Source organism: Phyllobates terribilis, unplaced genomic scaffold (assembly GCF_046119375.1).
Source record: "Phyllobates terribilis strain yellow unplaced genomic scaffold, ASM4611937v1 Scaffold_5__5_contigs__length_657084704, whole genome shotgun sequence".
In the NCBI taxonomy this organism is placed as follows: Eukaryota; Metazoa; Chordata; class Amphibia; order Anura; family Dendrobatidae; genus Phyllobates; species Phyllobates terribilis.
In genome coordinates this window covers 400,228,180-400,300,268 of record NW_027362765.1, presented here as the reverse complement: position 1 = coordinate 400,300,268, position 72,089 = coordinate 400,228,180, and positions in this window count along the sequence as shown.

Sequence of the window (72,089 nt, the reverse complement as noted above, 5' to 3'; positions counted from 1 at the left end):
ACAGACCCCACACTACACATGGAGGACAAGTAGAGAGTGACAGACCCCACACTACACATGGAGGACAGGTAGAGAGTGACAGACCCCACACTACACATAGAGGGCAGGTAGAGAGTGACAGACCCCGCACTACACATGGAGGACAGGTAGAGAGTGACAGACCCCACACTACACATGGAGGGCAGGTAGAGAGTGACAGACCCCACACTACACATGGAGGACAGGTAGAGAGTGACAGACCCCACACTACACATGGAGGGCAGGTAGAGAGTGACAGACCCCACACTACACATGGAGGACAGGTAGAGAGTGACAGACCCCACACTACACATAGAGGGAGGTAGAGAGTGACAGACCCCACACTACACATGGAGGGCAGGTAGAGAGTGACAGACCCCACACTACACATGGAGGGTAGATAGAGAGTGACAGACCCCGCACTACACAGGGAGGACAGGTAGAGAGTGACAGACCCCACACTACACATAGAGGACAGGTAGATAGTGACAGACCCCACACTACATATGGAGGACAGGTAGAGAGTGACAGACCCCACACTACACATGGAGGGCAGGTAGAGAGTGACAGAGCCCACACTACACATGGAGGACAGAAAGAGAGTGACAGACCCCGCACTACACATGGAGGACAGGTAGAGAGTGACAGACCCCACACTACACATGGAGGGCAGGTAGAGAGTGACAGAGCCTACACTACACATGGAGGACAGGTAGAGAGTGACAGACCCCACACTACACATGGAGGGCAGGTAGAGAGTGACAGACCCCACACTACACATGGAGGGCAGGTAGAGAGTGACAGACCCCACACTACACATGGAGGACAGGTAGAGAGTGACAGACCCCACACTACACATAGAGGACAGGTAGATAGTGACAGACCCCACACTACATATGGAGGGCAGGTAGAGAGTGACAGACCCCACACTACAGATGGAGGACAGGTAGAGAGTGACAGACCCCGCACTACACATGGAGGACAGGTAGCGAGTGACAGACCCCGCACTACACATGGAGGACAGGTAGCGAGTGACAGACCCCGCACTACACATGGAGACAGGGAGAGAGTGACAGATCCCGCACTACAGATGGAGGACAGGTAGAGAGCTACAGACCCCGCACTACACATGGAGGACAGGTAGAGAGTGTAGCATCGGCATCTCTGCCTCCTGTCGGGCAGAGACGCCGTTCCCTTAATCGCCGCGGTCCAGGTCCGGCGTCATCCCGCTCCCCTTCTGCTGTGGCACGCAGCTTCCCGGGCTCTGTGCTTAGGGCGCGCGCGCTCCCCTCCTCTTAAAAGGGCCGCGCGCTCCATCCTATACAGTCCCCGGCCAATGGCCAGAGGACTGGCCCTATATAAGGCACCTCCTCCAAAATTGAGGTGCCTGTGCAAGGTTGTTGTTCCGTGTGCTAACACTTGCTTCAGCCCTCAGGTCCCGCTGTCTGCAGTCCTGCCCGCCAGTCTGTCTACAGTCCTGCCCGCCAGTCTGTCTACAGTCCAGCCCGCCAGTCTGTCTACAGTCCAGCCCGCCAGTCAGTCTACAGTCCTGCCCGCCAGTCTGCTTACCTGGAAGCACCTGCCAGTTACCTGCTGTGTCCGCCAGCCTGTTTATCAGGAAGCACCTGCCAGTTACCTGCCGTTCCAACCAGCCTGCTTACCTGGAAGCACCAGTCTGTTACCTGTTGTGCCCACCCGCCAGCCTACCGGGAGCACCTGCTTGTTACCTGCTGTGCCCACCAGCCTGCTTACCCGGAGCGCCCGTCTGGCTATCCGCAGAACCAGCCTGCTTAACTACCCGAACCACCCGTCAGCCTTCCTGCCGTGCTCATCAGCTGTACCGGTCAGTTCCTGCCATCTAACCCGTGGGAGTCACCTGCTATCACACAAGGTCGGTCCCAGAGTGGCAACTGGTCCAGGTAGAGAGTGACAGACCCCACACTACACATGGAGGACAGGTAGAGAGTGACAGACCCCGCACTACACATTGAGGACAGGTAGAGAGTGACAGACCCCACACTACACATGGAGGACAGGTAGAGAGTGACAGACCCCACACTACACATGGAGGGCAGGTAGAGAGTGACAGACCCCACACTACACATGGAGGACAAGTAGAGAGTGACAGACCCCACACTACACATGGAGGACAGGTAGAGAGTGACAGACCCCACACTACCCATAAAGGGCAGGTAGAGAGTGACAGACCCCGCACTACACATGGAGGACAGGTAGAGAGTGACAGACCCCACACTACACATGGAGGGCAGGTAGAGAGTGACAGACCCCACACTACACATGGAGGACAGGTAGAGAGTGACAGACCCCACACTACATATGGAGGACAGGTAGAGAGTGACAGACCCCACACTACACATGGAGGGCAGGTAGAGAGTGACAGAGCCCACACTACACATGGAGGACAGAAAGAGAGTGACAGACCCCGCACTACACATGGAGGACAGGTAGAGAGTGACAGACCCCACACTACACATGGAGGGCAGGTAGAGAGTGACAGACCCCACACTACACATGGAGGGCAGGTAGAGAGTGACAGAGCCCACACTACACATGGAGGACAGAAAGAGAGTGACAGACCCCGCACTACACATGGAGGACAGGTAGAGAGTGACAGACCCCACACTACACATGGAGGGCAGGTAGAGAGTGACAGAGCCCACACTACACATGGAGGACAGGTAGAGAGTGACAGACCCCACACTACACATGGAGGGCAGGTAGAGAGTGACAGACCCCACACTACACATGGAGGGCAGGTAGAGAGTGACAGACCCCACACTACACATGGAGGACAGGTAGAGAGTGACAGACCCCACACTACACATAGAGGACAGGTAGATAGTGACAGACTCCACACTACATATGGAGGGCAGGTAGAGAGTGACAGACCCCACACTACACATGGAGGGCAGGTAGAGAGTGACAGACCCCACACTACACATGGAGGACAGGTAGAGAGTGACAGACCCCACACTACACATAGAGGACAGGTAGATAGTGACAGACCCCACACTACATATGGAGGACAGGTAGAGAGTGACAGACCCCACACTACACATGGAGGACAGGTAGATAGTGACAGACCCCACACTACACATAGAGGACAGGTAGAGAGTGACAGACCCCACATGGAGATGATGACCCTTTGGTAGTCAGTGATGGCTTTCAGTGATGGCTTGAATCTCTCTTATGTGGAACCTTGTTTGTAGGTAGCTGAACAGGATGGGACCACAGACATGGAAGGCTCTGGTGTTGTCTTTCACCCCATAGCGAGCGTTGAATGATAACCGCTAAAATCATTAATGGAAATCAGAGGTCAGGTATCTGAAGAACGTGACTCCATTGATTCCTCTCTCGGTGCAGATCATTGTCGTATTATTTTATAATTCTGTAACCATCCCTGCCGCCTGTAAAACCGTATAACCCGTTTAAGTCTCTCTCTATATATATATATATAATATATTCATTCACTGACAGCATGCAGAGATCTTTATAATATTGAGGATTTCAAACATGAAGCATATTAGAGGAGCTGCAAACTTCATTATGTAATAATTAAGCTTTACATAAGCCTGAAATTGCTTGTGAAGGTCAATGTTACAGGCAGATAGTTACTGTTCATATCTGGGGTTTTCTGAGTATTCGGAAGGTTAATCGCTCCTGTAAATGAGTAAAGCTCTCGACAATCTCCCAAAGAAGTAATTAACTTCATTCATTAATTCAGGGTAGGGTCACGTTTAGGTGCCTCCTGACACATTTGGCAGAACATCGTGCGTGGCCATGAAGTAATCAATTTACACTAATTTTCCTATAATCCATCTGAAAGCTTCTGCGACATGTAACCCTACTCTCACTGTCGCTGCTGTAAAATATGCAATTAATAATTAGGAATTTGCTAAATCCTTTAAAATTCAGTAAATACTCATTGCTTCACAAAACTGCAACCAGGCTACAACATGTGAACCAAGCCTTAGCAAAGCAATACTAGTACTACCGGACTATTACCTACTACTAACTGGAAAGGCTATCATATAGATCCTGTAGATTGTGAGCCCTCGCGGGCAGGGTCCTCGCTCCTCCTTTACCAGTCGCCGACTTGTATTGTTCAAAATGTATTGTAATTGTTTGTGCTATGTATATCCCTTTCACATGTAAAGCACCATGGAATAAATGGTGCTATAATAATAATAATTAGTGTTGAGTGAGCACTAAAATGCTCGGGTGCTCGAAGCTCAGGCCGAGCTCGCCGTGATACTCAGGTGCTCGACCCGAGCAACGAGCCCAATGTTAGTCTATGGGAGACCCGAGCATTTTTGCGGTGGCACCCCCGGCAGTCTTTTAAAAGCCTAACAAGTGCCCAAAACGATAGTGACAGTGCTCAAATGACATGGGGACAGCATGGGCATCGCCCCAGGAAGCATTTCTGACCCCCAGGTCACTGCTGTCAACAACGTGGTCAGAGGTATTAAGCCACTTTTAAGGGTTCACAATAAAACGTTCAAAAACGAAACTGAAACTGCTTTCCTGTCAAATATGTTAAGGAAGTTCCTTTCCAGGGTAAAGACTTGTGTATAAGGTAAAATAAATAACAAAAAAAAAAATACTCCTCCACACCTTGGGCTATGTTCACAAGTAGCATTTTTTATGCATTTTTGCACTTTTGTATTGCTTTCAACTGTGACAAATGCATTCACCAGGAAATGTCATTTTAACATTTTACAACCTTATCTGGCCATGTGCTGTGTGACACATGCATACAGTGCTGAAAAGACATGGGAACAGCATGGGGAAGACCCCTGGAAGCATCTCTGACACCCAGGTCACTGCCTAAAAGTGTGCCCATCAGAAGTCATCCTTGCCGCATCAGAAGATGCAGACTTGCAACTATCCCCGTGCAAGTTCTTGTCCCAGGGCAGTGTTCAATTGTACCTCCCCCATTCCTTGCAATGCAAGCGCAAATATGCAGCCTGCCACCCACCCACCCCCAGGCTGCAATACCATACTGCTTGCTTGCACTTGAAATTGGGCCTTTTAGGCATGTGGAGGCGGAATATGGCCACCACGTCATGGCTGCGTTGGCGGGCCTGGAATCCATACTCAGTCCCCAGCCGCCCGGCAACCGGGTGTCCACACTCGGTCCCCAGCTGCCAGGGGGCGGCCGGGTGTCTGACGCGCCCCCTGGACCGTGGGGTACCCGAAACCGATGCTGGAGGTTGTAGTCACCGTGGCGGTGACCCGGTCCGTGACCCAGGTGGTCAAACCAGGGTAGTCTATGTGTATAGGTTATATATAGTCCGACTACGCCACCTGTGGAATGCGGTTATTGGTAACCGCCGCTGCGGAGCAGTCCGCTGAAGCTGGTGGTATGTGCAGCAAGGTGATGTGATTCCCCACAGGAGGAGTGTAGCTTCAGGGCAGCGCGACTGGATGATGGTGGTGATTGTGCAGGGCGTTCTAGTGCTGTGAGTGCTGGCGCCGCAAGGAACACAGAAACAAGACAGTGCAGTCCCAGGGTCTTTACTCACTGTTGTTGTAGTTCAGATTACAGGTACCAAGCAATCTTCCCCCGTCGTGCTGTGCGTACTCAGTGAGGGGTTCAGTCCACCCTCAGGTATTTCCAGAGCACTTATCAGGACCCGTTCTGTGTACCTTCCTCTGGCTTCTTCCTGCACCTCACACCCAGCGCCATTTCTATCCGGTACCCTCGGGCCTTGGTGGGCGACGTATGTTCCGTGCCCTGGGTCCTATGTGGCTACCTTCTTAGTGTACTGGTGTGGACTTGTGGCCTGCAGTACTTGAAATGCTGCAGCCTCCGGTTTCCTAGTTGGGCCTTGTAGCTCTGTGCTAGTTGAGGGACCGGTTCCCTTCTTCTGGCCTGACCCCCCTACCTCCTTGTAGCGGCGGGCGTACGGGTGGCTTGCTGCACGGCCCGTACCCCTAGGGTCCCTTCTCTCCTCATTCCTGGAGCCGTCCTGATCCCTCTCCTCTCTCTCAGGCTCAGGCCTGCTGACTTGGCCCGCCTGTGGAGCAGAGCTCATACAGAGCCTCCGCTCACTGACTTCTGACTGAACTCTCTGAACACTGATCTAAGATGGTGTCTAGTTTTTATACCTCCTACTCCAGTGCTCCCAGGAACTTCGTCCTCCACCCCATCCACTACATAGTTCCCCCTCTCTAAGTGGTTCCTCCCCACTCCAGCCAGGGATCAGGGATTGTGCTCTCCCGTAGGAGCAATCTCGCCCTGTCCCCCGGAAATGTGGTGTAGTGAATGCAGGTGTTAGGGTCCTGAGCTGTACTCCTTCCTTACCTGAGAGTGAGATACCACACCTCTGGATGAGATGCAATACCTCTGTGGCAACCGAACCCTCAGAGGCGCCACATGTCCATACTCGGTCTCCAGCCGCCTCGCCACCGGGTGTCCACACACGGTCCCCAGCCGCCTGGGGGCAGCCGGGTGTCCATAAACTGTCCCCAGCCGCCCCTATTTCTCCTTGGAACATCCCCCCACACACTTTTCTTAGCCTGGCCTGCTTTAGGGCAGCATTGGACGAGGCCACCAGAGAACCAGACTCCTCCGGTGGGCCCTGGCTTCTCCATCAGGGGAGTTGAGAGTGCCAAGGTGAGGACCATGATGATGATGATACAAGTTAGTGTAATGACCGGGGGTCCGAGAGAGATCCAGTGAGTCACAAACTGAGACAGAGACAGAAATAAACAACACTTTCTTTACTAAAACAGGGATTAGACTAAAATTCAGTATTGGATGAATCAGTCTCAGGTTCTGCCTGGGACAGTGTCTCTACTAAATACACGCAATCAGCAAAAGCTGAAATCAATGTGCCAATCTCAAGGTTTCCAGCTTATGTGAATTATTCTAGTGATCTGGAACAATTTTACCTAAACACAATGTCAGTCTATTGAGGGCGGTACATGGGGACCCCCTGAGATGGCACACTGAATACAATCCTACCACTATTAACAATAATAATGCATGAAACTATATCAATTGCTCTTATACCCTTATTATCAGGATACCCGGGTATCTTAAAGTTATGGTACCGTTAACCTCAGATGAAGTCTATCACAGGCCTGTGAATCACGGTGGCTGCAGCTAGTCCCGGAATACTTTGGCGCCAAAACAAAAACAAAGTTCACAAAAACAGCAAAAATTCCTTGTCTTGTCGGCCGAAGCCGAGCCCACACGCCGGGGACTTTAGTCCTGTAGCCTCAGATTAAGGTCTGGGAGAATCTCTTCACAAAGGCTTGTCAATATCCTCTCAGTGGAAATGGCACCAAAAACCTTCTTTCCTCCCGAAGTCTCTCACTCTTATCCAGTACACCAACCACGTGCTCCGTCACAGAAATGGATTCTTCAGTCCCTTCCTTTATCACTCGACAAGTGACTCCTTCAGCACAAAGTCTCTAATCCACTCAGCATGGACTTCCACAAAACTCCACAGAGCCACACAGCTTTCCCCAGCTCAGCACTTGTTCTTAAACAGAGAAAGGGGTAAACAAACTCCACAGGGAAGCGTGTAAGGACAGCGTCCTCTTGCAGCTCCATTCTCACAGACTTCCTGTCTAGCCTCTCACACCTCAGACACCCTTAGAACACACAGAGTTTCTTGCACTGCCCCTCCTCTGAGCTCAGCCAGGCAAAAGTCACAGGGACCTAGTGCTCTTCTGCTGTTATCACATTTCACACTCTCACATTAGCATCTGCTTTGTTTTCTTGGAATGCAAGCGTAAGTGTGCAGCCTGCCACCCACCCACTCCCAGGCTGCAATACCATACTGCTTGCTTGCTTGCACTTGAAATTGGGCCTTTTAGGCATGTGGAGGTGGAATCTGGCCACCACGTCATGGCTGCGTTGGCGGCCTGGAATCCATACTCAGTCCCAAGCCGCCCGGCGACCGGGTGTCCACACTCGGTCCCCAGCTGCCCTGCGGCCGGGTGTCCACACACGGTCCCCAGCCGCCTGGGGGCAGCCGGGTGTCCATAAACGGTCCCCAGCCGCCCCTATTTCTCCTTGGAACATCCCCCCACACACTTTTCTTAGCCCGGCCTGCTTTAGGGCAGCATTGGACGAGCCCACCAGAGAACCAGACTCCTCCGGTGGGCCCTGGCTTCTCCATCAGGGGAGATGAGAGTGCCAAGGTGAGGACCATGATGATGATGATACAAGTTATCATCTGCTTTGTTTTCTTGGAATGCAAGCATAAGTGTGCAGCCTGCCACCCACCCACCCCCAGGCTGCAATACCATACTGCTTGCTTGCGCTTGAAATTGGGCCTTTTAGGCATGTGGAAGCGCAATCTGGCCACCACGTTATGGCTGCGTTGGCGGCCTGGAATCCATACTCAGTCCCCAGCCGCCCGGCGGCCGGGTGTCCACACTCGGTCCCCAGCCGCCAGGGGGCGGCCGGGTGTCCATACTCGGTCCCCAGCCGCCCCACGGCCGGGTGTCCACACACAGTCCCCAGCCGCCTGGGGGCAGCCGAGTGTCCATAAACGGTCCCCAGCCACCCCTATTTCTCCTTGGAACATCCCCCCACACACTTTTCTTAGCCCGGCCTGCATTAGGGCAGCATTGGACGAGCCCACCAGAGAACCAGACTCCTCCGGTGGGCCCTGGCTTCTCCATCAGGGGAGTTGAGAGTGCCAAGGTGAGGACCATGATGATAATGATACAAGTTAGCATCTGCTTTGTTTTCTTGGAATGCAAGAGCATGTATGTAGTTGCGGCTAGACCTGGGGTGGTCAGCGTTTTGGCGCATTTCCTACCTCCTCTGTGGATTGCTGGATGTTTTCCTGCTACTATCCCAGTTCTATGACTCCCGTTAAAACAAAGCTTCAGGTGATAAATGATGGATGAGGAAGTGGCAAAGGAGAAAGAGCAGGAGGAACAGGGACCATTCACATCAATATCAGGCCAGTCAACTACATATGTCTTGTAGGATATGTTTCTGTAACAAAAGGAGCGGTTCGGCTACACAGTTATAGGGCATACAGTGAGTGCAATGCCTACCAAAAATTTTGAGGCACTCCAATGCCCCTTGGAAATGACATGGAGGTCAGAGGGCCTTAACTAAACCGTTTATTCCATTTATAGCAACTGGGTCTCCTGTACACTGTTGGCCTAAGCAGTGAATGGAAGGCTTTCCAAAAATTATGAGGAACTGCAATGCCCCTTGAAACAGACGTGGATTACAGCGTACTAAAAACCTTCTACCCATTATTGGGGAGTGGGTCTCCCTTAGTTTTCGCCTTTGCATTGAAAAGCAAAAGCTGACTAAAATTAGGAGGAAATGCAGTGCCCGTTGGAAGAGTCGTGGAGGTTAGAGGTAATTAAAAACAACATTTCAATGCCCCTTGGAAGAGCTGTGGAGTTCAGAGTGGCTTAAGAAGACGCTTTTAATGCCCCTTTGAAGAGACGTGGAGGTCACAGTAGCTTAACAAGACGGTTTTAATGCCCCTCGGAAAAGACGTGGAGGTCCCAGTAGCTTAACAAGACGGTTTTAATGCCCCTTACAAGAGCCATGCAGTACAGCATATTACAAACATTATTCCCATTATTGGGGAGTGTGTCTCCCATAGTCTTTGCTTATGCCTTCCAAGCAAAAGCTGCCAAAAATTAGGACGGAGGAACTTGCAATGCCCCTTACAAGAGCCATGCAGTACAGCATATTACAAACATTATTCCCATTATTGGGGAGCGTGTCTCCCACAGTCTTTGCTTATGCCTTCCAAGCAAAAGCTGCCAAAAATAAGGACGGAGGAACTTTCAATAATGGCAGCATGGACCACGGTCACCCTGGTGGTATAGTGGTGGTGGAGGCTGAGGATAAGGAGAAGAACATAAAACAGCCGAAATGAGGAAGCGTATACCCATGTGTGGATGTGAAGCGGTACATGTGAATACACCTCCCGAAATAACACAGTGGATTTGACTTTATGTTACTCTGCTGTCATTTGGTGGTGATGAGAAGTCTAGCCCAATCCAGACCTTGTTCATTTTGATAAGGGTCAGCTTGTCAGCATTGTCAGTTGACAGGCGAGTGCGCTAATCAGTTATAATTCCCCCAGCGGCACTAAAAACACGCTCCGATTACACGCTAGCGGCAGGGCAGGCCAGGACCTCCAAGGCGTACAGAGCGAGTTCATTCCAAGTGTCCAGCTTGGATACCCAATAATTAAAAGGCACAGAGGAATCTGGTACGGTCAGCAAGGTACTCCCTCACCATCTTTTGAAACTTTCCACTCCTTGTGAGAGTACCCCGCGCCTCAGGGCCTGTAAGCTGAGAAAAATGACCCAGAACGTTGACAGTGTTCCCCTTCCTCTGCTGGATTGGAGTTGCCTCTCTCTCGCTTGTACGCCTTGGTTGGTCAACGAACTGTGACCTCTGCCGCTAGCGTGTTCAGATGGGAATTTTTTTAACAGTTCTGCAGCAAGGGCCTTCTGGTACTGCCCCATTTTTGTAGACCTCTCCACCTCAGGAATAAGAGAGTGAAAGTTCTCCTTGTAGCGGGGGTCTAAAAGTGTCACCAACCAGTAATGACTGTCACCCAACATTTTGACAACGCGAGGGTCATGGTTAAGGCAGCGTAACATAAAGTCAGCCATGCGTGCCAGACTGGTAACGGGCAAGACTTCCGTGTCCTCACCAAGATGACGACTGACCATGCTCTCCTCCTCCTCCTCCCCCCTGTCCTCAGGCCACCCACGCTGAACCGACGGTATGACAGTTGTACAGGTACTACCGTCTACAGCGCATGATACAATCTCCTGTTCTTCCTCCTCCTCCTCTCCCTCATTGTCCCCCAATGCACGTTGGGATGAGATGAGGCTGGGCTGTATGTAATCGACCGCTACGGCTTCTTGATCCATCTCATCATACTCTGGCTGCAATGCCTCCTCTTTAATTCTCTGCAGAGAGCGTTGCAAAAGACAGATAAGTGGAATGCTGACGCTAATGATGGCGTCATCGCCACTCACCATCTTGGTGGACTCCTCAAAGTTTGTCAAGATGGTACATATGTCAGACATCCAGGTCCACTCCTGAGGTCTTATGTGTGGAGTCTGACCTGAATATCGATGGCCTTGTTGCAGCTGGTACTCCACAACTGCTCTCTTCTGCTCACAAATCCTTTGCAACATGTGGAGGGTAGAGTTCCAACGTGTGGGGACATCACACACCAGTCGGTGTGACGGAAGCTGAAAACGCTGCTGCAACACAGCAAGGGCGGCGGAAGCTGTAGCCAACTTGCGAAAATGAGCTGACAGGCGGCGTACTTTGACGAGCAGATCGGTCAACTCGGGGTACGATTTAAGAAACCACTGAACCACGAGGTTAAGCACATGAGCCAGGCATGGTACGTGTGTGATCTCGCCTCGCCTCAGAGCCGCCACCAGGTTACGGCCATTGTCACACACGACCATGCCTGGATGTAGGTTCAGCGGTTTCAGCCACAGATCTGCCTGCTCTTTCACAGCTGTCCATAACTCACAAGCAGTGTGAGGTTTCTCACCTAAGCTTATGAGTTTCAGCACAGCCTGTTGCCGCTTGGCGGAGGCAGCACTGCAGTGCTTCCAGCTTGTAACTGATGTGGTGATATCTGAGATGGAGGCTGAACATGAGGAGGAGGAGTAGGATGATGCGCAGAAGCTGTACACTGTGGGGGCTACTCTGACTGACATAGGGCCCGCAATCCTCGGTGTGGGGAGGATGTGTTCCGTCCCAAGGTCCGACTGGGTCTCGGCTTCCACTATGTTTACCCAGTGTGCCGTCAGGGAGATGTACCGTCCCTGGCCACAAGCACTTGTCCACGTGTCCGTTGTCAGGTGGACTCTCCCAGTAACTGCGTTGTTGAGGGCACGGCAGATGTTTTGGGACACGTGCTTGTGTAGTGCGGGGATGTCACACCGGGCAAAATAGTGTCGGCTGGGGACCGAGTACCGAGGGACGGCCTCCGCCATAAGGTTGCGGAAGGGTTCCGTCTCCACCAGCCTAAAAGGCAGCATTTCCAACGCAAGCAGTCGTGAAATGTGCGAATTTAGGACTGTGGCCTGTGGGGCGTTAGCTGCGAATTTCCGCTTTCATTCAAAGGTCTGGGATATGGACAATTGAACGCTGCGGTGGGACGTGGATGTGGACGTTAAAGCTGTTTCTTGAGAAACTGCCATAACAAGTGAAGACTGAGAGGAGGGGGCATCTTTGTATGCAGTATGGACAGGGGATTGCCTTGCACACACAACAGGGGGTTCTATTGCACGCACAACAGCGGAAGAAGCAGTTGTGACACCCGCTGACACTGGTCGTGGACCCTGGGGTTCGCCCCACAAAGTCGGGTGCTTTGCTGCTATGTGCCTGATCATGCTGGTGGTGGTCAGGCTGGTAGTTTTGTCACCCCTGCTGATGCTGGCATGGCAGGTGGAACATATGGCCTTTTTGGGGTTATCAGCAGAGTCTTTAAAAAATTCCAGACTCTGGAAGACCTACAGGTTGTACTGGCAACGTCCCTCGTGTTGGTGTTACGGGGAACTGTTGCCCGCCTTCTGTGTGCGGCCACCACACTGCTTCTTCCTGCCTGTTGGGGTGCTCTGCCTCCCTCACCCTGTGTGCTGCTGGCCTCGCTCTGCATGTCCATCTGCCACGTTGGGTCAGTTACTAGATCATCCATCACCTCCTCCTCTTCCACTTGCGCACCAAGACCCTCCTCCTCACTTCCTGGCAATTGTGTCTCGTCATCGTCCACCAGCGTCGACTTCCTGTGGCCGTGGCTGTTCAAATATTTGGGCATCGCTACATGGGATCTCCTCTTCCACCACTTCAAGCGGAGCAGGCAAGGGGCACAAATCTGGAAATGGACCAGTGAACAGCTCTTCAGAGTGTCCAAGTGTAGGATCAGTTGCTGTCTGACGACACTCGGCATGGTGGGAGGAAGGAGCATCAGGGTGAGTAGGAGTATGCGGTCGAGACTCACGGCTACAAAGAGATGACTGTGTGGAAGACAGACCGGAGGTGGTGGTGCCCAGGTAACTGGAAGTATTATCTGCTATCCAATTAATAACCTGTTCACACTGATCAGTTCGCAATACTGGTGTTGTTCTGTGCTTCCCTAGTAATTCGGTCAAGAAGTGGGGGCGAGAAGATGTGACTGTTGGTTGTGGCACATTTTCACCTTGGCCACGGCCCCATCCTCTGCACGCACCATCGCCAGAACGTCCACTTCCACGTCCCTTGCCACACGCCTTGCCCATTGTAAAGGAAGTAAAATAGCTTACACTCGCACTATCATTGGAAAAAGGGTAATAAAAACTAGATTAGAACCGTGGAAGAGGAAAACCACAGTTCTATTTCTCTGGCCTACACCCGACTCTTTTAAACAATCTGAACAATGAGGGAGAAACTATTACTGTTTTTCTTTACGGAAAAAATACCAAAAGCTGAATAATAGAGATTTTTTACCGTAGAATGGCAAAACCAGTTATTGTTTACTGGGGTATACCAGAAAATTTTAAATAGATATATTTGCGGCTGAACAGTGAGCGACACACTCAAATTGTTTTTTTTTAGGTAAAAAAGGCCCAAAAGTGGATAATACAGAGATTTGACGCGTGGAACTGCAAAACCACACTTGTATTTCTCGGGCCTACACCAGACTATTTTCAACAGATATATTTGTGTCTGAACAATCAGGAGACACTACTGTTTTTCTTTACAGCAAAAAATACAAAAAAGCAGGATAATACAGAGATTTGACCCGTGGAACTGCAAAACCACACTTGTATTTCTCGGGCCTACACCAGACTATTTTCAACAGATATATTTGTGTCTGAACAATCAGGAGACACTACTACTGTTTTTCTTTATGGCAAAAAATGCCAAAAGCAGGATAATAGAGATTTTTTTACCGTGGAACAGCAAAACCACAGTTATAATTTACTGGTGTATACCAGACTATTTTCAACATATATATTTGTGTCTGAAAAATCAGGGAGACACTATTAGTTTTTTTTTTACGGCAAAAAATGCCAAAAGCAGGATAATAGATATTTTTTACCGTGGAACAGCAAAACCACAGTTATAATTTATTGGTGTATACCAGACTTTTTTAAATATATATATTTGCGGCTGAACAGTGAGCGACACACTCAAACTGTTTTTTTTAGATACAAATGGCCCAAAACTGGATAATACAGAGGTTTGAACCGTGGAACTGTAAAACCACACTTGTATTTCTCTAGCCTACACCAGACTATTTTCAACAGATATATTTGTGTCTGAAAAATCAGAGACACACTTTTTTTTTTTGGGGGCGGGGGGGACACCAAAAGGTTAATAAGACGGGTATTTGTACAGTGTGAAGGTGGAAAAAAAAAGAGGATTTAGATGAAAAAAAAAGGATTTTTCCTGGCCCCCGAGACCTGGAGCTAAGTCCAGCAATTTCAGCAACAGGAGCACACAGGACTGTAATGCAGCATTTGCTGGTATAACCACTGCGTCTCCTATACAGCCTGCCTGCCTGATATCTGGGATGGATATTAGTCCTGAGAAGGACTGTTTGTTTGTTCTGGCAGCCTTTACAGACCCTACACTAACTATTTTGCAGGATATATCTCTCCCTAAATCAGCAGCGCTGTCCCTACACTGTCTAATCCGGAGCGACTGTGTCCAAGATGGCGGCTTCCGGTTTTAAATACTCGAGGTGACGCTGTGCGGCCGGCCAATCACTGTAATGCCCACAACCAACATGGCTGCAGCATTACAGTGACTGGCTGGCAATCCCTGCATGTTCATTGGCTCTGTAAAGAGCGTCATACATGCAGGCGGAGACCCGAGCTCCCGCCCGAGTAACCCGGAAATGCTCGGTGCTCGCCGAACATCCCGAGTAGCGTGATGCTCAGGCGAGTACCGAGCAGTGTCGAGCATGCTCGCTCAACACTAATAATAATACATGTAGGAGAGAAAATATTTCCCAGCATCTGAACTCTTCCATAAAACAGATCCTGGTCGCAGCAATGCAGATAGAAGCCCTACAAAAAATTCTTCACTTTCATTAGTTTATTGCTGCACTGCTGCCATCTAGTGGAAAGAAATACTTATAAAAGTAGTTTAAAATATTATACAGTAGTTAAAAAATGTTTTAAATTTAAACAAAAAATGGGGTGAGTGCAACAGACAGTTAGGTAATATCTTCATAAGAGTTAATTAAAAGAATAAGGGCTACGTGTTTCAATGTCGGAAAGACGTCCTTGATACATGCCTGGCCTGATGAAGACATCTGTCTCATGTTGAAATGCGTAGAAATTATTCTTTTAATAAATTCTTATGAAGATATTACCTGCCTGTCTGTCGCACTCAGTAGCTTTTATCACCCAATTTTTAATTACATTTTTTTAAACATTTTTTCTGATACATGGAGGTTCCTGGACTGGACCATCACCGGGGGCAGCAGCAGCTGATTCTTTCCATCTCTGAATTTGAAACAGTGGAGATCAGACAGTCCATATATCCATATTAGATTTATTGGTTTTAAAAACAGATTTTACTGTCAAACCACATTTACCATATAAAACTTTTGAAAACAAAACGCGTTTCAACTTTTGAGTCTTCATCGGGTGTAAAAGAAATAGCGACATATAGAAACTTTTATACCTTACACTTAATTAGTTGTGGGTGGAGTGTTCCCTCTCACAGATCCCAATCATCAGTATCTACAATGGTGTCAGACGCAAGGAACCGGGTATATATAATCACCAGACAATGTTATTAATCCAGAACGATACTGGTACAAATATAAAATGTATAAATACATGAATCAAAGAAAAAAAAAGGAAAACATTTTGTTATAATTTTTTTTTCTTTTTTTCCCTTTTCCTTTCTTTCTTTCTCTACTATTTGTTACATCCTATCCCTAGGTAAGGTGTATAGTCTGTCAATGGATTTCTCTGAGTATTCGTATTGTGTATGAACATTTGCAAGGAGACCCTCTCAAATTCCATCTCATGTTCACATCAGGTGTGGCTCAGGGAAAAAAACAGTCTCATCAAACCAAGGTAAATGTGAACGGAGGGGAATTAAGTCCAAAGAATTGTTACGCTCACATTGGGTGTGGTTCAGGGGAAAAAACAGTCACATCAAACCAAGATGAATGTGAACAGAGCGGACTTGAGTCCTCAGAGTTCTCAGATGGATTCTAATACTTCATTGAGTCCCTCTGGATGTAAACTGCCCAAACGATAGATCCAATAGGACTCTTTTGTATTAAGAACTGATCTCCTATTGAGAACAGTCATAGGAATTTGCTCCAAAGAAGTAACCCTTATAGAATTAAAATTTTTATCATGACTCAAAGTGATATGCTTGGACAGGCTCTGTTTTAAAAAACCTATTTTCACGTTGTGTCTGTGACAGTTCATGCGGCTACGTAATTTTTGTGTGGAACGTCCCACATAATTGAGTCCACAATCACAGGTCACACCATAAACTATATAATCTGAGTTACATGTGAGTTCCTGAGTAAGATTATATATTTTATCCGTTTACTGTTTTTTGTCCACGATTAATAATTCGACAACACTGACAACGTGAGCTTCCACATCTATATGCTCCCACTCTTTTGGTTTTAATACTATTAGGGGTATTCAGAGTAGATTTTAGTTTGCTCTTTAATGAACTGGGTGCTATATTGTTTTAATAGTTTTTCCTCTACAAAACACAATATTGAGTTTCGGAGGAATTTGTTCTTTTAATATCAGATCTTTCTTTAACTTCTTTAACAGATGCCAGTATTTATTAAGTATATTACGGATCGTTTTATTTCTCTTATTAAATGTGGTGATAAAACTATAACTCTACTTGGATGCATAATCACTTTTCCTGTTGGTTTTATTACAATTTATTGAATGTAAACAGTCATTTCAATTGAAAAGAAGATTGCACTCAAACGCAGTTTGTACAAGTTTCCTGGGACACCCCTTCTCATTAAATCTGGATAGCAGTATTTCAGATTGTTCTATATAGTCTGTCACAGACGTACAATTTTGCTTAATTCGGCGAAATTGGCTGGGCGGAATATTCTTTTATAGAATCTATATTCTTCTATAAATTATAATAAAACCAACGGGAAAAGTGATTATGCATCCAAGTGGGGTTATAGTTTTATCACCACATTTAATAAGAGAAATAAAACGATCCGTAATATACTTAATAAATACTGGCATCTGTTAAAGAAATATCCGATATTAAAAGAACAAATTCCTCCGAAACCCAATATTGTGTTTCGTAGAGGAAAAACTATTAAAACAATCAGATTATATAGTTTATGTTGTGACCTGTGATTGTGGACTCAATTATGTGGGACGTACCACTCAAAAATTACGTAGCCGCATGAACGGTCACAGACACAGCGTGAAAATAGGTTTTTTAAAACAGAGCCTGTCCAAGCATATAACTTTGAGTCAGAATAAAAATTTTAATTCTATAAGGGTTACTTCTTTGGAGCAAATTCCTATGACTGTTCTCAATAGGAGATCAGTTCTTAATACAAAAGAGTCCTATTGGATCTATCGTTTGGGCAGTTTACATCCAGAGGGACTCAATGAAGTATTAGAATTAGTGTTGAGCGAGTATGTTCTGTCCGAGTATGCTCGGGCCGAGCTCCGAGTATTTACAGCTGCTCGGTGATATGGTTGAATCGCTCCCGTGTGCATGATTTGCAACTGTTTGACAGCTTTATTACATGTGAGGAATATGTAAGAAATAGACATTCCTCACATGTAATAAAGCTGTCAAACAGTTGCAAATCATGCACACGGGAGCGATTCAAACATATCACCGAGCAACTGTAACTACTCGGAGCTCGGCCCGAGCATACTCGGCGAAAGGGTTAATAGAACATACTCGCTCAACACTAATTAGAATCCATCTGAGAACTCTGAGGACTCAAGTCCGCTCTGTTCACATTCATCTTGGTTTGATGTGACTGTTTTTTCCCCTGAACCACACCCAATGTGAGCGTAACAATTCTTTGGACTTAATTCCCCTCCGTTCACATTTACCTTGGTTTGATGAGACTGTTTTTTTCCCTGAGCCACACCTGATGTGAACATGAGATGGAATTTGAGAGGGTCTCCTTGCAAATGTTCATACACAATACGAATACTCAGAGAAATCCATTGACAGACTATACACCTTACCTAGGGATAGGATGTAACAAATAGTAGAAAAAGAAAGAAAGGAAAAGGGAAAAAAAGAAAAAAAAAATTATAACAAAATGTTTTATTTTTTTTTCTTTGATTCATGTATTTATACATTTTATATTTGTACCAGAATCGTTCTGGATTAATAACATTGTCTGGGGAGTATATATACCTGGTTCCTTGTGTCTGACACCATTGTAGATACTGATGATTGGGATCTGTGAGAGGGAACACTCCACCCACAACTAATTAAGTATAAGGTATAAAAGTTTCTAGATGTCGCTATTTCTTTTACACCTGATGAAGGCTCATAGAAGTTGAAACGCGTTGTGTTTTCAAAAGTTTTATATGGTAAACGTGGTTTGACAGTAAAATCTGTTTTTTTATATGGACTGTCTGATGGATATATGGACTGTCTGATCTCCACATTCAAACGGAAGCGCCGTCCCAAGTTCTTCTCTCCTTGTATACCTCCACGTGGTGTTGTGGCACCCCAGTAGTCCGGTTGCCACAGTGGCATTGCCTCCCTCACAAGGGGTGTTGCCATGCCTGGAAGCAAGCAGGGGTCCCCTAGTCAGGTATACTAACATGCAAAACTTTCCTGGCTCCAGACCAGCAAGGGGAGCTCCTCCCCTTAGCAACTGGAATCTGGAGGCGGGGTTAGTTAGAGTTAGTGAGAGGAGTTGAATACAGGACAGCGAAGAGGAAAGACCTGGGGAGTGGAGCTGCACGGCAGTTCACCCCAAAGAGGAGCGTAAAAGAACCGGACACCGGAGTCCGAGGTTGTGGGGCACCGAAGGCCCAGCAGCAGAAACCGGAGGGCAGGAGACTGCAGGTCTCCTGGCCCCATCAGACTCCCAGAGGCTCAGCAGCACCATAGGGCCCAGCACCACCACGTGGGAGTGACACTCCAGGAAGGCCCGAGCTGCCTGCCATACAGGTGAGCACAAAGATGTTTTACTCAGGGACGAGGGCCGCAGCATAGCTATAAGCAGCAGGGCCAAAGAGGTAGCGCAAAGGGAAGGCCTACAACTTCACCTGGCGAGGTGGATTCCCAACTTGCTTCCAGGCCGCCTGGAGCTCCACTACCAGCTAGTACCCGTGCCCCGGTCTGCCTAACCACCGCAAGTAAAGATATGGGGAAACCGCCATTAAGTTGTGGACTGGTTATTATCTGCACCATCTCCTGCACTACACTGCACAGCAACATCTATAACATCACCATTTCCTGCCCTGGAGATCAGCTCTGCCTGTGGAGAGCTGAACCAACTCTGCTGCGTCATGATCAGCTCCAGAGGATCTGCACCGCAGCGGCGGCCCCATATAGCCGCATACCACAGGTGGCGTCACGAATATTATATATATAAAACTTTAATTCCCCTTTTCTTTATTCCCCTTTTATTGACCGCCCTGGGTCACGGACCGGGTCACCGCCACTGTGACATCCCCCCCAGCATCGACTGGCCCGGCTAACGAGTACCCCACGGCCCAGGGTGCGCGTCAGAGTGGCTTCAGGAAAAGCACATTACCACAGCATTGGATGAGCAGCATACTGGAGGAGAAACTCCAGTCCTGTTTTAAATTTTCTGCCAGTATTGTGCCTGTCCAGCACAACTATTTTGGGTGAGTTCATTACATACACTTCACCTATCCACAGTGTTACAATTAATTACCGTACTACGCTCAGGCAGCGCTCTTTGTTCTTTTTCCTCCTTCTCTCTTCTCCTGCTAAGGATAACTATTGCTGAATTTGAAACAGGATTGTGCCAGGTATTTGCACATCCCTCCTAGGGAGCGCACAACCGTATGCTCCTTCTGTCAGCGCTTACCAACTCCACTTTATGAAGGATTTCTGCACTATGGAGCACCCTGTTTTTTAACTCTCATTATAGGTTCAATACAGTAGTTAAAGGGAATGTCCAGGCAAAATAAAATTGGGGATGGGATATGTAGAAAATAACAAACTCAGCCATACTCTCCTACCGGCAACGATCTTATGCAATCCATGGTCTGTACAGAAACGGAAAGCGGTGTTGTTACCATTCCAACAGCTGCTGGACCGCTGCGGTCTGTGAGCAGCTGCAGTGGTCAAGTGATTTGAGCATCATTGGATATTTTATGTAGAACCTCCTTAAAGGGGTTCTTCAGGTTTCTGACATTGATAAGCTATCCTTTGGATAGGCCATCAATATCAGATTATCCTAACGATCCTAACGATCATCTGTAATGAGGAACAGTGGTGGTTGGATGTAAACAGTGAATGGAGCTGAACAGCACAGTTCCATTCCCGGGTACTGTAGCTCAGATCAAATTCGAGAGGGCAAAGCTGTGCTGTCCCATCTCCATTCACTGTTACACTAGCATATCGGAAGTGATTGACCCAAGTGGGTGACACTGGGGCTGTGGTATTGTTTCCCGAGATTATTACTCTAAATTCAATAATTGCAAAGGTTATTTCTTTTAGGAAAGCAGAGAAGAGTAATAGTTAAAATCTAATCAGGTGACTTTTCCTTTTTCCCTCTGTTATGTTTTATGTGGTGAGGTGAGTCCTCAAAATTTTGGGTCCAGATGAGCAGAGGGAATGCAGCACAAACTGTTGACAGTGATGCAGCGAGGGGAAGCTAGCTGAAGCAGCGGAGATTGAATAGGCAGCATGGCAGCTGGAGGAACAGACGCTGTAGAGGCAGGATGGTAGCTATAGGAACAAAGGCTGTAGAGGCTGAACAGCAACTGGAGGAATGGAGGCTGTAGAACCAAAATGGCAGCTGGAGGAACGGAGGCTGTAGAAGCAAAATGGCAGCTGGAGCAACGGAGGCTAGAAGCTGACAGCAGGTGGAGGATGAAGTAGACCAGATCCAGATAGTAAACCACACTTAGGTGGTCTATAATACTCTTATTCACATCCACTCGGTCCAAGTAAAACTGCGCCTGGTTTTTCAACTTCATAAAACTTTTGAATTGTCCTCTTTTCACTGTTCTTCGCTTTCCTCATACGTCTTTCTTTTCGTGATATTTTGGGACTCCATTCTCCACAGGGACATTTCACTCTGTGCCTGCTAGACCTCACCAAGTACGATTTTTGGTGGCCCACTCTATACAAACAAACAGCAAAACACCGGGATCACTACAGTATCTACATTTCTTCCATGCTCCCATGGCACAGGGATCTAGTCACTCCTGAAAGGCACAGAATGACACTGAGATTCTCTTGCACTAGACATTGAGCATCTCTGGAGAGACCTGAAAATGGCTGTCCACCAACGTTCACCCAACCTGACGGAACTGAAGAGCATCTGCAAGGAAGAATGGCAGAGGATCCCCAAATCCAGGTGTGAAAAACTTGTTGCATCATTCCCAAGAAGACTCATGGCTGTACTAGCTCAAAAGGGGGCTTCTACTCAATACTGAGCAAAGGGTCTGAATACTTACGACCATGTGATATTTCAGTTTTTCTTTTTTAATAAATTTTCAAAAATTTCTACATTTCTGGTTTTCTTTTCAGTCAAGATGGGGTGCAGAGTGTATTTTATTGAGAAAAAAAATGAAGTTTTTAGAATTTACCAAATGGCTGCAAGGAAAAGAAAAAGAGTGAAAAATTTAAAGGGGTCTGAATACTTTCCATACCCACTGTAACTCACAACTTTAAAAGATAATAATGAATGACACATTCTGTGGCACGCGTATTACACCACATCAATTTTTTTTAATGCTAAGCACCCATAGTACACTCCTCTACAGCCCCCCATAAAGTATTGTGTCCGACACCCAGTATGGTTCCTCCACTGTACATTTCCCCATAGCCCAGAACACATAATATGATACTCCCACAATATATTACCCCACACGCAGTATGTTGCCCTAACCGTACATTCTCCAACACACCATGTTTCCCCCACAGTACATTACTTCCCTCACACACACGGAATTGTTCCTGACACTCAATATGGTGCTCCCATTGTACATTTCCCCCAAAGTCCACCACATATAGTATGATGCCCCTACAGTACATTACCCCAAAGTCCCCATAGTACATTCTGCCATTGCTCTCCACACACAATTTGATCCCTTACACTGAGTATCTAGTATAATGTCCACACAATACATTCTCTTATAGCCCCCCATACAAAGTATGATGCCCCCACAGCCCCTCCACACAGTATAATGGCCCAAGTGTCTATAATACATTATGATGCCCCTACAGTGCCCTCAACACAGATTTATCCCCAAATGTCCCCCCAAATATGGTTTGATTCCCCCTTGCTTCCCATACATAGTAGGAAGCCTCCACAGTCCACCTCACAGTATGATCCCCCTACAGTGCCTCTACAAACTGTGTGGTGGCGCCAGTGTCCACCACACACAGTATAATGCCTCCAGTGTCCCTCACGCTCAGTATGATGCTTCTCACAGTACATTTCTCCACAGCTCCTCACACACAGTATAGCCGCCCACACAGTTTGATGCTCTTAGTGTTCATCACACAGTATAATGCCTCCCACAGTACATTCCTCCACGGAGTATGATGCACCTTCAATGCCTTCTTATTAAGTGTGATGTCACCAGTGTCCCCAACACAGAGTTTGATGCTCCCAGTGTAAGCCACACAGTATGATTGTAACGCTGGTGGATGTGGACCACTATGCCACAGGCCAGGCTTACCCTGGAGGGGAGTGACTAAGTGTCTACAAGGTCTTCACTAGGGCCTCTCATGGTGAGAATCGGCTGGGCTGCCAGTAGACACCAGGTACCACTCCAGGGCAATCCCCGGGAAAGCAGAAGCTGCCCGGAGGGTCAGAGGCGCGGGTACGAGGTACAGGAGGGTGAGACAAAAGTGTAGTCAGACAATTCAGGGTCAGGGCAGGCAGTACAGGATCAGAGTACAAAGTCGAGGTCAGGAGAAGAAAGGTCAGACAGGACTGGTATACAAGCCGGGTCGATAACGGGAGAACCAATACAAATGCATAAACAGGACACTAGGAGATGAACAAACTAGGAACCAACGTTCGGGCAAGGAATGGCGGGTGGAGTTGCTTGATATATCACCTGCTAGCAGGTTATAGGCTGGGGAAGCAAATCTCTGCAGGACAGAGTGGATACAAATTCCTGTAGAGTTCGGCCATGCCCTCCTCTGACTCATAACCAGCACAAGGCAACTCAGAGTGATGGTCAGGTACTGGGTGGAGCAGAGCAAGACACATGGTGAGTAGGCGCTTAGAAGGTGCACGAATGGCAAGTGTAAGAATGATGCCCCTAAAGTGCTCCTATATACAGTATGATGTCACCTACTCAAAGTATGAGTATCCAAAAGCCCCCGCACACTGTTTAATACCTCACAAAGTACGTCCCTCACACACAGTATGATGCCCTCAGTGTCCCCCACACACAGTATGATACCCCCAAAGCCACACACACACACACACACACACACATTATAATGCCCCCAGTGTCTACCACACAGTGTAAATCTCCTACAGTGCCCCTAGATACAGTATGATGTCTCTAATGTCCCCTACTCATAGTATGATGCCTCACATAGTACATTTCCCAACATCTCTCAACACACAGTATGATCCCCCATAGCCACCAGTGTTCATCATACAGTATGATACCTCCTGCAGTACACTTTTACACAGTTCCTCCACATAGTATGATATACTCACAGAGTCTCTTCATGAAGTATGATGACTCCAGTGTCCATCACACAGTTTGATGCCTCCTACAGTTCCCCCCAAAACAGTATTTATGTTTCCATTGTTCCAACAGACAGTATGGTGCCACCAGTGTAACCCATGCACAGTATGATGTCCCCAGAGCCACACACTATGATGCCCCCAGTGTCCGCCACACTGTATAAAGCTCCTACAGTGCCCCCTCATGCAGTATGATGACTCCGAAGATTGGAGGGGCGCAAGAGTGTTGGAAGGGAGGCCACAGAGCAGGAGGTTGCAGTAGTCGAGGCGGGAGATGATGAGGGCATGAACTAGTGTTTTTGCAGAGTCTTTGCTGAGGAATGCATGGATCCGGGAGATATTTTTGAGTTGGAGTCGGCAGGAAGTGGAAAGGGCTTGGATAAGTGGTTTGAAGGAGAGATCAGAGTCCAGGGTTACCCCAAGGCAGCGAGCTTGTGGGACTGAGGAGAGTGAACAGCCATTGACGTTGATGGATAGGTTAGATGGGGGATATGAATGAGAGGGTGGAAAGATGATGAACTCTGTTTTATCCATGTTGAGTTTTAGAAATCTGGCAGAGAAGAAGGATGAGATGGTGGACAGACATTGTGGGATTTTGGTTAGTAGGGAGGAGATATCGGGTCCAGAGAGGTAGATCTGTGTGTCATCAGCATAGAGGTGATACTGAAAGCTGTGAGACTCTATGAGCTGTCCCAGGCCAAAGGTGTAGATGGAGAAGAGCAGGGGTCCTAGAACTGAACCTTGGGGGCACCGACAGATAGGGGTTGAGATGAGGAGGTGGTGCGTGAGTGGGAGACGCTGAATGTCCTGTCTGTTAAGTATGAGGAGATCCAAGATAGGGCCAAGTCCATGATGCCAAGAGATGAGAGAATCTGTAGTAAGAGGGAATGGTCCACTGTGTCGAAGGCAGATGACAGGTCCAGAAGGAGGAAGATGGAGTTGTGTCGCTTGGATTTGGCAGTTAGTAGGTCGTTGGTGACTTTGGTCAGGGCAGTTTCAGTCGAGTGATGCGGTTGGAAGCCAGATTGCAGGCGGTCGAAGAGGGAACAGGAGGAGAGGTGGGAGGACAGTTCAAGGTGGACATGCTGTTCTAGTAGTTTTGAGGCAAAAGGGGAGAAGTGATATGGGGCGGTAACTAGTCAGAGAGGATGGGTCAAGGGAGGGCTTTTTGAGGATGGGTGTGATTGCGGCATGTTTGAAACATGAGAGGAAGACACCGGTTGTTAGTGACAGGTTGAAGAGGTAGGTTAGGGTTGGGATGAAGACTGTGGTAAGGTTAGGGATGAGGTGGGATGGGATTGGGTTAAGTTCGCAGGTGGTGAGGTGTGATTTGGAGAGTAAAGAGGAGACTTGACCTTCTGTAATGGTGGAGAAGTGGGGTTTGGAGGAGGAAGGTTGAGTAGATATGAGGAGGGGTTGTGCGGGCTTTAGGCAAAAGCTTTGTCTGATGGTGTCAATCTTCTGCTTGAAGAATGAGGCAAAGTCTTCGGCTGAGATGAGAGAAGAGGGAGGAGGTGCTGGGGGACGAAGGAGAGAATTGAAAGTGTTAAATAGCTGTTTAGGGTTGTGAGACAGGGAGGATATGAGAGATGAGAAGTAGGTTTGTTTTGCTGTAGTGAGCGCGGACTTGAAGATAGTGAGGGATTGTTTGAATGCGATGAAGTGCTCGATGGAGTGAGACTTTTTCCATCTCCTCTCTGCAACCCTGGAGGCCCCTCACAGTTCTTTAGTAAGTTTGGTATGCCAGGGTTGCCTGTTGATTGTGCGAGATTTGGTATGTGTGAGAGGGGCGATCAAGTCGAGAGCTGCAGCTATTGTGGTGTTATATGAAGCGGCAGCAACATCTGCATTGTGTAAGGAATTTATGTCTGTAAGAGAGAGAAGGGATTCAGACAGTGAGTGTAGGTCAAGGTGTTTGAGGTTTCTGCGAGCGTGTGTAAGTTTGTGGAGTGGAGACTGTGCACTTGGAGAGGAGAGGGTAGAGAATGTGAGGAGGTTATGGTCAGAGAGAGGGAGGGGTGAGTTAGGTTAGATAGGGAACAGAGGCGGGTGAAGATGAGGTCCAGTGTGTGGCCATCTTTATGAGTAGCTGCCGAAGACCATTGAGCAAGGCCAAAGGAGGAAGTGAGGGATAGGAGCTGAGAGACAGACGAGTGGGAAGTGTCAATGGGGGTGTTGAAGTCACCCATTACGATAGTGGGGATGTCAGTGGAAAGGAAGTGAAGCAGCCAGGTGGTGAAGTGGTCTAAGAAAGTGGTGGCTAGCCCTGGGGGTCGATAAATGACGGCCAGTTGGAGGTTTGAGGGGGAAAAGATGCGCACACAGTGCACCTCAAAAGAGGGGAGTGTAACAGAGGGTGGCAGTGATATTTGGGTGAAAGCGCAGGTCTCTGACAGGAGAAAACCTACGCCTCCGCCATGTTTGCCATTGAGGCGGGGGGTGTGGGAATAGTAGAATCCGCCATATGAAAGTGCAGCTGGGGAGGCTGTGTCAGAGGGGGTGAGCCAGGTTTTGGTAATGGCGAGGAAGGAAAGTTTGTTAGTAATGAAAAGGTCGTGGATGTAGGAAAGTTTGTTGCAGACGGAGCGAGTGTTCCATAGAGCTCCTGTTAGAGCAACTAAGGAAGTGGGGATTAGTTGGATGGGTATGAGGTTAGAAGGGTTGTGACAGTTTGTAGAAGGTCGTGGATAGGAGGTAGAAGTAACTGTGGGGATATGGCGAGGAGGACCAGGATTTGGAGAGATATCTCCAGCAGTGAGGAGGAGCATAGAAAGTGTTAGCAGGTGGGAGCAAGAGAGAGCATGAGGTGGCTGTCTGAGTTTGGAGATCCAGGATTGAATGTTGAGGAATAATTCGTAGGAGGAGGTGAGATGAATGGGGAGGATGAAGGGAGAGATGGAGAGTTTCTTACTAGGTGTAGGGATTTGAGGGGTTATTAGAAAGTGGAGGACTATAGAGGAAAAAGAGAGAGCTAACAGAAACATAGTTAAAAGAGACTAAGTGGTCAAAGTGTTGGTTACCTGACTCCTGCCCTGACTAACTGCCTCTGAAATAACTGCCACTTATCTCCGAAGCCACTTTGCACCAGAAGACGTATGCACAACCCAGCACGCGTGCACCCCTTAAAGAGCTTCTAAATATATAGGGCACACTAAACCATCAGGTGAGGGGCATTGTGGGAGCTGCTTGTGGCTAAATTAGCAGCTGGTCATCTCACCAGGAGATGGCTGGTGATCAAAGACAGGGCTAGGACTCTGCAGGCTCTGCAGTTTAGCACCTCTAAACATCAGATAAAGTTTACAGTGGGGAAAGGACAGACATATGTGAGTATTGAGTGGAAAGGGACAGATAAAGCAGAAATATCAAGCAGAGAATTCTACCAGTGAGTTGAATCAGGAGAGCAGAGCATTACATGGCGGCATATACAGCAAGCAGAGGAATTATGCAGGAGAAGAGCATGTACCTGTACAAAAATATGTCACCTGAACCACCATCAGTAGAGAAATATATCACCAGAACCACCATCAGTACATGAATACATCAACAGAACCACCATCAGTACATGAATATATCACCAAGCTTAGTATAGCAATCAATTGTAATGTCAAGTCTGCCACATATACAATTGTATCACATGAACCTACCAGTCCCAGTTTGTCCTTAAAAATGGTAAGTGGTAAGTTGATGCAAGGTGTTGTTATTAACAGCCATCAGACTGCGGACCATACAGGAACCACAGTACTGATAAGATGAAGGCAGTATCACGAATGAACATTTACATCCAGGTACCTTATAGTTGTCTCTGATTGGAGACATTCTATTTCTTTTCTTCTTCATCTTGTCCAGATGCCATGATAACTTTTCACATTCACAGCTTGCCTCTCCAGACTTCCATCTTCTCTGTTCTGCTCTGTTCACATCCCAACCCGGTGACCTTTAAAATAGCAGCGTGATTATAATGCAACTGATTAAAAATATTTGACCTATGCTGTATCCTTGAATAAATAATTGTCCCTCACTGTACTCCGAGCATAAAATATGATGCCACACTCTACCTCCTATCTTTCATGCCCTCCACACTGCCCTCTCCTTTCCATACTTGCCCCCTTCTTCACACTGTCCTTTCACACTGTATCCTTCCCTATAGTGCCCATTTACTATACTGTGCCCTCTCATCATTGTTACGGGTGTGTCAGAAGTGACAGACAGTCGCCCTACAGTTGGTTCAGTGAGGGTCTTACTGAAAGATTGAAAGATGCTTTGGCAGTATATGAAACCCCTCAGTCCTTGGAGGCTGCCATGTCGTTGGCCATACATCTTGATAGATGCCTTTGGGATAGACGGGTGAGACCACCTTCTCCGGGGTCTTCTTGTCTGGGTTGTGTACCTCTGCCGGGGAGGCGGTCTGGCGGTGAACCAATACTGGGGGAGGTGGAGGAGCCCATGTAGCTAGGGGGTGCCTTTACATCATACGTTTCCCCGAGATTCGTAAGAAAAAAGGTGTATGTTTTTTTTTGTGGGAAAAAGGGACATTTTATTGGGACCTGTCCTTCAATTCCTAAACAAAAAAAGACTCGATTAACTCTTGGTAGTTAGGAGTTGGATAAGCAGGGGGTGACTTTGTTGCCAACCTGTAGTTCCCGGTTTGTCCTGACAGCAGAGGTGGTGCTAGAGAGCGCTTATGTTTGTTGACAGTGGAGCCGGAGTCAGCATGGTTGAAGCTGGGTTTGTGAAAACTCATGGTTTTGCTTGCTGTGCTTTAGATAAACCTATTTCCATCTTCGCCATCAACTCGGCGCCACTTGCACAGAAAGCATTTACTCACATTGTACATAATGTAAAACTGAGGGTGGGGTCGGTTCATTGTGAAATAATTCCTTGCTATGTCCTGGACAGTCTTCCTAAACCAATTGTTTTGGGTCTTCCCTGGTTGGTGAAACATAATCGATTGGTGGATTAGCAAGCCTGGGAGATTATTGAATGGGGAGATTACTGCCATGAGAACTGTTTAGATATTTCCCTTGCTACTGCCTCTACGGAAATACTACCTGCTTTTCTATCTGGTTTTGCGTATGTTTTTTCTGAAAGGAAGTGTCAGGATTTGTCTCCTCATCGTGCATATAACTGTCCTATTAACCTGACCCCCGAAGCTAAACTACCGAAGTCCAGACTGTATAACCTTTCTGGTCCTGAGAGACAAGCCATGAAGGATTTCATTGCGGTGAGTCTTGAGACCCTCATCTTCACCTGTGGGGGCAGGGTTCTTCTTTGTGAAGAAAAAAGATGCCGGTCTACATCCTTGTTTAGATTTCCAGGAATTAAATCAAATTACCATCCGAGATCCATACCCTCTTCCTCTGATTCCTGATTTGTTCAGCCAGGTTGTAGGAGCTAAGGTATTCTCCAAGTTGGATTTAAGGGGAGCCTACAATCTGGTTAGAATCAGAGAAGGGGATGAATGGAAAACAGCATTCAATACCCCTGAAGGGCATTTTGAGAGTCTGGTTATGCCTTTTGGTTTGACCAATGCACCTGCGGTATTCCAGCATTTCATAAATGATATTTCCCATCATTTGGTGGGGAGATTTGTAGTGGTCTATCTGGACGATATTTTGGTTTACTCACCTGATTTTGAGACACATCGCGGGCAAGTTAAACAGGTGCTTCAGATATTAAGGGATAACAAACTTTATGCCAAACCCGAAAAATGTGTTTTTGCCGTTCAGGAGGTGCAGTTTTTGGGGTATTTGTTGTCATTATCGGGTTTTCGGATGGATCTGGAGAGGATCCGAGCAGGCCTTGATTGGGACCATCCCGAGAACCTGAAGGCTCTACAACGTTTTCAGGGTTTACTAATTTTTACCGGAAATTCATCCAAAATTACTCAGTAATTGTGAAACCCCTTACTGCCATGACTAAGAAGGGGTCTGATTTTTCCAAATGGTCGGATGCCTCCCTCCAGGCTTTTTCTTCCTTAAAGAATTATTTTGCCACTGCACCTATACTCAGTCAACCCAATGTTTCCCAACCCTTTATTGTGGAAGTTGATGCGTCAGATGTTGGGGTTGGGGCTGTGTTGTCTCAGGGTCCGTCCCCTGGTAAATGGCGTCCATGTGACTTGTTTTCTAAAAAATTGTCTTTGGCTGAGAGAAATTATGACGTGGGTAATAGGGAACTTTTGGCGATCAAATTCTCGTTCAAAGAAGGGCGACATTGGTTGGAGAGGGCTGTCCATCCTATTAATGATACTACTGACCATAAGAACCTGTCATATCTCCAGTCAGCTACATGTCTCAACCCTATGCAAGCCAGATGGTACCTTCGGCATTATATCCTGAACTGGAGAGTGAGGTGTTGGAGGCTCAAGTGGACGCTTCTGCCTCCTGCCCTTCAGGAAGGTTATTTGTACCATCTAATCTGCGCCGCAAAGTTATTAAGGAACATCATAACTCTGTGCTTGCTGGTCATCCAGGTGGTAAGGCCACAGCGGACCTCCTCTCTCATCGTTTTTGGTGGACAAGGTTGCATCGAGATGTGATTGAATACATATCTGCTTGTAGTATTTGCACACGCTCTAAGGTTTCGCATACCCGTCCGTCTGGTACTCTTCTTCCGCTACATATCCCTAGTAGGCCATAGACACACTTGTCCATGGATTTTATTACTGACCTATCGGTTTCTACAGGCAAAACTGTGGTTTTGGTGGTTATAGATAGGTTCAGTAAAATGGTTCACTTCCCAATGCTAAGACACTTGCTCAGGTGTTCATAAATGAGATCATGAAGCTTCATGGGGTTCCCTCTGATGTGGTGTCAGATCGGAGGGCCCAGTTTGTTTCCAAGTTCTGGAAGGCATTCTGTTCTCGACTCGGGGTGCTGCTGTCCTTTTCCTCTGCCTTCCACCCTCAGTGGAATGGACAGACCGAGTATGTCAATCAGAATTTGGAGACCTACCTCAGGTGTTTCGTCTTCAAAAATCAGGAGGATTGGGCATCCTGCTTACCGCTGGCCGAATTTGCCATTAATAATCGTCAAGATTCCACTGGCAGGTTACCGTTCTTTGGTGCATACAGTTACCACCCACAGTTTGGTACCTTTAGTGGTGGAGGAGCTTCGGGAGTTCCTGAGGAGGAACGGTTTTGCTTCGTCTCTCTCTTCGGTGTGGCGCGGGGTTCCGAGTAATTTAAAGATCATGGGAGACAGGTATAAATGCATGACCTGAATGTGAATGACTTTGTGTGATTGTCTACCAGGAATATTAAATTGAAAGTTCCTTCTTGGAAGCTGGGACCTAGGTTTATTGGTCCCTATAAAATAACTGCAGTCATTTACCCAGCAGCGTTTCGTCTTGAGCTTCCTCAGGCCCTTAAGGTCCACAATGTTTCCCACAGATCCTTACTCAAGAAATATGGGGAACCTCTTGAGCCCTCACCCCTAGCGCCGCCCCCAATAATTGTTGATGGTAATCTGGAGTTTCAGATTTCGAGGATTGTAGATTCTTGTCTCCAGCGTCGTTCCCTACAATAGTTGGTGCACTGGAGGGTTATGGCCCAGAAGAGAGGATGTGGGTTTCCCACATCAGAGGTGAATGCTCCCAGGTTGTTTTGCTCATTCCACACCTCTTATTCTGAGAAACCTCTTCCTGAGTGTCCGGAGGCCACTCGTAGAGGGGGCTACTGTCACGGTTGTCTCAGAAGTGACAGACAGTCGCCCTGCAGTTGGTTGCAGAAAATCTATTTGTTTGGCATTACAGACACTTTAAGGCGGCGGTGTTCACACTGTGCAGTAACTGAGGCAGTGACCCAAGCAAGTCCAACATAAACAGCTTTTATTCAGCAACTCACGGGTAAACAGAAAGTCCTACGGTTCGCAGCCGGGTTAACATGAGTCCATAAACAACGGTTGCCGGGGACAACGGCCACGCCGGGCCGCTCAGAGCCTGACTGGTGCAGAGCCTTCCTAGGCGGTGGTTCAGCCACACTCAATCCTGCTGAGCTTTCCTGCTATGCTCCTAGCAGGTTGCAACATAGAACACCACTAATCCTTAGTGCAGGGATTTTAAAGGACCTGTGGCAAGAGCCATTGGAAAACCCGGGTTGGAGGGAGGTGGCCGCCACACTGCCTCCTGTGACCTCCTCCAAGAAATAAGTCCCTGCCAGGTTTTACTTAATCTGCCTTAGCCAGGTAGTCTGACCAGGTCATTGCTCACCTTCATTGCTGCATTGCAGCCACAGCTGTGTCTGTGATTGCAATGCACTCCAATGGATTTAATAGGTCTCTGTACACATTCTGGGGGATATATATAACGTCCCTCATATACGATCCCGGTCACTGCCTCACATACCCCCCCCCCTCTGTCCAAACTTGTGGGGTTGAACATTTGCCACCATACAGGGTGCCCACGACAGGGCATCCGCGTTTGCTTGCAACTTCCCAGGGCGATGTTCTACAGAGAAACTGAAATTTTGCAGTGACATGAACCACCTGGTGACTCGCGCATTCCTCTCATTGGCATTCCTCATCCATACCAAGGGTGAGTGGTCCGTCACCAAGCGGAACTGATGCCCGAGTAAATAATAATGTAGTGATTCCAAGGCCCACTTAATAGCCAAACACTCCTTCTCTACCACGCTATAGTTTTTCTCTGCCGGGACAAGTTTTCTACTCAAGTAGGTGACCGGGTGCTCTTCACCATTCACTTTTTGTGACAATACCGCCCCTAGGCCTACCTCCGAGGCATCTGTCTGTACAATGAAGGTTTCCTTGAAGTTGGGGCTGATGAGGACCGGCTGTCCACACAGAGCCAAATTCATGGACTGAAAAGCTTCTTCTGCCTGAGGGTTCCACCAAACCATTACCGATTTTTTCCCTTTCAAGAGATCGGTCAGGGCCGCCGTTCGCCCAGCAAAATTAGGTATAAACCGGGGGTAATACCCAAGGATGCCAAGGAACGCCCTCACCTGTTTTGTACTTGACGGTTTAGGCCAGTTTTTTATGGCCTCAACTTTATTGATTTGGGGCTTGATAGCTCCTCGACCTATCACATACCCCAAATATCGGGCTTCCTCTAGCCCTATCGCACATTTTTTGGGGTTTGCCGTTAACCCCGCGGCTCTGAGAGAATCCAGCACCGCTTGTACCTGTGATAGGTGCGTATGCCAGTCAGTGCTAAAGATGATAATATCATCTAGATACGCGGACGCGTACTCCTGATGAGGCTTGAGCACTATGTCCATCAACCTCTGGAATGTAGCCGGGGCCCCATGTAACCCAAAAGGTAAGACCACATAGTGGTATAGACCCTCCGGAGTTACGAAGGCGGTCTTTTCCTTCGCCGAATCTGTGAGAGGTACCTGCCAGTAACCCTTGGTGAGATCGAGCGTGGTAAAGTACTGGGCCTGCCCCAGTCTCTCAATCAGCTCGTCCACCCTGGGCATTGGATAAAGGTCAAACTTTGACACTTCATTCAATTTCCGGAAATCGTTACAGAAGCATAACGATCCGTCTGGTTTTGGAATCAGTACGATGGGGCTAGCCCACTCACTCCGTGATTCCTCTATGACGCCTAACTGAAGCATTTGTTTTACCTCAGCCGTGATGGCTTGCCTACGGGCTTCGGGTACCCGGTACGGTCTTATTCGCACCCTTACCCCAGGTTCAGTGACAATGTCATGTTGGATAACCGTAGTCCTACCTGGTAGCTCTGAGAACACGTCGGTATTGTGCTGCACCAGCGAGCGAGCCTCCCGTCGCTGCTGTTTAGTGAGGGCATCACTTATCCTGACCTCCCCCTCGGATGCTTCCCTGGCTGAAGGTAGGGAACTCTCTGGTGATATGCCTGAAGTGACGTCTGTAACTAAACACTCTCGATCTTTCCAAGGCTTTAGCAGGTTTACATGGTAAAGCTGCTCAGGTTTCCTCCTTCCGGGCTGATACACCCGGTAATTTACCTCCCCCACTTTTTCTCGAATCTCATATGGCCCTTGCCACTTGGCCATGAGCTTACTCTCGGCTGTGGGTACCAGTACTAACACCCGATCGCCCTTGTTAAAAGACCTGACTCTGGCTCTTTTATTATATGTGCGCCTCTGGGCTGCCTGGGCATCTAACAGATGTTCTTTCACGATGGGCATGACCGCCACGATCCGGTCCTGCATACTAGCCACGTGTTGAATTATACTCCTATGTGGAGTCGGCTCTTGTTCCCATGTCTCTTTGGCTACGTCCAACAGACCCCTAGGGTGTCTGCCGTACAATAACTCAAAGGGAGAGAACCCTGTGGAAGCCTGGGGTACCTCACGGACGGCGAACATCAAATAAGGTAGCAACATGTCCCAATCCCTTCCGTCCTTAGAAACCACCTTTTTTAACATGGACTTGAGGGTTTTATTGAACCGTTCTACTAGCCCGTCGGTTTGAGAGTGGTACACCGAGGTGCGCAATTGTTTAATTTTTAGCAATTTGCACAGTTCCCTTGTCACTTTGGACATAAAAGGGGTCCCTTGATCCATCAGGATCTCCTTAGGTAGTCCAAGGCGACAGAACATGGCAAACAGCTCCCGTGCAATCAGTTTTGCTGAGGTGTGGCGTAGTGGTATAGCCTCCGGGTATCGGGTGGCATAGTCGACGACCACCAGTATATGTTGGTGGCCACGGGCGGATTTTACAATGGGCCCTACCAAATCCATTGCAATCCGTTCAAAAGGTACCTCTATCACTGGCAGGGGTACCAATGGGCTACGGAAACTTGCAGTGGGTGAGGTCAACTGACATTCGGGGCATGATTCGCAGTACCTTTTGACCTCCGCGTAAACCCCAGGCCAAAAGAACCGTTGCAAAATACGTTCTTGCGTCTTTTTTACCCCTAAGTGTCCACCCAGCAAGTGTGTGTGTGCCAAATCTAGAACCACCCGACGGTACGACTGAGGTACTACCAACTGTTCCACGACCTCGTCCCTGACCTTATCTATCCTATAGAGCAACTCACCATTGACTACCATGCGTGGAAATACAGTATCTGCATTGGGGTGTTGGGCTACGCCGTTTACCTCTACCACCCTTTCCCGTGCCTGAGTCAGGGTGGGATCCTGTAGCTGAGCCGTCCCAAACGTGTCCCGGGACACTTCCAGCTCGGGGATCGACGGGGTCTCCTCGACCTCTCCTGCCAGCACCTCTAAGGGAAACCTATCGGGGTCACACTCTGTCCCTAGGTTGGACACCCCTACGGCAGGTTCGTCGGGTACAGCGTCTGTAATACATTTTACCGGGGGAGAGTGGATTTTGTTTTTCCACAGAGTCCAGAACAGGGGCAAGTCTCTTCCCAACACAGTCCCATAGGGAAGAGACTTTACCACCCCTACCACATGTTTTATATCTCCACATGGCGTGGACAAAACTACCTCCGCAGTTGGGTACTCTCGGAGGTCCCCATGGATACACACAACCCCGACTGGCCGTCCACTGGGGTTGTCTCCTGCCACCAGCGACCCATGTACCAGAGTCACGAGGCTCCCTGAGTCCAGGAGGGCCTCCGTGGGGTACCCATTAACCAGTACTTGGCATAGTTGGAGTTCACTGTCCCGGGGGTCGGCGTTCGCTGTGCAGACGGTCTGGGCATACATTGAGACCCGGCGGCTATATCCGCAGTCCATGGGTTCCGTAGTCAGGGGACAATTAGCAACCACATGTCCCGGCCCCTGACACCGCCAGCACCTAAGGGTGGAGGTACTGTTAGGTATTATAACAGTTTGGGAGGGAATCGGTCTCCTGCCACTCTCACTCCGAGGTTCCCCTTCAGCACGGGTAAGATGCTGACTGTCCCCAGCAGAGGGACGTGACCCCTTTCCCGACTCCTGGGTTGGCAGGGATCGGCGTAACAGCCGCGAGGGGGCAGAGTCCCGCATAAAGTCCTGAGAGGCCGAGTAGCACTCGATCAGGCTGACCACCTGGTCAAGTGTCCCGGGGTCCCCTTGCCCCACCCAATGTTGGATAGCGGCTGGCAGAGTCCTCACCAGCCGGTCAACCACCACCCTCTCCACCATCTGGGCTGGAGACAAAGTCTCAGGCTGGAGCCACCTCTTTACCAGCTGCAGGAGGTCATAAGCCTGAGACCGGGCGGGTCGGGCCTCCACATAGGCCCAAGAAAACACACGCTGAGCCCTCACGTATGTATTAACCCCCAGCCGGCCAAGGATCTCATCTTTGAGCCTCTGGAAGTCCTGGGCGTCCTCCCGACTGAGGTCGAAGTAGGCCTTCTGGGCATCGCCAACCAAAAACGGAGCCACCACTTCCGCCCACTGGCTGGCTGGTAGCTTTTCCCGCTCTGCTGTGCCTTCGTAGACGGTCAGGAAGGCTTCCATGTTGCCCTCCGGACCCATCTTCCTCAACGCTGAGCGAACCTTGTTCCGGGCCTCTCGACGTTCCGGAATCGGTGTTGTGGCCGTTTCCCGCAGGGCAGCAATCTGTTGCAGCATCAGTTCATTTGTTTTTTGCTGCTGCTGGTACAGTAGCTGCTGCTGCTGATTGTGCTGCTGTTCCCGCTCCTGCTGTTGCCGTTGGAGATCCTGGTGCTGCTCCTGCTGTTGCCGTTGGAGACTCAGGTATTGCTCCTGCTGTTGCCGCTGAGACTGTATCTGCTGCTTCTGGGTGAGTACCAGCTGCTTTAACAGCTCCTCCATTTTGTCCATGGGGTGGAACTGAAAGGTGGCAGGCCGAATTGTGGTCATGCAGCTGCCGGTGGGGGTATGACTCAGTCACAATGCCCGCATTCTCCACCAAACTGTAAGGCGGCGGTGTTCACACCGTGCAGTAACTGAGGCAGTGACCCAAGCAAGTCCAACATAAACAGCTTTTATTCAGCAACTCACGGGTAAACAGAAAGTCCTCTGGTTCGCAGCCGGGTTAACATGAGTCCATAAACAACGGTTGCCAGGGACAACGGCCACGCCGGGCCACTCAGAGCCTGACAGGTGCAGAGCCTTTCTAGGCGGTGGTTCAGCCACACTCAATCCTGCTGAGCTTTCCTGCTATGCTCCTAGCAGGTTGCAACATAGAACACCACTAATCCTTAGTGCAGGGATTTTAAAGGACCTGTGGCAAGAGCCACTGGAAAACCCGGGTTGGAGGGAGGAGGCCGCCCCACTGCCTCCTGTGACCTCCTCCAAGAAATGAAGGCCCTGCCAGGTTTTACTTAATCTGCCTTAGCCAGGTAGTCTGACAAGGTCATTGCTCACCTTCATTCCTGCATTGCAGCCGCAGCTGTGTCTGTGACTGCAATGCACTCCAATGGATTTAATAGGTCTCTGTACACATTCTGGGGCATATATAACATCCCTCGTATATGATCCCGGTCACTGCCTCACAACACCTTCTTAGCTGTCTCACTCTAGGACCCAGCGGCTACCTCCCTCCTGCTATTTGTCACCCAGGCTGTATGTTTAAATACTAGCTGTTGCTAGAGGGAGGTGCCGGTGATATTCACATGACCCCTTGTGAAGGCTTGGAGCAAGTGCAATTCTTACTTCCTCTCTGGTGCTAAGAGGATGTGTGTGCCATCTCTCTGAAGTCGACTCAAGCTAAGCTACTTTTACGTGGTCTGACTCCCCTCGCTGTCTTTAGTTGTCAGTGGGGATCAACTAGCGCTCATCCTATCCAGGGCCAAGCGCTAAGGAAATGCAGGGATAGGTTTCTGTGTGGCGATTGGTGAGGAACCAATAAAGGGACGGAAGTGGTAGACAGGGTGCTTGCAGATCAGCCTAGGAGGTCTCCACTTCCCCCTTCCCCTAGTGTCTGGGCTTCCTTCCCCTCATCCATCTGTGTAACACTGTGCCTTTCCTACACTGTGCGTGACAATCATACTCCCCCTCCTCTGCATACTGTCTCCTCCTTACTGTGCCCTCACATTATTCCTCCATGCTGCCCCCTCTCTATACTGCCCCCCCACACTACCCAGTCTCTACTCTGTGCCCCTCGCACTTTTCTACCCCCATATTTTCCCCTCAATAGGCTTTTCACACATTTCCCCCTCCATCTTCATCCTGTCTCCTCATACATTTTCCCCTCACTCTCAATACTATCGCCTCATACATCCCCACTCCCCATACTGTTTTTGCACCCATCCCCCTGCTCCTCATACTGTTATCTCACATATTCCATACTCTCCATACTGTATTATCACGGATCATACTGTGTCCGCCCACCAATTCATCCACTTCTCATACTGTGTTCACACAACTTTTCCCCAATCCTACTGTGTCCACACCAATTTTCCCCCTCGCAGCTCATACTGTGTCCACACCAATCCATCCACCCCTTCCTCATACTGTGTCTGCACCTCAATTCCCCCACTTCTCATACTGTGTCCACACGACTTTCCCCCATCTTACTGTGTGTGCACTAATTTCCCCCTGCTCCTCATACTGTTATCTCACATATTCCATACTCTCCATACTGTATTATCACGGATCATACTGTGTCCGCCTACCAATTCATCCACTTCTCATACTGTGTTCACACAACTTTTCCCCCATCCTACTGTGTCCATACCAATTTTCCCCCTCGCACCTCATACTGTGTCCACACCAATCCATCCACCCCCTCCTCATACTGTGTCTGCACGTCAATTCCCGCACTTTTCATACTGTGTCCACACAACTTTCGCCCATCCTACTGTGTGTGCACCAATTTCCTCCCTCGCACCTCACATTGTGTTCATGCCACATCCACCCCTCGCTCTTCATACTGTGTACTCACCAATCCCCCACACTCCCCCTACTCATACTGTGTCCACACCAATACCCCTACAGCTACTCATTACTGTGTCCACAGCAATCCCCTCCACTCCTCATACTGTGTCCACACCAATCTCACCCTCTCTCCTTATAGTGTGTCCGCACCAATGCCCCCTGCTCCTTAGACTCTGTCTGCATAATTCCCTCCGCTCATCATACTGTGTCTGCACTAATCCCCACAACTCCTCATACTGTGTCTGCGCTAATCCCCTCACTCCTCATAATGTGTGTACCAATCCACCCCGCTTCTTATACGGTGTCCGCATAAACCCGCAACTCCTCATACTTTGGAACTAATGAATGCACCATTTCTGGGGTGGATGAGAGCTGATGTTTTTAGTCTGGGAGGGGGCCATTCTCCATGGCCCTTTCCTAGGTTATTAATATCAGCCCACAGCTGTCTGTTTAGCCTTTTCTGAGGGCTGATATTTGCCTTTGCTGGTTATTGAATATAGGGGGAACCCCACATCATTTTTTGGGGGGGTTTCCCCTATAATAACCAGTAAAATCTAGGCAAACAATTGTGAGCTGATATTAATAGCCTGGGAACCTTTAGGGCTTTTGGCCTATTCCCAGAATATTAACATCAGCCCCCAGATGTCAGCTTTCCCTCAGCTGGTTATGAAAATAATGGGGGACACCACGCCATGTTTTTCATTTATTATTTTATTCATTAACAAGTATAGTAAAATACACACCCAAGGTAATCTAAGTTCACAGCCTCTAAGTGTCCCAGCAACTGGAAACACAAGTAACCACAAAGTGGTAAACACAAGCGGCGAGAGTAGTAGTCATTACAAGCCTGTGGGTGTGTTCTGGGCTGCACTGTGAATGAGACAAAGAGTGTGTTTGTGTGAAGAAAGTGGTGCTGAAGTGTTTGCCAGCAGACTGTGGCAAGTAAGAGTGAAGCGTCGTCAGTTCTGAACTGAATTACTTTTGCCATTCATGAGTGGGGAATCCACTTTTAATGGCCTTGTTCTCACTTTGCATTTTGTAAGCAGTTCTTTTGTAGCTAAATTTAGGAATACATAAAATAAAGAAAATACTTGTAAATTGTTTTGTGATATTTATCTTGTCTTTCTAAAAACATATTAGCATAAACTGCATGAAAATTGCATGAACAAGAACATTTGACCATTTCTGATAAAATTATAGACTGGGTGTATTCCTATTTCATACCACTAGATGGCAGTAGAACCATTATATTCAGAATTGTTACCGTGACTCACAGAAATAATACATTTTACAGATTTTACTGATGACCTTATTGATCAAATTAATCTGATTGGTTGCACATCTCACTTGCACAAGTTTGATAAAGTCACATAATGTGATCTGCCTGAATCAAGAACTTCTTTCCCATGGTACCTTTTAAACAGTCGTAAAGTGTATTTCGGTAGTATATTACCACATTTGACGCTTTTTTCAAATCATCTCCTCATCTGTCACCTTCATGACATCATACGATGCTGTATCTCAGAAGGTAAGGGAACGCTGACACTAACACATAAAGACACAGAACCTGGCACTAATAGGGTCAGGCGGACAACTATGGCCACTTATTGTTGGTACAGTGGAGGGACAATGATAGGGACTTAAAGCTTTTGAAGGCTCCGTACTTTTTAGAAATCCTTGACTAGGTACCACGGCCTGTACAATAAGCATGCTCGTTGGTTCCTAGTAGTGATGAGCGAGCATGTTCGCTACTGCTCGGTGTTTGCTACTGCTCCGGGGTTGCTCGGCGGGAGCTCGGGTCTCCTCCCTGCATGTTTGGCGCTCTTTAGAGAGCCAATAAACATGCAGGGATTGCCTGCCACTCACTGTAATGCTGTAGCCATGTTGGTTGTGGCATTACAGTGATTGGCTAACCGCACAGCGTCATCAGGTCTATATCAGACCTGGCGCCGCCATGCTCGTCACAGTCACTCCGGAATCAGGCAGAGTAGGGAGAGGTGCTGCTGAGCTAGGGAGAGATTTGCTTGTTTCTAGTTAGTGTAGGTGTACAGACTATATTAGAGACACATATCCATCTCAACAAACAGTCCTTCTGAGGACTAATCTATCTGCAGAGATATCAGGCAGGCAGGGTGTATAGGCAGGCGGTGTATATAGCAGACTGCAGTGCATATAGCACAAGAGGCTCCATTCCAATTCTGCCTTCTTGTTGCTGTTAGATATTTCTAGAAATAGGCCCAGGTCTCAGGGGCCAGGAATATTTTTTTTTGGATCTTAATCCTCATTATTTGCTTAATAAGCAATCCAGAGAACACAGTTTTTCTGCGCCATTTGCTTGTTGGTACTGCAGAATACAGCCAGGTCTTTTCCATATTACAGCGCTAAAAACCCAGCTATTTAAAACTGAGGTTTGTTCGTCACATGGATCACATATAATTGCGCTGAAAATACTGCCATTTCTGGCCTCCATTAAAAATTTTTTCAGTGTGTCAGTGAAGCAATTGACACCAGTTTGATGTTCAAAATAGTTACCTACAGGCCAGCTATTTAAAAACGTGTTTTCTCCGTCTCACGGATCACATATACGTTTTCAGAAAATACTGCCATTTCTGACCTCCATTAAAATTTTTCAGTGTGTCAGTGAAGCAATTGACACCAGTTTGCTGTTCAAAATAGTTACCTACAGGCCAGCTATTTAAAAACGTGTTTTCTCCGTCACACGGATCACATATACGTTTTCTGAAAATACTGCCATTTCTGACCTCCATTAAAAGTTTTTTCAGTGTGTCAGTGATGCAATTGACACCAGTTTGCTGTTCAAAATTTTTACCTACAGGCCAGGTATTTAAAACTGTTTTCTCCGTCACACGGATCACATATACTTTTTCAGAAAATACTGCCATTTCTGACCTCCATTAAAAATTTGTTTCAGTGTGTCAGTGAAGCAATTGACACCAGTTTGCCGTTCAAAATAGTTACCTACAGGCCAGTATTTAAAACTGTGGTTTGTCCGTCACACGGATCCCATATAAGTTCGCTCCAAATTCAGTCATTTGTAGTGAGCGTGGAAGATATTGTCCTCCATTTAAAATTGGTAAAGCACGTGGCAAGGGACGGGGAACTGGACGTGATGGTGATGATTGTGCATGCAGAGGCCGAGGCCGTGGGCAAGCTGAAATTGTGCCACAACAAACACCCACATCTTCTCGCTCAACCTTCCTGCCCCATTTAATAACACCACTATTGAACAGAACACCACTATTGAACACAGAGCAGTGTGAAAAGGTTATTGGTTGGATAGCAGATAATGTTTCCAGTCACTTAGCCACCACCACCACCACCTTGTCCTCCACACGGTCAAGTCTCAGTAGGTGTGAGTCTTGACAGCATATTCCTCACCCTGAACCTCCTTCCTCCCACCAAGCCATGTGCCCAGGTACAACTGATCCCACACTTGGACACTAAGAAGAGCTGTTCACTTTTCCATTTATAGATTCGGGCCTCTCGCCCGGTCCACTTGAAGCGGGTCAAGAGGAGATCGCATGTAGCGATGCCCAAATATTTGAGCAGCCACGGTCACGCAAAGGCGACCATGGGAAAGTGTCACAAGAGGTGGACGTTGATGAGACACAATTGCCAGAAAGTCAGGAGGAGGACCAGGGTGCGGAAGTGGAAGACAAGGTAACATAGTAACATAGTTTTTAAGGTTGAAGGAAGACTAAGTCCATCTAGTTCAACCCATAGCCTAACATGTTGATCCAGAGGAAGGCAAAAAAACCATGTGGCAAACACTAAGCTCCACGTTGGGGAAAAAAATTCCTTCCCGACTCAATACGACAATCAGACTAGTTCCCTGGATCAACGCCCTATCAAGGAATCTAGTATATATACAGTGCCTACAAGTAGTATTCAACCCCCTGCAGATTTAGCTGGTTGACACATGCGGAATTAACTTGGCATTGTGACATTTGTACTGTAGATCAGCCTGGAAGTGGGAAATGCACTGCAGCAAATTTTGTTTTTGTTTGTTTTTTTTTTTTGTTTTTTTAAACGTAAAAAGTTAATTCAGAGTGTCATTTATTATTCAACCCCTCAAACCACAAGAATTCTGTTTGGTCCCTCTAAAGTATTAAGAAGTAGTTCAGGCACCAAGAATAATGAGCTTCACATGTGTGGATTAAAGATCTCTTTTGCCAGCCTTTTCTGACTATTTAAGACCCTCCCCAAACTTGTGAACAGCACTCAGACATGGTCAACATGGGAAAGACAAAGGAGCATTCCAAGGCCATCAGAGACAAGATTGTGGAGGGTCACAAGGCTGGCAAGGGGTACAAAACCCTTTCCAAGGAGTTGGGCCTACCTGCCTCCACTGTTGGGAGCATCATCCGTAAGTGGAAGGCTTATGGAACTACTGTTAGCCTTCCACGGCCAGGACAGCCTTTGAAAGTGTCCTCCCGTGCCGAGGCCAGGCTTGTCCGAAGAGTCAAGGCTAACCCAAGGACAACAAGGAAGGAGCTCCGGGAAGATCTCATGGCAGTGGGGACATTGGTTTCAGTCAATACCATAAGTAACGTACTCCACCGCAATGGTCTCCGTTCCAGACGAGCCCGTAAGGTACCTTTACTTTCAAAGCGTCATGTCAAGGCTCGTCTACAGTTTGCTCATGATCACTTGGAGGACTCTGAGACAGACTGGTTCAAGGTTCTATGGTCTGATGAGACCAAGATCAAGATCTTTGGTGCCAACCACACACGTGACGTTTTGAGACTGGATGGCACTGCATACGACCCCAAGAATACCATCCCTACAGTCAAGCATGGTGGTGGCAGCATCATGCTGTGGGGCTGTTTCTCTGCCAAGGGGCCTGGCCATCTGGTCCGCATCCATGGGAAGATGGATAGCACGGCCTACCTGGAGATTTTGGCCAAGAACCTCCGCTCCTCCATCAAGGATCTTAAGATGGGTCGTAATTTCATCTTCCAACAAGACAACGACCCAAAGCACACAGCCAAGAAAACCAAGGCCTGGTTCAATAGGGAAAAAGTCAAGGTGTTGGAGTGGCCTAGTCAGTCTCCTGACCTTAACCCAATTGAAAACTTGTGGAAGGAGCTCAAGAATAAAGTCCACATGAGACACCCAAAGAACCTAGATAACTTGGAGAAGATCTGCATGGAGGAGTGGGCCAAGATAACTTCACAGACCTGTGCCGGCCTGATCAGGTCTTATAAAAGACGATTATTAGCTGTAATTGCAAACAAGGGTTATTCCACAAAATATTAAACATAGGGGTTGTATAATAATTGACCCACACTTTTATGTTTAAAATTTAATAAAATTCAACTGAGCAACATAACTTTTTGGTTTGTAAGATTTATGCTTCTGTTCATAAAACCTACTCTCGTTTGCAGTTTGAAGGCTCTAACTTATTTGCATCTTATCAAACCAGCTAAATCTGCAGGGGGTTGAATACTACTTGTAGGCACTGTAACCTGTAATATTATACTTTTTAAGAAAGACATCCATGCCCTTCTTAAATTTTAATAGTGAATCACTCATTACAACATCATGCGGCAGAGAGTTCCATAGTCTCACTGCTCTTTCAGTAAAGAATCCGCGTCTGTGATTATGATTAAACCTTCTTTCCTCCAGACGTAGAAGATGCCCCCTTGTCCCAGTCTCAGGCCTCAGAGTAAAAAGATCAGTAGAAAGGTCTTTGTACTGTCCCCTCATATACTTGTACATTGTAATAAGATCACCCCTAAGCCTTCTTTTTTCCACAGCAAATAACCCCAAGTGTAATAACCTGTCTTGGTATTGCAGACCCCCCAGTCCTCTAATAACCTTGGTCGCTCTTCTCTGCACCCGCTCTAGTTCAGCTATGTCTTTCTTATACACCAGAGACCAGAACTGTACACAGTATTCTAAGTGTGGTCGCACTAGTGACTTGTATAGAGGTAAAATTATGTTCTCATGAGCATCTATGCCTCTTTTAATGCATCCCATTATTTTATTTGCCTTTGCAGCAGCGGCCTGACACTGGCCACTAAACGTGAGCTTGTCGTCCACCAATACACCCAGGTCTTTTTCAGTTACAGTTTTGCCCAGTGTTTTACAATTAAGCATATAATTATACATTTTATTTCCTCTGCCCAAGTGCATTACCTTACATTTATCTCCATTAAAGCTCATTTGCCATTTATCAGCCCAAGCTTCTAGTTTACATAGATCCTCCTGTAATATAAAATTGTCCTCCTCTGTATTGATTACACTGCAGAGTTTAGTGTCATCTGCAAATATTGAAATACTAGTCTGTATGCCCCCTACAAGGTCATTAATAAATATGTTAAAAAGAAGCAGGCCCAATACTGACCCCTGTGGTACCCCACTGTTAACTGAGACCCAGTCTGAGTGTTTTCCATTAACAACCACCGTTTGTTTCCTATCACTGAGCCAATTCTTAACCCACATACATATATTTTCCCCTATCCCCATTGTTCTCATTTTATGTATCAACCTTTTGTGTGGAACCGTATCAAAAGCTTTTGAAAAGTCCATATACACAACATCCACTGCATTTCCTTGGTCCAGTCCAGAACTTGCCTCCTCATAAAAGCTGATCAGATTAGTTTGACAGGAACGGTCCCTCGTAAACCCATGTTGATATTGGGTCATGAGGTTATTCTTCTTCAGATACTCTATTATAGCATCTCTTAGGAAACCCTCCAGGATTTTACCCACAGTAGAGGTTAAGCTTACCGGCCTAGAATTTCCAAGTTCGGTTTTTGTCCCCTTTTTGAATATTGGCACCACATTTGCTATACGCAAGTCGTGTGGTACAGACCCTGTTATTATGGAATCTTTAAAGATTAAAAATAATGGTCTATCTATGACGTTACTTAATTCCTGCAGTACTCGCGGGTGCATCCCATCCGGGCCCGTGGATTTGTCAACTTTAGTGATTTTTAGACGCCGCCGTACTTCCTGCTGGGTTAAGCAAGTGACATTTAATGGAGAATTTTTGTTATCACTAATCATGTTTTCTGTCATGCGATTTTCTTGTGTAAATGCGGTTGAAAAAAAATCATTTAGCATATTGGCTTTTTCCTCATCCTCATCCACCATTTCACCCAGACTATTTTTAAGGGGGCCAAAACTATCATTTTTTAGTTTTTTACTATTTATGTAGTTAAAGAATATTTTGGGGTTATTTTTACTTTCTCTGGCAATGATTCTCTCTGCCTCAATCTTTGCTGCCTTGATTTGTTTTTTACATAATTTATTTAATTTTCTATATTTATTTAATGCCTCATTACTACATACTTGCTTTAGTTCTCTAAATGCTTTCTTTTTGTGGAGGTGGTGGATGATATAGTAACTGACCCAACCTGGCAGGAGGACATGCAGAGCGAGGACAGCAGCACACAGGGGGAGGGAGGCAGAGCACCCCAACAGGCATGAAGAAGCAATGTGGTGGCCACAGAAAGAAGACGGGCAACTGTTCCCCGTAAGACCAACACGAAGGAAGTTGCCAGTACAACTGTTAGGTCTTCCCGAGTCTGGTTGTTTTTTAAAGACTCTGCCGATAACTCCAAAAAGGCCATTTGCACCACCTGCCAGTCCATCATCAGCAGGGGTGGCAAAACGACCAGCCTGACCACCATCAGCATGATCAGGCACATGGCATCAAAACACCCAACTTTGTGGGCCAAACCCCAGGGTCCAGGAACAGTGTCTGCGGGTGGCACCACGGCTTCTTCCGCTGTTGTGCATGCAAACCAATCCCCTGTCCATGGCGCATGCGAAGATGCCTCCTGCCTTGCACCTGTCATTGCACACTCTCAAGTAGCAGCATCAGAAAGCACGTCCACGTCCTTGTCCCAGCGCAGCGTTCAGTTGTCCATACCCCAGTCCTTGGAATGTGACGCGCCCCCTGGGCCTGTGTTGTGCAGGGGAACCCGGAACCGGGCCTGTTGTAGAATGCTGGGGGTTGTAGTCTCCGTGTGGCGGTGACCCGGTCCGTGCCCAGGGTGGTCAAACCAGTGGCAGTCTAAATGTTGTAATAAGTGTCCGACTACGCCACCCGTGGATTGCGGTCAGTGGGGACCGCCGCTGCGCTGCCGACCGCTGAGGCTGATGTTGGTTGCGCAGCCGAGTATGGGATAACTCCCCATGGGAGGAGTATTGCCTCAGGGCAGCTAATGTGAGAGATGATGGGAGTGATGGTGTGAGCGTCCCAGTACTAATGGTGCTGGTGCGGCAAGGAATCACAGAGACGTGAGGTGCAGTTCAGGGTCTTTACTGATGGTACAAGGCAGACCCTCCCGGGAGTACTTGCTAGTATAAGGGGCCTGGTCAGTCTGCGAGCAAGCAGGAGTTCCCCTGGTCAGGTGGAGTTGTAGGCCTCCCCGTTTATCTGCACTCTTCTTGGCTACCTTTCTGTCAGCGGTTACAAGTAGCCCACGTCCCTGACTATACCGTGTGGTGCTCACCCGTATGGCTGGTGACTTGGGGCCTTCTGTTAGCCTCCGCTCCTGGATGGCGGCGCTGGTCCCTTCTTTGTGACTGAGCCTCCGGGCTTCTATGGCCAGAGGACCTGGAATCCCCTGCCGGTTGGTTTCTGCTGCTGGGTGTATATCAGTCCCCACAGCCTCGGACTCCTGTGTCCGGCTTTAGTATCTTCGTCCAGGGCGAACTCTGCTCAGCTCCAGCCCCTGGACTTCTGCTACTGCTCCTACAGAGCTCCTGTTCTTGCTTTCCCTGTGTCTGGAACTGTCTGCAGCTCCACTCTGACTCTGACTCCTCTAATCCCGCCCCAGACCCAGTTTAAAAGGGCAGATTCCTCCCCTCCCAGGTCTGGGCGGACCGTGTTGCATGTTTAGGGCTCCTGACCAGAGAAACCTCCCACTTGCTCTCAGACATAATATCTCTATTACTGTGGCAACCAGACCCCTGGGGTGTCACAAATGCAAGAGCAAATACGCAGCCAACACCCCACAGGCCACACTACTAAATTCCCACATTTCGCGACTGCTTGCGCTCGAAATGTTACCTTTTAGGCTCGTGGAGACGGAAGCATTCTACAACCTGATGGCGGCGGCCATCCCTCGGTACTCGGTCTCCAGCCGCCACTATTTCTCCGGTGTGCCGTCACCGCATTACACAAGCACATGTCCTAAAACATTAGCCGTGCCCTCAACAACGCAGTTACCGGGAAAGTCCACCTAACCATGGACACGTGGATAAGTGCTTGTGGGCAGGGACGGTACATCTCGCTGACAGCACACTGGGTTAACATAGTGGAAGCCGGGACCCAGTCGGACCTTGGCACGGAACACGTCCTCCCGACGCCAAGGATTGCGGGCCCTAGGTCAATCAAGGTTGCCCCCACAGTCTACAGCTCCTGCACCTCGTCCTTCTCAGCCTCCTCCTCCTCTTCAGCCTCCATCTCTGAAATTACCACATCAGTCACAAGCTGGAAGCACTGCAGCACTGCCTAGGCCTAGCGGCAACAGGCTGTGCTGAAGCTAATATGCTTAGGTGACAAACCGCACAATGCTGAAGAGTTGTGGACAGCTCTGGAAGAGCAGGCAGATCTGTGGCTCACACCGCTGAACCTACAGCCAGGCATGGTCGTGTGTGACAATGGCCGGAACCTGGTGGCGGCTCTGAGGTGAGGCGAGCTCACACACGTACCATGCCTGGCCCATATGCTTAACCTCATGGTTCAGAGGTTTCTCAAATCCTACTCGGAGCTGCCGGATCTGCTTGTTAAAGTACGCCGCCTGTGTGCCCATTTTAGAAAGTCACCTACAGCTTCCGCCGCCCTTGCCGAGTTTCAGCAGCGTTTGCAGCTTCCGGCTCACAGACTGGTATGTCATGTCCCCACGCGTTGGAACTCTACACTACAGATGTTGGGAAGGATTTGTGAGCAGAAGAGGGCAATTGTTGAGTACCAGCATCAACAAGACCGTTGGTATTCAGTTCAGACTCCACACATAAGACCTCAGGAGTGGAGATGGATGTCAGACATATGTAACATCCTCCAAAACTTTGAGAACTCCACCAAGATGGTGAGCGGTGATGACGCCATAATTAGCATCACCATCCCTCTTCTCTGTCTTCTGAAACGCTCTCTGCTCACAATCAAAGAGGATGCATTGCAGGCAGAGCATGATGAGATGAAGCAAGGAACCATACAAGGTGATTACACACAGTCCAGCCTCATCTCATCCCAATGTGGATTGGGTGACAATGAGGAGGAGGAGGAGGAGGAAGAACAAGAGCTGGTTTCATGCGCCACAGACGGTACTACCTGCACAACTGTCATACCGTCTGTTCAGTGTGGATGGCCAGAGGACAGAGAGGAGGAGGGGGAGGAGGAGAGCATGGTCAGTCATCCTCTTGGTGAGGACACGGAAGTCTTGCCTGTTAGCAGTCTGGCACGCATGGCTGAGTTTATGTTACGCTGCCTTTCCCATGACCCTCGCGTTCTCAAAATTTTGGGTGACAGTCATTACTGGTTGGTGACACTTCTAGACACACGCTACAAGAACTTTATATCTCTTATTCCTGAGGCGGACAGGTCTACAAAAATGTGGCAGTACCAGAAGGCCCTTGTTGTGGAACTATTAATAAAATTCCCATCTGAAAACGTTGGTGGCAGAGGTCACAGTTCGTTGGACAACCAAGGAGTACAGGCGAGAGAGACACAAATGCAATCCAGCAGAGGCAGGGGAACACTGTCAAAGTTCTGGGTCATTTTTCTCAGACCCTCCCATCGTACAGGTGTGGCGCCCCTGCTGAGCATTGGTGCACAGAATCCAGAAGGGTGCATGGATGGATTTCTCCACAAGAGGCCCTCACTACATTCGCACACCTCCACCTTCCACCTCATACCAGCAGAGGGAGCCCTGATAGGGATCTATAAAGGGAAGGTGGAGCCAGGCAGCTCAGTCTAGATAGAGTCTAGTGATTAGATTAGTTACAGTGCAGTGTGCTCTGAAGAGAGAGCAGCACGCAGGCTGCTGTGTGAGGCAAGCTAGGCCTCCAGCAGCTCTGAAGCCTAGTGAGGGCCCCGAGTGTGGTCAACGGCGAGGAGAAAAGGAGTGTGGAACCAAGGGGGCTGAGTAGCATAGGAAGCTCACCGTGTTATACAAACCAGACACCGGGTCCGAGCCTACAGGGACCCTTTACATCCAGTAGGGATAACCGGAATCCCAGGAGGACTACAAGTCCCTGGCAAACCTGAAGCTAGACGCACACAGGATCAGGATCCACGAAGGCCCCGACGTCCAGGGAAAGTGGTTACCAACCAGAGTTCCTACTTCAGAGCAACAGGTGAAGTAAAAGCAGGACACATAATCTAGGCTCAGTTCCAGGCTGGCCAGGAGCATACACAGAGACAGACAAGGATCAAGAGGCCTTATACCCGCTCCCTGGGGAGAAGTCCAAAAGTGCGCCCTTCACCTGGGGTACCCTGGACCATACTTAACAGATGTACCAGTAAAGATAACAAAGCAAATTCCCTGTCTCTGTCCGTTACTCCTGCGGCGCCATTCTTCCTCCCTGCACCACAGCGCCCAGCGCACCATTCATCTATACTGCACTGCCCTGAGGCCCGCTCCGCCTATGGGGAGCCGTACCATCCTTAGCTGCCCTGACATCTGCCTCAGAGGACTGTTGCAGCGCTGGTGATCCTGGCCAGACACCACAGGTGGCGTCACGAACTCTCTGAACTTTTTACTAATAAGTGATACCCCCCCTTTTGTGCACTGACCGCCCTGGGCCAAACTGAGTGTAAAGTTTGGGAAGATGCTGAGAGAGTACCTTGCCAACCGTACCAACATCCTCTGTGATTCCTCTGTGCCTTATAATTATTGGGTATCCAAGCTGGATACGTGGAATGAACTGGCTCTCTACGCCTTGGAGGTCCTGGGCTGCCCTGCCACTAGCATTTTATCAGAGCGGGTTTTTAGTGCCGCTGGTGGAATTATAACTGATAAGCGCATCTGCCTGTCAACTGAAAACAATGACAGGCTGACTCTTATAAAAATGAACAAGGGCTGGATTGGGCCAGACTTCTCAACACCACCGAATGATAGCAGCGTAACATAAACTCAAATCCATTGTCTTTTTTTGGGAGGTGTATTCCCATCCACCTCTTCACACCCACACATGGGTATACGCTTCCTGATTTTGGCTATTTGCTCCTTCTCCTCATCCTCATCCTCCACCACCATATCACCAGGGTGACCGTGGTCCGTGATGCAACACCCACATAATTTTTCTAAAGGGTGTTTATGATGCCCGTAAAAAAAAATGTATACACTATGTTCATGTATACCTCCCAGGGGTAAATGTTTGTCAGCCCATACACTTAGTGCATGGGCATTACAAGTATAGGAGACCTGCTCCTTTCTAATGGGAACATTTTTTTATGAGGCCCTCTAAGTCTCTTCCAAGGGGCATTGGAGTGCCTCCCAATTTTTGGCAGCCCTTGCATTCACTGCATAGGCCAACACTATGGGAGACCCTCTCCTTTCTAATGGGAACATGTCGTACTTGTTACTGTGCTGATACGTATCAGAGCCAGGAGACACATAGGCCCCGTAAGTCGGGAGCGTGTAATCCAAGAAAAGGCCCTACCACAAGGTCAACTAGCAGCGCCTGTAACACCCGTCATTCCTATGACTTTACCGTACATTCCTGGAGCGAAGTGGCTCCCCCAGTACAACGGCAAACCAGATACCCTGTCTGGATTCAAATGGAAGATAAGTGGTATCTTGGACATGTACTCTATGACCGGCAAACAAAGAGCTGCCGTTGTATTAGGACAACTGACCGGTGCTGCGGAACGGGAAGTGGAAACATGGTCAGCCGCAGACCAGGAGTCAGTGTCCGCAATATTCCAAAAACTACAGACTGTCTTTGAGGACCTTACTGAGGCGGACCTCCGGATGAGGTTCTACAGCTGCTCCCACCAACCAGAGGACAATGTTCGGGACTACGCCTGGCGTCTTCAAGGGGCCCTCCGGGCTCTGAACCAGGTTAGTCCAACCAGCATTGGGAATGAGAACAAAATGCTGAAGGAACAGTTTGTCCGGGGACTGAGGTCTCCAGAGGAGAGCAGGACTGTGCGTTGGTGGTCCCTGGATCATCCAGATGCCACCTTTGACAATCTCAAGGACATGGCTATAAAAGGACTGCAGCCCCTGGAAACAAATGCCATCCAACGTTACCAGGGTGGGGCTACCCCAGAGCCTGCAACACCCACCTTTTCCCCAGTGACTGCTGAAGCTAAGGTCCCAGCAACGTCCCCTAAAGAACTGGACAGTTTGCGCTCTGAGGTGCGTCAGTTGAGAAAAACCCTGACCACTGTGCTGAGTGCTCTGCAGCTGCGGACGGAGTCTGAGGAAGGAGGGAAGATCCTGTTAGCCGATAGCCCTGAGGATGTCCCCTGGATGCGTAGGAGGAGGAGGCCAACACCGCCCTCGCCAAGGACCAGTGACCAGCGCCGTCCACAGAAGGACCCTGCCTGCTACCGACATCGCCCAGAATTGTCCTTTAAACGAGAAAACCCTGGGTCAGAGGGCCGACACCCAGGAGTAAACTCACCAGGCCCATCAGACTGGTACAACAGGTTCATCGGAGGAAGACCTTTCCTGTCCATTGTGTTGGATGGGATCCCGACGCATGCCCTGCTGGACACAGGATCTCAGGTAACCATCATGCCTGATGTCCTCTACAAGAGGTTCTGGTCCATGGACAACCTACGTCCGCCAGCTCCAAATCTATCAGTATATGCCTCAAATGGACTCTCCCTTAACCTAATCGGAGTTAAAAATGTGACTGTAAAGGTGGGGAGAGTGGAGCTGCAGGACCAGGGACTAATTGTAGTAGAGACTAATCCTGATGACACCAATCCGTATATGGTACTTGGCACTAACATTGTTGGTAACTGTTTGGGAGAGGTTGTGTTCTTGCTCCAACAGATCGCTGACACTGCCAGGCCGAGACAGTGGAGGGCACTGCAAAGGGAGATCCGAGTCCTGATGTATCAACAGAAAGTGAGGTTAACAGACGGTGAAATCGGTAACGTGCGGGTAACAGACCCTATACCCATTGTCATCCCCCCAATGAGTGAAATGCTCATCTGGTGTAGAGCTGCCATAGGTCTTAGAGGACAGAGCTACCAGCTGGTAGTAGAACCCCTCTGCTCTGAGCATAGACCCACGCTCTTAACCGCCAGGAGAGTGGTAGATGTACGTAATGGGAGGGTGCCCGTCCGCTTTCTCAACTTAGGGGAAGATGAGGTCAAACTGCCACGTTATGCCACTGTTGCCAAATGACATGCTGTCAATAACAACTGCATCCATGAGGCGGAGTCCTTAACCTCACCAGATGAAGTAGAGGATAATGACCCTGCAACCCAGGTGGAGGATTGGTGTCAACAGCTCCATGTTGGGACAGACACCACTCCTGCCCACCAAAAACAGGGTGTACACCGGGTGGTTCAAGAATACTCGCAGGTGTTCAGTAAACGTCCACTTGACTTCGGGAGGGTTAAGGGGGTTCAACATCATATCCCCACAGGCAACCATTCCCCAATCAAAGAACGTTATAGGCCTATACCCCCAGCTCACTACCAGAAGGCAAAAGAAATGCTGCATGACATGAGGAAGGCGGGAGTGATAAGGGATAGTTGTAGTCCCTGGGCGGCTCCCCTAGTGCTGGTTAGGAAAAAGGACGGGAGCATGAGAATGTGTGTAGATTACCGTCAAGTAAATCGCATTACACATAAGGATGCATACCCTTTACCACGCATAGAGGAGTCCCTAGCTGCCTTAAAGTCTGCAAATTACTTTTCCACCCTTGACCTCACTAGTGGATACTGGTAAGTAGCTGTGGCTGAGGAGGATCGGGAGAAAACGGCCTTCACCACCCTGATGGGACTCTGCGAGTTCAACAGTATGCCGTTTGGACTTTGCAATGCCCCTGGAACGTTCCAGAGATTGATGGAGTGCTGCTGGGACACCGCAACTTCGAGACTGTGTTACTCTACCTGGACGATGTAATTGTGTACTCCAGAACGTCCGAGGACCACTTGAAACACCTGGCAGAGGTATTTGAGTCACTGTCCCGGTACGGGATGAAGTTGAAGCCCTCAAAGTGCCACCTGCTCAAGAGGAAGGTACAGTACCTGGGGCGCATTGTCAGTCCGGAAGGGGTAGCACCAGACCCGGATAAATCACAGCCAACCAGAAGTGGCCGGAGCCGAAAAACCTCAAGGAGGTGCGTCAGTTCCTGGGACTAGTGGGATACTACCGGAGGTTCGTAAAGGACTACACTAAGAAAGCAGCTCCTCTGCAAGACCTCCTGGTAGGGCCGTCCCCCAAAGGCAAAAACCCCCCATTCCACTGGGGTAAGGAGCAAGCAGAGTCGCTTCAGGAGATGAAGGAGATCCTGACAGGCGATGAGATCCTAGCCTACCCTGACTACAGCCAACCGTTCCTGCTGTACACAGATGCCAGCAACGAAGGGCTGGGCGCTGTTCTAAGTCAGAAGCAGAATGGCCAAGAGAAAGTGATCGCATACGCAAGCAGGAAGCTCCGCCCGACCGAGAGGAACCCAGAGAACTATAGCAGCTTTAAGTTAGAGTTCCTGGCCTTGGTCTGGGCCATCACTGAAAGGTTCAAGCACTCTCTGGCCTCCAGTAAGTTCACTGCCTTTACTGATAACAACCCCTTGACCCATCTCGAAACAGCTAAGTTGGGGGCACTGGAACGATGGATGGCTCGGCTGTCAAACTACCAATTTACAATTAAATTCCGGGCAGGCCGCAAGAACGCCAACGCCGATGCCCTGTCTAGGATGCCTCACCAGTCAGACACAGAAGAAGAAGTGGATGACCTGGAAGAGATAGAGCTACCTGCCTTTCACCGGAGTGGGATGATCCATGAGCAACGAGCCTCCAGGAAGCAGTGTGGAAAGACGTTAAACCCCCTGCCTCACCACAGCTGGAAAGAGACCCAGGACAGTGACCCGGTTGTCAGCCGCATCAAGGAGCTGATAACCCAAGAAGGTGCCTCCATGGAGAAAGAAGAGTCTCTGCAAGCAAAGCAGCTGTGGAACGAGAGAAGCCGGCTGCTTATCTACCGTGAGAAGCTGTGCCGGAGGTACGTCAATCTAAAAACTCATGAGATGGTATGGCAGATAGTGGTCCCGAAGACAGACATCCAGATGGTATTAGAAGCTTACCACGATCAGGCTGGGCACTTTGGCTGGAAAAAGCTAGAGACCCTGCTGAAGTGTCGACTCTACTGGGTAGGAATGCGCAGCTCCATTGAGAGGTGGTGCCGGGACTGTGGACCCTGTGGCCTAAGAAGAAAAGACTTCAGCAGTCAGAAGGCACCCCTGCAACCCATCAAGACGACTCGGCCCCTGGAGATCGTGGCCCTGGACCATGTCAAGCTGTCCCCCAGCAGGTCAGGGTACTCCTATGCTCTGACCATGGTGGATCACTACTCACGTTTCCTGGTGGTCGCCCCCGTCAAAGACCTGACGGCAGAGACAGCAGCAAAGACGTTCCAAGCGTATTTCTGTAGACCCCACGGATACCCTGAGCAGGTGCTGACGGACCAAGGCCCGGCCTTTGAGGCTGAATTGTTCAAGGAGTTCTGCCATTTGTATGGTTGTAAAAAGATAAGAACTACACCTTACCACCCACAGACAAACGGTCTCTGCGAAAAGATGAACAACATCATCATCGACCTGCTAAAGACCATACCACTTGAGGAGAGGAACCAGTGGCCAGACCTACTACCTGACTTAGTGGATCTGTACAATCATATACCAGTCAGTTCCACCAAGTGCACTCCGGCATATCTCAAGCGGGCAAGGCCAGGAAAGCTGCCCATGGATCTGGAGCTTGGTGTTGTTGAGCCTGAAGCTGATATGACCACTGAAGACTGGGACAAGACCAGACAAGAGCAGTACAGAAGAGTACAAGCTTGTGTCAAGGACAGTCTTACTCGGGTGAGAGAAAAGCAGGAAATGCACTACAACAAAAACGCACCCGCAGAACCTTTTACACCTGGTGAAACAGTACTAAAAAGAAAAAGACGCAACCACAAACTTGATGACCAGTGGGAAAAAGACCCCTACACTGTGTTACCGTCAAGGTTTGACAACAAGAAGACTTGTATAATCAGTCGAGATGGAGGAAGAATATCTGCTACAGTGTCCAGGGACCACCTAAAATTGTGTCCAGAACCTCAGGAACAAGTGCCTTTCACAATCCCGGAAGAACCTGAAAAGACAGTGATCCACACTGACCTAGGAGACTTCCCAGAAGATTGGCCTCAAATAGGAGGAGCAGTAATTATTCCAGTACTCCAATTCTATGAACAGCCAGAAAACCCTCCACCGCAAGTTGAACCTGTAAGCGCTGCAGAAGAGCCAGCTCAAGAAGTATCCCCGGATGAAGGATCCCTGGCAGGAGCAGAGCAACAGGGCCCAGCCAATAGTCGTCTTGCCAGTCCAAGAGAGAGGTTAAGGCAGTTTTACAACTTGGTCACACGTAGAGCTGGTAGAGTAACTGAGTGAGAATACAGACACTGACACCCCACAAACCACCGCACTACGCAGATCAATACGTAGCACGAGAAGTAAACCCCCTGCTAGGTACACGCAGTAGATGGTAAAAATTTCTGAGAGTGTAGATAGTTACCCCTGGGGTATTATGTAATAAATTGAAATGTATTGAATTAATTGTGTATTTTTATGCATGCTTATCAATTTGTGTTTTACTTCATTAATTCTTTTATGCATAACTAAAGAACTGCGTGGCTGAGGACTATGTGCAGCCCAAAAACTGCTTTTGTATATAATTGCGCTCCCTGGAGTGCCCTTTAGGTGACCTCAGAAGGAAAACCTGTCTGGAGAGGCTCTTTTGGAGGTCCAACTTGGGATCTTCATGCCCTGCAGCCACCCCAGGGCCTGCGTAGAGGGTTTAGGACAGGTCCCTCAAAACCACCAAGTACTCTATCTTGCGAGATGGACATCCAGTTTTGGAACCTCACCATAGGAGACTTGGATTCTGAGGACACTCTGTATTTGTTTTGGTTATGTAACGTTTAAGCTTGGCGCCTCCCATAAAGGGAAGATTGTTCTTATTGTTCATGCATTGTTTATGTTCCTATTGTTATTGTTGTTGTAAAATGTACTTCAGCCCGGGAGTGCTGAGTTTAACTAGGGGGGAATGTGACGCCCAGCTGTGCTTGGTATCTCAGATCCTAAAATGGTGTATTGATGGATTCCTCCACAAGAGGCCCCCATAACTATTCACACATCTCCATCTTCTACCTCAGACCATCAGAGGGAGCCCGTTAGGGATAGATAAATAGGGAAGGTGGAGCCAGGCAGTTCAGTTCCTGCAGAGTGAGACACAGAAACAGGTCAGCCTGCAGTGGAGCTCAGTGATTCAGCAATTCCTCTGGAGAGTTCAGTTAGTGCAAATCTGAATACAGAGTTGAGCCCAGTTCAGTTGTAGCTCAGAGAGGTGAGCTTAGGCGTGCCGGCGCCATAAAATCGGTGAAGCGCGGCAAGCTGCCGTTAGTGTGAGTAGCCTAGTGAGGGCCCGAGTAGGCCGAAGGCGAGTAGAGAGAGTTAGTACACAGGGGGCAGAGGAGCTTAACTAGCTCACCCCGAATCAGTTACCAGACACCGGGTCCGAAGCTTACCGGGATCTCCACGACCCAGCAAGACACAACCGGAATCCCTGGAGAACTACAAGTCCCAGGATCGCTAAAGTGCTGATACGTATCAGAGCCAGGAGACACATAGGCCCCGTAAGTCGGGAGTGTGTAATCCAAGAAAAGGCCCTACCACAAGGTCAGCCAGCGCAGGACCGAGACAAAGTTAGGCCTAGCTCCAGGCAGGTCAGAAACTTACTACGCAGAAGCAAGAAACAGGAGGCCCAAAACCCGCTCATTGGGGAGGATCTGGACATGCACCCTTCACCCTACAGTGCTCCGGGACGTGCCTGAATTTCCATCAGTAAAAGGTACTGAAGTGACTATCGTGTCTGTCCCTGTTCTTGCTCTGATCCGGCTGGGTCTCGCCTATCCTGCATACCCCGTCATACACTGCCCTGAGGCCAAGCTCCACCTGTGGGGAGCTATACCATCCAGCTGCCTTATCATCGGCCTCAGTGGACTGCGCAGCGCTGGTGATCCTCACTAGAAACCACAGTTGGTGTCACGAACTTTTATAAATTTCACAAATTACCAACCCTTTTTAAAGGAGCGACCCCAGAGTACGGGCCCGGGAGCCGACCACCGCGACATCCCTACAAGGCCAGGCTAAAGGTTCGGGTACCGAGTCATCCCCATCCCCTGGGCTAGTCAACTGCATACTCTATAACTGTATTGCAGACTCTCTCCTTTCTAATGGGAATTTGTTGTTACTGTGGCTCTGCTCTATGTGTCTTTAAATTCTTAGTGGGGTTTTTCCTAAATTTGGTCAGCCGTTGGACTCACTGCGTACCCTATAACTGTATAGCTGACCCTCTCCTTTCTAATGGGAACATGTCGTACTTGTTACCGTGGCCCTGCTCTATGTGTCTTTAAATTCTTAGTGGGGTTTTCCTAAATTTGGTCAGCCATTGGACTCACTGCATACCCTATAACTGTATAGCAGACTCTCTTCTTTCTAATGGGAATTTGTCGTTATTGTGGCCCTGCTCTATGTGTCTTTAAATTCTTAGTAGGGTTTTTCCTAAATTTGGTCAGGCGCTGGACTCACTGACTACCCTATAACTGTATAGCAGACTCTCTCCTTTCTAATGGGAATTTGTCGTTACTGTGGCCCTGCTCTATGTGTCTTTAAATTCTTAGTAGGGTTTTTCCTAAATTTGGTCAGCCGTTGGACTCACTGCACACCCTATAACTGTATAGCAGACCCTCTCCTTTCTAATGGGAATTTGTCGTTACTGTGGCCCTTCTCTATGTGTCTTTAAATTGTTAGTGGGGTTTTTCCCAAATTGGAAGCCCTTGCAGTCACAGCATGACCATTACCACTATAGGAGACCCGCTCCTTTATAATGGAACATTTTTTTTTACTGAGACCCTCCTCTATGTCTCTTCAAAGGGGTATTGAGTTGCGTCCAAATTTTTGGCAGCCCTTGCAGTCACTGCATACGCAATAACAGTATAGGAGACCCACTCGTTAATAATGGGAACAACAAAACATAGCGAGGGCCGACTGCTGGCCTTTTAAGAATAGTAAGTAGTGTTGAGCCACCCCCGTAGTGTTCGAGTTCGGTTCGGTTCGTCGAACACCCGTGTGTTCGCCGAACACCTTCGAACACCGTTAAAACCAATGGCAGGCAAACAAAAACACATAGAAACACATAGAAAACACCTTCAAAGGTGTCCAAAAGCTGACAAACTGCTCAGAAGACACAACTAACACATGGAAAAGTGACAAGTACATATAGTCATGCGAAAAGAAAAGAGGTGGAGGAGTAAAAGGAGGGGGAGACACAGATATAGGCATGTCATGCCCTTCTAAAATCCAAAAAGTGAGAAGCCGACACGTTCAGTCCGCTCCTGCCCGTGCCACCTCCGCGTCGCCGGGTTTGTGCCAGAGCCGCGGTGAACCCTGACGGCCAGCCCCCCTCTCCCAATACTGGTGCCTGTCCGCTGGTGGGTCGAGCGAGCCCCCTGTGGTGGAGGCAGCTCTAAGCTTTTTAATTTAAATTGTCTCTTTAATTTGAATGAATACACTTTAAATCCATTTACAAGGATCTATTGGAGGGCAAGTCTCATGCCAGCAGCCGCGTAATTCCAGCTCCAGTAGCGTCCACTAAAGCTGCTGCAGTTAAAAAGCTTTTATAAGGATCGAGCTCGGCTGTCCACCGCAAGGCATCCTACTGCCAGTCCCAGCCCCTATGCCTTGGGGTGCCTCCTGATGCTCTTCACTGAGTATCCCGTGGTCCCGAAGCATTTCCTTTGAAAAAATTAAGTGTCCAAACTACAGGTGGTGTAGCTTGCTTAACAGCCGGGATAATCCGCTGACTAGCAGACACTGCTGCTAGGCACAAAGTATTTCCTAGGCTAGATGCAGTTAAAAATTTGTAATTAGATACTCTCGTTGGATGCTGAGAAAGCATTCCATAGAGTCTCCTGGCACGCCATATATGATTCTCTTAAAAAGCTTGGGGTAGGGGTCTAGGGGACCCTTTTATAGCCAAAATCACGGCCCTGTATCGCAATACGTCACCTAGGCTGAAGATAAATGGAACTGTAGCACCCTGAGGGCTCGGTTGCTACAGAGGTATTGCACCTCACCCAGAGGTGTGATATCTCACTCTCAGGTAAGGATGTAGTGTGGATCAGGACCCGACACCTGCATGCATTACACCACATTGCCGTGGGGCAGGGCGACCAATATGCCCCTGAGATGGGCACGACAGTCCCTGTCCCTGGCTGGAGTGGGGGGAGGGAACACTGAGGAAGGGGAACCCTGTAGTGCAGGAGCAGGGAGGAAGCAGTTCCTGGGTGCATTGAGAAGGGAGTATAAAAGGTGGGCACCATCTTAGTTCAGTGCAGAGAAGTCTGAGCAGAAGTGGCAGGGAGCAGGGGCTCTGCATGAGCTCTGCTCCGGAGGCGGGCCTAGTAACAGAGGCCCAGGCCTGGAAGAGGGAGAAGGAAGGAAGAGGAGTGGAGAAGGCTCCAGGAACGAGGAACGAAGGGATCCCAGGGGTGCGGACGGGCGAGTCGCCACTGCACGCCCGAATCCACCTGCGTGGAGGGGTCAGGCCAAAGGGGGAGACCGGTCCCCGAAACTAGTGGAGGCAGGAAACGACCCTCAGCTAGAAACAGGAGGCTGTGACATTTTATGTGGCGCAGCCCCTCGCTACACCCGCTAGGAAGGGTCCTGTGAAGCGCTCCAAAGTTATCTGGGAGTTGTCTGAGCCCCTCACCTGGTGAGCACAGTACGACGTGGGCAGTCGTTACCTGCAGACGTGGTCTGGATAATAAGAACTGTGAGTAAAGGCCCTGGACTGCATCACTGACTCCGTGTCGTTACTGCTGCTGCCCTGCACCATCACCCCCATCCTCCGCATACACTGCCCTGAGGCTATACTCCTCCCGTGGGGAGTTATGCTACGCTCTGCTGCACCCACAACACCAGCCTCAGCGGTCTGCCCTGGAGCGGCGGTTCACTCTGACCGCAATCCACGGGTGGCGTAGTCGGACATTTAAACATCAAAACCACATAAATAGTTCCGCCACTGGTTTGACCGCCCTGAGCCATGGAACCGGGTCGCCGCCACGGAGACTACAACCACCAGCATCCACCAAAAAGGGTCCGGCTCCGGGTGTCCCAAGGCCCAGGGGGCGCGTCAGAACATTTTCATCACCTTTCACAATCACCAATGGGACAAGGCAGGGATGTTCTCTGTCCCCTCTCTTATACATCCTAGTGACGGAGCACCTGCTCTTATCAATTCGCCATAACCCCAATATTAGGTGGATTGAGGTGGGAGGCACCGAGTACAAGTGCTCTCTATTTGCTGATGATGTCCTAGTATATATCACTCAATCACATATATCCATCCATGATGTTATGGCTGAAATAGATCACTTTGTTACATGGTCAAATTTTAAATTCAATGCAGCGACGTCTGAGGCCCTCGATGTCTCCCTCCCCAAATCCATATAGGATTCCATCCAGTCCAACTTTCCCTTTGCCTGGCCCTCACAGGGTATCAAATACTTAGGAATTCCTATTCATAGAGACCTCTCCCATCTATGTTATCTTAATTTTGGGCCCTTTATTGAACAACTCCATACAGACCACGGTTGGCAAGTTAGAACTGTAAGATTCACTACGTGAACCACTGGTGTTTTGTGGAAAAGCACATGTACACTGTGTTCCAAATTATTATGCAAAAAGTGTTTAGGAGTGATAAGGGAAGAATTTGTTTGTTTGTCAGTTAAACTCATTGATGGTGATGTGTGTCAGGGCTCTTTATATCACTGTAAGCAATTGCAGACACCTGTGCTAATTAGTTTGGCAGGTGTGTCCAATGAAAGGCAAGACTACTTAAGAAGGCTGTCTCACATTATTAAGCAGCCTACATTTTCTGCCAAAATGGGAAAGAAAAAGGATGTGTCGGCTGCTGAGAAGCAACAAATTGTGGAGTGTTTAGGTCAAGGCATGACTACAATCAACATTGTGCAATGATCAGGATGAAGTGTCTTGGCAATCAAGAAGTATGTAGCTGATTCACAGTACACACATGTGCGTGCTGATAAGGGCAAATTGAGGACTCTTTCCTACAGGCAATTACGTCAGGTTGAAAGAGCAGCGGCAAAAAAGCCTTGTCATAGCAGCAGACAAGTTTTTGAAGCTGCTGGTGCCTCCAACGTCCCCCGAACAACAAGATGCAGGGTCCTTCAGAGGTTTGCAGCTGTGCATACGCCATCCTGTCGACCTCCTCTATCCACTTCACACAAGCAGAAACGGCTCCAGTGGGCCAAACATTACATGAAGACTGATTTCAAAACTGTTTTGTTCACGGATGAGTGCCATGCAGCGCTCGATGGTCCAGATGGATGGAGTGGAGGATGGCTGGTTGATGGACACCCCACGCAAATGACGCGCCCCCTGGGCCAGTGTTGTTTGGGGGATACCCGGAGCCGGATCAGATGGGGGTTGTAGTCTCCGAGTGGCGGTGACCCGGTCCGTGCCCAGGGTGTCAAACTCAGTGTGTGGCAGTCCTTATAGATGTTACTAGATGTTCTTTTATGTCGACTACGCCACCCGTTGAATTGCGGTCAATACGGCCGCCGCTGCAGCAGGGTCCGCTGAGGCTGGTGATGTGTGTGCAGCTCAGGTAGTATAACCCCCAACGGGAGGGGTATAGCCTCAGGGGGTCAGGTGTAGAGGATGGTGGTTGTGGAGGTGCAGGGAGGATGGTAATGAGACTCAGAGTCGGGCTGTGCAGTTCAGGGTCTTTACTTACTGCTGTTATGCTGGTCACTCCGGCCTTGAGTGACCGCCCGAGCCGTGCTGCGTCCACCAGGTCCTGGACTCGGCCAACTCCCAAGTAATTCTGGAGCGTGATCCTGAGCTCCCTTTCTGACTTGTCCTTCTCTCTGGCCTTCCCCACCAGGGATCCACCTAAGTCCGGCTCCCTCGTGCCTCTTGTTGGTAAACCCTTGTCTCTGGGTTCCCTGACCCTATTCCTGGTCTGCCTTCCGGGTGGATTTAGTGGGTGGTCGTGGCAGATCCTGCCCACGACCTCCGGTCTCTGGCTGAGGATTAGTGCCCTCCACCAGCTTGGGATCCGGTACCCTTGTGCCAACTCTTCACCCTCTGATCTAATCTTGGGTTCTTGGAGTTCTCTCTTCTCCCCCTCTGGGTCCTTCTTTCTCCTCTCTCTCTCTCTGGGCCTTGGAGCTGCTCTTCTCCTCTGCTCTCTTCCTCTGACTCCACTCTGACAGACTGACTGACCAAACCTCTACAAAGACCCTGATCTAAGATGGTTCCCACCTTATATACTCCCTCTATGTGTGAGCTCAGGTGACCAGCACCCAATGAGCTCCTAGCTTTACCCAGACTGCTCCCCCTATCTGCCCCTACACTACTGGGATGTTCCACCCCCCTCCCACTCCAGCCAGGGACAGACACTGTCGTACCTGCACATTTCTCTAGTGGGAGTACCATTGGTCTGTCCCTCGGAAATGGGATGTGTGTAGTGCATGCAGCCTACTGAGCTCAGTTCCACACTCCATCCTTACCCGGGAGTGGAATACCACACCTCTGGCTTGAGGTGTAATACCCCTGTAGCAGCCGAATCCTCAGGGTGCTACATTCCCTCCTGGTAAATCACAGCACGTCCTCGGGCTGTAAGATACAAAAACATCCAAAACATACAATTTTTTTCATAAACATAAACATATAAAACATCACATATATTATCAGCAATAAAACTTTTCATATAAAACTTTTCATAAATAACATCCTTGTAAACACTCTTGCTCCTCCGGCCACGGTGCAACTTGTGACCGGGAAAAGCGCGACAGTCTCTTAAAGAAAATGGTTTCCTATAAAACCGGTAGGGGGCGCCTTAGGAAGCGCAACTATATACAAGGGGAGGTAAGGCCGCTCTCAGTCCTCGGCCAGGTAATGGGAATAGGGACACACGGGTTAACAGTTCACTCTTGTCCCAACGGGGACATATTTAAATCAGCAACAGTTCTTGGTACCCCGACGGGCAACTTTATACAGTCTCTCTCTACCGTACTTCAACGACAGCGTCCTCCTGCTCTTTCTTGTTGGTTGGTTTCAGTTTCAGACCCGTCCGGGTCCTCTTGCTCCTCCTCACACCGCAGCTCCTCCTCCGTCAGGCGATGCACATGGAGGGCGTAGGGTCCTTTGGCACACTTGTGCCGGGTGAAGGTGACCTCGTCCCCTACATACAGGTCACGACCTCTGTGTCCCTCCGGCAGATGGCTTTCTACGTCTCTGCGGGTCACAAAGACGTCGCCGGGGGTATGATGGTCTCTAATGAAGCCCCACCCATGCTGCAGGTTGAATTTTATCACAGTCCCGGTGGTACGGGGACCATGAGCTGCACGGGGATTCCTCCTGGTCCGGCTCTTCTGCTCCGCGCTCCTTATCTGTGCTTGCTGTTCCCGGACCCGCCTCTCTCTCCACTCCTTCTCGAAGACCTCGAGCTGCTGGCGGCAGCACTCTGCACGCTCCGCTGCGGCCGCCCGAGTCTCCTGAGTGAACCCCATGAGGTCTCCTCCGGTGGGGTCCCACTCAAACTGTGCCTCCTCTAGCGGGGGCGAGGTCCTCTTTACAGGCTTCGGAGCCGGAATCAGGGGCTCGCACATGGGCCTTGCTCTCTGGAGTTCCAGCTGAATGTACTCCTGGGGCCATACAAAGGGCTGCCCATCCGGGCACGTATGCTGGGCGAATAGATCTTCACCCAGGTGCGGTACTTTAGGTGTTATGGGCGCTGTGGAGGTAGCGGCGCCCGGGTTGACCAGGCCTTGCGACCAGGCTTGGGGCACGCTAAAGGAAAAGGGCACCGTAAGAACGGCGGCGCCCGTGGTTACTCGGCCCTGCGACCAGGCTGGTGGCTCCGCGGAGGTAGGGGGCGCTGTTGGAATTGCGGCGCCCGGGGGTACTAGGCCTTGCGACCAGGCTGATGGTATTTCCTGCTTGGCCACGCTCGAGGTTGAGGCGTGTGACGTCACAGGGGTCGCGGCCGCGGTTTCCGGTTGAGGCCTAGTCGGCGGCGGTGACGATGCAGCGACGGGCACGGCAGGGGGAACTTCGGGCTCTGCGACGGGGAGCTGGGGCAGGCACGCGGTTTCCCGGCTCGGGGTAGAGGCGTCCCCTTTACCTGCCTCCGTCCGTTCAGCCCCCTTCTCGGCGCCGTCTCCGGCCTTCAGTCCTCCTGCACCATCCTCAGAGGCGGTCTGTCTCCTCGTCTCGGGTGGCGTGCTCCGCTGTCGGGTTTCGGTCTGCTGGGCCATCTCTCGGCTCCACTCCGCCAACGTCTCTCGCTGCACCCGGGCCATCCTCCGTGCGAGGCCCTCCAGCGCAGTCTGTGCACACTCCCGGTCTCGGGGGAGCTGTGCCAGGACCTCCACTAGGCCTAGTGGGGTTGTGGCTTGTAGCAGGCTCCTGACCAACGGATCGGTGCTGCCTGACTCTCCCTCCATCTCCGGGTAGGCTCTCTCTGGACTACTCTCCAGACTTCTTGTCTCCGGGTGCGCTCTCTCCAGACTGCTCCAGGCTGCACCCATCTTCGTTCTTTTGTTCAGTCTCCGCCCACATTGAGGGTGGTCCCGGGGCAACTTTTTGATTGTCAGTTCCAGGGGCAGTTCTCTCACGCTGATGGACACTTCCAGCATCACAGTCTCTGTTGGTGGGCGCGGTTTCCGCTTTTGGCGCCATTCTTCGACCTGGCCCACGATGGGAGGTGACCTCTTGCCACCCTCTGGCACGCCCATAATGGCGTCCGCTCTTCCAAGGCGGGAAATCTTTGGAAATGGCGGGAATCGTCTCCCAGTGGCGTGAAACTCCATGGATGGCGGGAAAAAGCTGCAAATGGCGGACAACCGGCGGGAAACGACCTGTGATGGGGTTCGTTGGCGGGGACCCTCCGGAACCGGCGGGAGACTTCTTTTTAAGGTAACGGTGAACTTTTCTTCAGGCACGCAGTACCCAGTTGTTGCGGGCACGTAATCCTGCCGACTACGCCAAAGTTGACGCGCCCCCTGGGCCAGTGTTGTTTGGGGGATACCCGGAGCCGAATCAGATGGGGGTTGTAGTCTCCGAGTGGCGGTGACCCGGTCCGTGCCCAGGGTGTCAAACTCAGTGTGTGGCAGTCCTTATAGATGTTACTAGATGTTCTTTTATGTCGACTACGCCACCCGTTGAATTGCGGTCAATACGGCCGCCGCTGCAGCAGGGTCCGCTGAGGCTGGTGATGTGTGTGCAGCTCAGGTAGTATAACCCCCAACGGGAGGGGTATAGCCTCAGGGGGTCAGGTGTAGAGGATGGTGGTTGTGGAGGTGCAGGGAGGATGGTAATGAGACTCAGAGTCGGGCTGTGCAGTTCAGGGTCTTTACTTACTGCTGTTATGCTGGTCACTCCGGCCTTGAGTGACCGCCCGAGCCGTGCTGCGTCCACCAGGTCCTGGACTCGGCCAACTCCCAAGTAATTCTGGAGCGTGATCCTGAGCTCCCTTTCTGACTTGTCCTTCTCTCTGGCCTTCCCCACCAGGGATCCACCTAAGTCCGGCTCCCTCGGGCCTCTTGTTGGTAAACCCTTGTCTCTGGGTTCCCTGACCCTATTCCTGGTCTGCCTTCCGGGTGGATTTAGTGGGTGGTCGTGGCAGATCCTGCCCACGACCTCCGGTCTCTGGCTGAGCATTAGTGCCCTCCACCAGCTTGGGATCCGGTACCCTTGTGCCAACTCTTCACCCTCTGATCTAATCTTGGGTTCTTGGAGTTCTCTCTTCTCCCCCTCTGGGTCCTTCTTTCTCCTCTCTCTCTCTCTGGGCCTTGGAGCTGCTCTTCTCCTCTGCTCTCTTCCTCTGACTCCACTCTGACAGACTGACTGACCAAACCTCTACAAAGACCCTGATCTAAGATGGTTCCCACCTTATATACTCCCTCTATGTGTGAGCTCAGGTGACCAGCACCCAATGAGCTCCTAGCTTTACCCAGACTGCTCCCCCTATCTGCCCCTACACTACTGGGATGTTCCACCCCCCTCCCACTCCAGCCAGGGACAGACACTGTCGTACCTGCACATTTCTCTAGTGGGAGTACCATTGGTCTGTCCCTCGGAAATGGGATGTGTGTAGTGCATGCAGCCTACTGAGCTCAGTTCCACACTCCATCCTTACCCGGGAGTGGAATACCACACCTCTGGCTTGAGGTGTAATACCCCTGTAGCAGCCGAATCCTCAGGGTGCTACACAAACACGGCTACAGCGCCAACAAGGAGGAGGTGGAGTAATGTTTTGGGCTGGAATCATGGGGAGAGAGATTGTCGGCCCCTTTAGGATCCCTGAAGGCGCTAAAGATGAACTCCATAATGTATGTGGATTTTCTCAAACAGCACTTCCTGCCATGGTTCAAGAAGAAGAACCGTGTATTTCACAGCAAGATCATTTTTTTGCATGATAATGCACCATCTCATGCTGCACATAAAACATCTGCATCTCTGGCTGATATGGGCATAAAAGGAGACAAACTTATGGTGTGACCCCCAAGCTCCCCTGACCTCTACCCCATTCAGAACCTTTGGAGCATCATTAAAAGGAGTGTCTATGATGGCGGGAGGCAGTTCACATCTAAGCAACAGCTCTGGGAGGGTATTCTGTCCTCATGCAAAACAATTGAAGCCGAAACCATCCAAAACCTGACAAATTCAATGGACGAGAGAGTTCAGAAGCTCCTTTCGAACAAGGGGTCCTATGTGAAAATGTAACATCACCTAGAATAAAGTTTTGAGTTGAAAACTGTTTGATTTCAGTTTCTAACAACCTGCTAATGCTTATAATTTCAAAAATGACCATTTTTTTGGTCTTTATTAAAATGAAAAGGTTGATCGAAAAGTTTGGGGGATCTAAGAGTGTGGCAACCCAGTAGTCATGATTACTTCGAATTCTGACAATATGAGGGTCATGCTGCAGGTAGTGCAGCAAGAACGCACTTATGTGTCTTGCGCATCTCGGAGCCCCAAAATTATTTTCCGGGCTAGATGCAGCTAAAAATTATTATTAATTTTAAATCTGGTGAAGCTTTAGTATAGATGGCCTAATAGGATCAGTGCTGCACACTGCTACAAAGCCCAAATTATTTTCCAGTCAAGATACAGATAAACATGATTAGTAATTTTAAATCTGGTGGAGCTTATTATAGATGGCCTAATAGAATCAGTGCTGCACACTGCTACAAAGCCCAAATTATTTTCCAGCCAAGATACAGATAAACATGATTAGTAATTTGAAAGCCTAAAACGGTTGGTAGGGTGATTTTAACCAATCATCAAGCTTTTACTCTCTCCAGGATGACACAGGGGTAGAAAAGTCGTTTTGGATCCATGATTGGTTCATCTTTATGAACGTGAGTCTGTCTACATTATCAGTGGAGAGCCGCGTGCGCTTATCTGTCAGCACACCACCAGCAGCGCTGAACACACGTTCAGACAGAACGCTGGCTGCGGGGCATGACAAGATCTCCAAGGCGTAAGTGGCTAGCTCCGGCCATTTATCCAGATTGGAAGCCCAAAAAGAGCAAGGGTCCAGTGACACAGTCATGGCTTCAATGTTTACTTGGAGATACTCCTGTACCATCGTCTCTAGGCGTTGACTATGTGTCAGACTTCTTGTCTCCTGTGGCCTTGCAAAGGATGGGCTAAAAAAGTGGTGAAATGATTCCGCAAAATTGATGTTACCAGCAGATACTGTGGTTCTGTTACGGTTTGAGTGCTGAACACTTGACGGTCCCACGGTTGGCAAGTTGGAACTGTGAGATTCACTACGTGCACCACTGGTATTTTGTGGAAAAGCACATGTAAGATTCTGCAACAGTCTCTGCTGATACTCCTGCATGCGTGCATCCCTTTCTATGGCAGGAATAATTTCTGCAAATTTACTTTTGTACCGGGGATCTAACAGTGTGGCAACCCAGTAGTCAGGATTATTTCTAATTCTCACAATTCGAGGGTCATGTTGCAGGTAGTGCAGCAAGAAGGCACTCATGTGTGTTGCGCATCCAGGAGCACCAAGTCCCTGTTGTGTTGGTGGCGAGGTAACAATCATGCTTCCTTCCTCTGTCCTCTCCCCCCAACCTCGCACAACAGAAATGTGATCAAGGTCTCCCTCATCTGATGAGTCTTCCATCAGTTCGTCCTCCACTTCTTCCTGGGCTCCTGCACCTTCCTCACTAGTTTGGCTGCTACCATGCGCCCTGGTAAAACCATCTCCCCCACCCTCACATGCCTGCCGCCTTGGTGCTGCCGACCGTCTGGACCTTGCAGATGTTAGCCCTTCCGCATACAACTCCTCCTCCTCTACTTCCTCCACCTCCTCTTGTGCCACCACCTGACTCCGAATTCTGTTTAACATGTGCTCCAGCATGTAAATCACCGGAATAGTCATGCTGATAATGGCATCGTCAGCACTAAACATCTTCGTCGCCATTTCAAAACTGTGCAGAAGGGTGCATAGGTCCCTGATCTGAGACCACTCCTCCAGCGTGATTTGCCCCACCTCTGGATCTCGTTGGCCCAGGCTATACATCAGAACGTATTGCACCAGGGCTTGTCGGTGCTGCCACAGTCGCTGCAACATGTGCAGAGTTGAATTCCACCGGGTAGGCACATCGCATTTTAGCCGGTGAAGTGGCAGGCCCAACGACTTCTGTAGAGATGTAAGTCGCTGAGCTGCGGGATGCGAACGGCACCATCTAGTCTGGGATAGTGGGCTAAAAATTGCTGGACAACCAGGTTCAACACGTGAGCCATACAAGGCACGTGTGTGACATTGCCCCGGCGAAGGGCCGCACCCAGGTTTGCAGCATTGTCGCACACGGCCTTCCCTGGTTTTAGGTCCAGTGGAGACAACCATTCATGAAATTGGTTCTCCAGAGCTGACCACAACTCCTCAGCTGTGTGACTCACATTTCCCAGACATTTCAATGTAAAAACCGCCTGATGACGTTGAGCCCTACTGCCAGCATAGTAATGAGGTGTGCAGGATCCCTTCTGCGCAGTTAGAAAGCTTGTGGCATGACCAGACAGGCTTTGGGTGCAGGTGGAAGACCGAGAGGAGGTTGAGGAGGCAGAAGCAGTGGAGGAACTTTGACATAAAGAGGATTGACGCACAACTCGTGGGGACGGCAAGACTTGGACAGCAGCCCCTTGTCCTGCTGTCACCATAGTTACCCAGTGCCCAGTCAGCGACATGTAACGCCCCTGTCCATGCCTACTCGTCCAAGTGTCTGTGGTGAAATGCACCCTGTCACACACAGAGTTTCTCAAAGAAGCGGTGATGTTGTGTGCGACATGCTGGTGGAGCGCAGGCACACCTTTCTTTGAGAAGTAGTGCCGACTGGGCATCTGATACTGGGGCACTGCGACGGACATAAGGTCTCGAAAATCCTCTGTGTCCACCAGGCGGAAAGGCAGCATTTCTGTAGCCAAGAGCTTGCAGATGGTGAAATTCAACCTCTTAGCTTTCTCATGGCTAGGAGGAAATGGTCTTTTACTTGTCCACATCTGAGGGACCGACGGCTGGCTATTGTGCTTAGACGGGGTTGATAAGGGTGTCCCCGGCAAACTGCCGGTCTGTGAGGAAGATGCAGGCGGACATGTTAGGTTGCCTTGATCCAAAGGTGGTGCTATCGATGTCGGACAGCGCTCAACACCAGCTGGTGTTACCACCTCCAAAGAAAATGATGACCTGCCAATCACGCTGGCTGTTGCAGGTAAAGAGGTGGCAGGTCTGCGCCCCAAAACAGGTGTGACTGCTGTCCCCCCAGTCACAGAGGATGAAGAGGCCGCGGATGCACAAGATATGGCAGACGGTGGTTGGCCCGGCCGGCTAGGCCGCATTGTAGCACACTGAGCTTCCCACTGCAACTTATGCTTCATGTCCATGTGCCGGTTCATGCATGAAGTACTCAAACTATGTATTTTTTGGCCTCTACTTAGCTTTTGCTGACAAATGTTACAGATAACACGAGTTGGGTCATCTTTATCGATCTGAAAAAATGCCCAGGCTATGCAAGGCTTAGCACCCATGCGACCTGAAGAGCCACCACGACTTGTGGTGAGAGGCAGAGTTGTGTTTGAGGATGCAGTTGTTGACGTGCTTCCAGTACTACGTCTCTGTCCAGGAAGGCGCAACCTGACCTCGTCGTCACTAGCATCTTCCTCCACCTCCTCTGCTGACCTCATCTCTTGGCTGACTGTGGGTTGACAGTAAGTGGGATCTCCAACCTCATCATCATCACCCTGTGCGTTATCACACCCGTCGTCCTCAGAGCCAACCTGTTCCTGCCCTGACAAAAAACTAAAGTTGTCGCTCCAATCAGGTATTTGAGTCTTATCATCGTCTTCCTCATTGTCTCCACCAACAGGAGTTACAGTTTGGAATGAGGGTCTACATTATGGTCAGAACCTTCTGCGTCTGGTCCTGGATCCGACTCATAAAGATTCTGGGCATCAGTGCAGATCATTTCCTCGTCTGGATTCACAGAAGCGCTGGAGTCGACCTCTGATTCCCAGGCTATAGTATGAGTAAACAGCTCTGCAGACTCAACCATCTGTTCTACCTCCTACTCAGACGGGCAGCTGGAGATTTGGGAGTTGTGAGGAAGCAAGTGCGATTGGGGTGACACCTTTGAGGACTGGAGTATTTGTGATGTTGAAGTTGATGTGGAGGAGAGCCCACTTAAAGGAGCACTTGATATCCGTTGAAGCACCTGCTGTTTTTGTGCCTCATCTGGAATTTGTAGCGATTGGCGTGGCCGTAAGAAAGGGATCTTATCACATTGTCCGCTAAAAGAAGTAGACATTTTAGTTTGGCTGGAAGATGGTCTTTCTTCTGCAGATGTTACTGTTGCTTTAACACCTACCACACGGACACAACCTTTTTTCCCCTTCCCAACACGCCTATTCCCCTTTCCACCAGCAGCAGGCCTTTTTCCACTCATTTTGGTGGTTAACTAATTCACAACTCTGGAGTTGTTTGCACAAAAAAACAATGGATGGGAACTGAGCAGAGCTGAGTGGCCAAACTGTGGTATTAGGCCAAAACTATTGGCTGGGTTAGATGGAGAAAAAAATTATATTCGATTTGCAAC